Source organism: Monodelphis domestica, chromosome X (genome assembly GCF_027887165.1).
Source record: "Monodelphis domestica isolate mMonDom1 chromosome X, mMonDom1.pri, whole genome shotgun sequence".
NCBI lineage: Eukaryota > Metazoa > Chordata > Mammalia > Didelphimorphia > Didelphidae > Monodelphis > Monodelphis domestica.
This window is the reverse complement of record NC_077235.1, coordinates 59,503,486-59,575,574: the sequence shown is the minus strand read 5'-3', so window position 1 is coordinate 59,575,574 and position 72,089 is coordinate 59,503,486. Positions and strand designations below refer to the sequence as shown.

General features: G+C 36.2%; 1 pseudogene; it reads left to right on the top strand.

The window, feature by feature from the left end:
• The first annotated feature begins 36,378 nt into the window (after positions 1-36,378).
• On the top strand, positions 36,379-37,586 carry LOC100029944 (GTP-binding nuclear protein Ran-like; annotated as a pseudogene).
• The last annotated feature ends 34,503 nt before the right edge of the window (positions 37,587-72,089 follow it).

Sequence of the window (72,089 nt, the reverse complement as noted above, 5' to 3'; positions counted from 1 at the left end):
AGCTGTCTGACCCTCATTTAACGCTACAAAATGAGAGCTGGAGAAGGAAATGGCAAACCCACTCCAGTATCTTTGATGAGAAAATCCCAAATGGGGTCTGGAAGGGTCAGACACAACTGAACAACAAAAAAAATGAGGATGATGATGATGATGATGATAATAATAACAATAACGCCTACCTCTCAGAGTTGTTGTGAGGCTCAAATGAGGTAACAATTGTATAGTGCTTAGCACAGTACCTAGAACATACCAAGCATGAGCCAGTGTTAGCTATTATAATGCAGTCGAAATTGCTCATGTATGTAGCTGATATGACGAAAGCCTGGAAAGATTAGGTGAGTGGGCCATAATTACAGAGCCAGGAGTGACTCTCAGGTCTTAGGACTCAGAGTCCGGGGCTCTTCCCACTGTACTGGGCTGTGTCTCTCATCCACCCCCACCCCCATGCCCAGAAATCAACTGAAGCTGCTTCTGTGCTTCATGGAAGGAGAAATGTTCCCACTGAGCCTGGCAAAATCAAGTGTACCATGTAGAGGCACCACAGCAACACTGTCTCGGGGCCTCGTACAACCTGCTCAAAATGCCAAGCTTCTCCGATGAGGGCCCTGGACAAAACGACAGTGATGGGCCCTTGCAATGCTAACACCCGACCATCCCAGACGACACGGTGCTTTCTCCTTTGTGTTTATATTCTGTGGTTTGTCCAGCTCCTGACAGTACCCGCCTTGCTAAAGAAAGTGATATACTTGACTCCCAGTCAGCCCATCCTAATGTAAACACTCCCTTTACATCATGTTGTCAGTTCCTAAAGCAAATAAACTAGGACAGCAGATGGTGGACGATATCACCTTTGCAAACTAATCAGCCAAACGATGCTGTTGGGAAGCCCCCAGGAGAAGATCTTAGCAACTACTTCCACCAGCAGCTCCAAATGATGTCCTATAAATAGAGACTTGTTCAGCCAGGGATAGAATTTCTGTCTGACAGACTTTCTGCCTCCGAGTCACTGAATTGCAGCAGCTTAGACTTGGAAGGTACCTCTGAGAACCACTGACACAGCGAGGACCTAAACACGCAGCCCCTCTTCCCCGCACACTTGACATCTAGCCTTGGAATGGGCATCTCCAATGAGACGGAGTCATCTACCTAGTGAGGTAACCAATCTTGCTCTGGGGTAATTCAGCAAAATTTTCATCCAGCTTCCTCTGTCTCTATGTGGAAGCCCCATACTGCACATTCTGCCTTCTATGGCCAACAAGAAATCCAATCCTTCTACGTGACTTCAAATACTTGAAAGAGAGGCATTATGTTTCCTCCAAGGCGCCTCTTCTCTCCACTGAAACATCCTCAGTTCCTTCAGCTGATATTCTGATGGTATAAACTCAAGGCCTAGCACTACCCTGGCTGTCCTCTGGAAATTCTCTAGTTCAGTGCTGTCAAACTCAAATAGAAATAGACAACACTGGGGGCAGCTGGGTAGCTCAGTGGATTGAGTGTCAGGCCTAGAGACGGGAGGTCCTAGGTTCAAGTCTGGCCTCAGACACTTCCCAGCTGTGTGACCCTGGGCAAGTCACTTGACCCCCATTGCCTAGCCCTTACCACTCTTTCTGCCTTGGAGCCAATACACAGTATTGACTCCAAGACAGAAGGTAAGGGTTTAAAAAAAAAAGAAATAGACAACACTAAACCATACATACAGATCCCTTGGGGCCACGGATTGATGGCCTTCAAATGGAACATAACCTGTGATTTATTGTATTTTTATTTATTTTGTTAAATGTTTCCCAATTATATTTTAAATGAATTTGGGCTGAATGGCACCTCTGCTCTGTCTTTTCAATGGATATAGTTTGACTATGAAAGACTATTATTTGCCTAGTCTTAGATACACAGTCTCTCACCTAAGATTATATTAGTTATTGATTTATATGGAATTGGAAACATATCCATTACTATGTGTTCCTGCATCTTGTACAGGAAACGTTGATTTTTTGGAACCCAGGTCTAAAGCTTTACATTTATCCCTTTTAAATTTTATTGTGGGGACTTTCAACAAATGTAGGATATTTTAAAATGGCAGCTGGGTGGCTCAGTGGATTGAGAGTCAGGCCTAGAGACGGGAGATCCTAGGTTCAAATCTGGCCTCAGACACTTCCCAGCTGGGTGACCCTGGGCAAGTCACTTGACCCCCATGGCCTCGCCCTCACCACTCTTCTGCCTTGGAGCCAATACACAGTAAGGGTTTAAAAAAACTCTATCATAAAACAAGATACCTCAGATCAAAAAATATATAAGACCAAATGGACATTGGCCATTGAAATAGTACTGGAGAGAGTTCATAGAACTTGCCATAGTCTAGATAAGATGGGGAAAATGCATATCTATGAGCAATAATGATACATAAGTGATCCCCACTGTAACAGGGAAGGGTTATTTGGCAAGAAGGTCCATTATAAGAAGGGGATCATAGAAAAGTATTACCCTTATTGCTGAAACATGACTAATAATAACAATAATGATACCTAGCACTTATATTGCACTTTAAGGTTTGCAAAGCATTTGAAAATATTATCTCCATTTTACAAATGAGGAAACTGAGGCATATAGAAGTCAACTGACTTACCCATGGTCACACAGCCAATAAATGTCAAAGGCTGGATTTAAACTCAGTTCATTCTGTCTCCAGATCCTTTGTTCTATCTACCGTACCACCTAGCTGAGCAAACATACTAGAAGAGGAGCCATTATATTGACTTTAAATTATAGGGTGAAGTGATGGTGCATAAAAGTAATATAAATATTTTTAAAAAGTCATAAGGATAGAAATTAGGAAGACAGGATTCTCAAAAAATCAATCAATAAGATAAAAATAAAAAAAACATAGAACAAATGATAGTGAAATTCTCCCAAGCAGCAAATTCTCTGAAAATGGGAGCTATAGACTTGAAATACAAAAATGAAGAGGCAGAAGAAAAATCAATAGAAAAAAAGAAAATAACAACCAAAGAGATACTTAAAGTACATGAAATAGCCCTTCCAGATCTCAAACTCTATTAAAAAGCAGTAATCATTGAAATCAATTGGTACTAGTTATAAATAGAAAGGATTGTCATTTCCAAAAATGGAAAGTTGGTCAGAAAGGTAGAGAGTGAAAAAAAAAGCATAATATTAGGACGTGACAGACAGCTCTATTGGCCAGGTAATGGAGCTTGAATTTTCTCAAACTGTTAAGAAAAAAAGAACACTAATTTTTTTAAAATGCTTTAACAAAACTCTTCAGGAAATAATATAGAAAAATTTACCAAGAGAATTGAAAAAATAAAGCAATAGATCTTGACAGAAAGAACACCTAACTATAACTTAAAAAGAAATGCCACAGGCAAATAGCAGAATCTCAATACTAAAGAACAAATAGAGATATGTGTCATAAATCTCTTCATTTATTTTTTTCCATTTGAATAAGTTTATTTAGTCAAAATCTCTTCATTTATTAAAAAATCAATCAAGGGGCAGTTAGATGGCTCAGTGAATTGAGAGCCAGGCCTAGAGAGGGGAAATCCTGGGTTCAAATTTGACCTCAGATACTTCTTAACTATGTGACCCTGACCAAGTCACTTAACTCCCATTGTCTAGCCCTTACTGATCTTCTGCCTTGGAACCAATACACAGTATTGATTCTAGATGAGAGGTTAAGGATTTTTGAAAAAATGAGTCAGACTGAGGAATAATAATTAATTGTGAGAAATCAAAAGAAAAATTAGAATGCAATATTTTGGAATGAAATAAATATGGATTTTTTTATCTTAAAATAATAGATTATACAAAGCTGGCAAATGTTATCAAACTAGAACATTCAAAATATTCCTTCAAAAGAAAAGAAAGGTGGTTAGGACATTTGACATGCAAGTTTATCAAAGAAACTCAAGAATAGTAAAATGTTGAGTTAAGAAGAAAAGATTAAGGATGGAATGAAAGAGCATTTATTAAGTATTCTCTATATGCTGAAACTATAGATACAAATGCAAAAGCAAAAACAGTCTGCCCTCAAGGAATTTCACTCAAATTAGGAATAGACAAAGGGAAGTGGTAGGCAGGGGGTGGTACTATGTTTGATGCAATTTCAGGGATGGTGAGCAGGTGCACTGGGGAATCACTTGACACATCCCATGGAGGAACTATGGCAGAGTTGATCTGACTGTGACTCTAGAATTAAAGGTTAGACAGGAAAATGGACACACTAAATCAATATTTAATTCTTCTAATGATAAACAAGAATCTTTTTTACCTCTGAAAATCTATCACTGTCTAAGAGCTACTGACAGAATAGAAGACATGTGTAGACAAAACAATCTAAGGGAGAGAATGAATGAAAAGGGGCCAAAAATCAGGAAGAATTGAACAAATGTTTCCTAAACCATATTGCCTCTATCAATATTTGGGTAGGAGAGTAGAGAAGAAAGACTTTTTTCGGATTGATTGAGTAGATGAAAAACAGTAGAGACCAGGCCTGAAAGATGTAAATGTGTTTTTCTTTTTTTGTGTGCATTATGAGAAAGAGGGATAAAGCACGAGAAAGAAGTAATTCTAGAGGGTGGAATACTCTGGAGTCATAATGGCACATTCCTTTAGAGGGTAGAAATTTGTGATGGAGAGCTAGCAAAGGGCTCTGAATTTTTTTCTGACATAAAAGGTGCAGTGACCCTGAGGAGCGGTTATATTCCTTGGAACTATCTCCTCTACAAGGGTTAGAGTGCTCTTAAAATAGGTAGATGAGGCAGAGGACATTGGTCAGGAGAAAAGATACACTGATACCAACATGATCAGATGGTGAGGAGAATAAATATTTACAAGGAATAAAACATTTGGTAGTTGTGAAAGGACATAGATAGGAGTTATACAAATACAATTAGAAAACATTCTTCTAAAGAAATGAAGAATTGAAAAGAAATTAATTGCTCATTCATAGACTGCTGCACCACTATATTTTTAAAAATGATGATACTAGCTAAATTAATTCACAGATTTGGTGCTATATCAGTTAGGCTACCAGGAAGTTACTTAATAGAAAAAATATGAAAATTCATTTGTAGGAACAGACCAACCATTTCAAGAGAAATAATTTTAAAAATAGAAATGAAGGAGATTAAACTTTCAAACTATAGTATAAAGTAGCAATTAAAGCCATTTTGTGTTGGAAAAATAGAAAAGTAGTTCAATGGAATATATTAGATAAATAAGACTTGGAAGTAAAAGAAGACAATCAACCAGTGTTAAATAAAGCCAAGAACACAAACTACTGGTGGAATGACTCCCTATTCAACTAGAACTAATGGAAAAAACTTTGAGGCATCATGGCAGAAAATAAGTTTAGATTGTAATTTAAAACATATACCATAGTAAGCTCCAAATGGGTAAGAAATCTAAATCTAAAGGAGAATGGAAGAAAGCTTCTTTGCAGATCTGTGGGTACAGAAAGAATTGATAACTACATATGGGTTAGGGCTATTACAAAAAAAATAAATAGGTAATTTTGATCATTTAAAATTAAAGCACCTTTTCACAAACAAAATCAATGCAGCTACAGTAGATTGACTAAGGAAGTTATTAGTAAGGGAAAAAATCTTTACATCTAACACCACTGATAAAATTTTGATATCTTAGACAAAAATATACGACTAAGACTCATTCTTCCAACACATCACGCATGGTCAGTGAAGAACAAATCTTTTTTTCAAAGATGAAATGAAATCAATTAACAACCTTATAAAATACTTGATTATGAGGAATAAGTGAAACACACATACAAACAACTCCAAGGCATTATGTCACATAAAACCAACTGGCAAACATGACAAAAACTGAAACAGCAACTATAACAGGGTCTAGGAGGAGACCAGTCCTCTAATTCTAATACAACATCGGTGGAGATGGGAATTGAGCTGATTGTTTTGAAAGACAGTTCAGAATTCTATGAGAAAAGTCACTGTAAAACATGCATTAGCAGGGGTTTGGAGCAAGCCCAGATCTCCTAACACATAAAGAAGGTGTTTTTGGGAGGAGACATCCTGCTTTCTACCACTTAGATAGGAGCATTACATAATCAATTAGATTGGAAGCTGCTTGACAGCAGGGACTGCCCTTTGCCTTTTGACTGACTGAGTAACCTCCTTTGATTTGCTGAGAAGCTGGAACAGGCTGTCTTTAAGACTGCCAAATTGGGACAGTCTCCTTCTTTTACCTGCTATGTCTAAGGGGTAAAGGTCACAGTTCATCCACAGGGTAGGTAACATGAACTGGACCAGTGAGGGGCATATCTTTCTTCTCTCCTTTTAGGTCTTCTGGCTTGGTGTGTTTCTGTTATAGTTCAACTTATTTTTGTCCTCAATTTCAGGTGCAGGCAGTAATCCCCACTGAAATAGTAGTTTCAGCCATGGTGACCTTGGAGTCAGGATGACAGCTGGGATGTAGAAGCCAGTGAACCCAGTAGAGAATCTCTGATAAGCCAAGGATCCTGGGAGAAAGCCCAAAGGAGATCTGGGACTTGGAACTTGAGACTGCAGTCTAACTACTCTTAGCAGGGAAGCTAAACCCCTCCCCATACTGGAGACTGATGTGGGTGGGGAGATTATGCTTCCTATGGGTCGTAGAATGTGTTTCTATATTTGTCATTATACCTTTAAAGTAAATTTCCTCCTTTATAAAAACTCATCTGATTGTTAACAGTTAAATGGAATTGGGCTATAAGGCACCGACCTTTATACTTCAAGAAGCAGCTATGTGCTTCCGTGGATAGAGTGTTAGGCCTGGAATTGGAAAGTTGCTATCATTTTTCAATCATATCCAACACATGATTCATTTGGGATTTTTGTGACAAAGAAACTAGAATGGTTTGCCATTTCCTAATCAAGTTCATATGACAAATAAGGAAACTGAGACAAACAAGGTTTAAGTGACTTACTCAGGGTTGCAAAGTCAATAAGTATATGGGGTCAGATTCATACTTGAGAAGATCAGTCAGGAAGAACTGAGTTCAAAATTGGCCTCAGATACTCACTAGCTGTGTGACCCTGGGCAAGTCACTTAATCCCCCTGGAGAAGTAAATGACAAACCACTTCAGTATCTTTACCAAGAAAACCTCATAGACAACATAGGCCACAGAGTCACAAAGTATCAGCCAAACCTGAACAACAAACAACAATAACTTATATTTTAAGAGGGAGCTAGATTTATTAGCATAGAGCCTAGACACCCCTATCTTTCTTGAGGGTACCATAGAGCTCTGGGGGAAGGGTGAAAAGTGGCACACCTGGTCTTCAGAGTGTGGGAACCAGGGTAGCTACTGTTACACATACATACCGTTTGACTCAGCAATCCCTCACTACTTTGTGTATACCCTAAGGAAAGTCAAAGAGAAGGAATGGCCACATATATCCTAAAGTTTTTGATAGCAACCTTTTCTATGTCATCCCCCCAAAGAGAACAACATAGACACCTGTCAGTTACAAAATGATTGTGTAAATTGTGTCCTCTATTGGTAACGTAATGCTAGACACCTCCATGTTGACAGAGGAAAGTGTAAACAAAGACCAGTGCCACAAACGATTGTGGCAGCTTTCTGGGTCAGGTTCTATAGAGAGGAAGAAGAACTAGGCTGGCATCTGTCAGTGCAAAACTAGATTTTTAAATCCTCTTTGCATTGCTTTCAATGCTGGTATACCCTGGCCCATTGGAGCCAGTGGGGAGGGGAGCTTTACAGGTACTCTGCCTTTGAACTGCACCAGGGAGACAATATATTTGGGGACTCAGGGAACTTTGCTTTTATCAACTGTAAAGTAATTACTCTATTTACAAGCTTATCTTCTTTCTAGATGTGTTTTACAAGCTTTGTCCTGCCAGAACTTGGATTTGTAATTCTAGACTCTTTAACAGAAAACATTATGTACTGGAGAACAGGGATATTTGCACTTGGGAGTGATAATTGTTGTGGGACCATTTGGACTTGATGGAAATAGGAGAAGGCAAAATTGCCCGCTTCTGATTCAGAAAAGATAATACTGGGAATTCACAGGAATTATAGACACACTGTGTGGCCATTCTCATCATTAGCCATTCAGTCAATTCAACCAGCTCCCTAGAAATAGGAAAAACTGAGAGATCCAAAAAAAATGACTCTGGCAAGGACTGTCGTAAAACTGTCCTGATGGTCAGCATATGCCCCCCCCCCAAAAAAAAACAACAGTAATAACAATATCAGTATTTGTATAGGTTCTTAAGGTTAGCAAAGAACTTTGCAAATATATTATCTCATTTAATCCTAACAACCCTTGAAAGGTAGGTGCTGTTATTATGCCCATTTTACAGACAAGGAACCTGAAGCACAGTGAGATTAAGTCACACAACTAGTGATACAACATTCAAACTCAGGTCCAAATTCCAAATCCTCTACTCTATCTTCTGCACCAAGTAGACTATATGTAAGTTGACTTTAAGTTAAACAGTCCTCTATAAACTCACTTTATTCAAGCTTAAGATTACAGACCACAACAAAATTGGGATATTAATGCATTGCTGATAGAGTTGTGAATTGATCCAACCATTCTGGAAGGCAATTTGGAACTATGCCCAAATGGTGCTAAAGTATTGTCTACCTTTTGATCCAGCCATAGCACTGCTGGGTTTATACCCCAAAGAGATAATAAGGGAAAAGACCTGTACAAGAATATTCATAGCTGCGCTCTTTGTGGTAGCAAAAAAAAAATGGAAAAGAAGGGGATTCTCTCCAATTGGGGAATGACTGAACAAATAGTGGTATATGTTGGTGATGGAATACTATTGTGCTCAAAGGAATAATGAACTGGGGAAATTCCATTGCGAACCGGAACCACCTCCAGGAAGTGATGCAGAGTGAGAGGAGCAGAACCAGGACAACATTATAAACAGAGACTGATACACTGTGGTGCAATCAAATGTAAAAGACTTCTCTACCACCAGCAATGCTATGATCCAGGACAATTCTGAGGAACTTATGAGAAAGAATGCTATCCACATTCGGAGAAAAAACTGTGGGAGTAGAACTGCAGAAGAAAAACAACTGCTTGGTCACATGGGTCGATGGGGATATGATTGGGGATGTAGACTCTAAATGATCACACTAGTGAAAATATCAATAATATGGAAATAGGTCTTGATAAATGATACATGTAAAACCCAGTGGAATTGAGCGTTGGCTACAGGGGATGAGGGAAGAGGGAAAGAAACATGAATCATGCATCCATGGAAAAATATTCTAAATTAATTAATTAAATGAAAATTTTCAGTTAAAAAAAAGATTACAGACCACAAGCATTCTTTACTGTTCTGGGTCCCTTGACTGCCCCCCTGTACATCTTCTATTACTTTAAGAAACCAGAAAGCTTGAAATGTCTGTATCCTTAGGCCAAAAAATGTTGAGATTTTTCTGGTAGGATCTACTCTAGGACCCAGGGTTAGAACTCATTTCTTGAAGACCGGACCCAGAAGAGAGCCCAATAGCCCACACTCAAGGATGTCCTGACTGACTCTACCAAGACAAAGAAGACCTTCTGTAGAATAGCACCTCAAAGCTTTCCCTTTCTGCAGAACTTCATTCTAGTAACCAGATGCTGCACAAATGATGCAGTTTTCCTTCTTTGCACTTCTACTTTACTAACTAATTTCTCAGGCCACTCACTGACAATGATGGCCAACTCAGCCACCAATGGATGTCACAGCACTCTGGAGTACTTTTATTTTTCAAATTAATTGAATTTAATTTTTTTTTTGGTTACAATAATCACTTTATTTCCCTCCCTCCCTTCTACCCACCTTTCCTTTATGCAATTTCATTGGGTATTACTTGTTTCTTGTTTATCAGAACCTATTTTCATGTTGTTGGTGTTTGTATTACGATGTTCATTTAGAGTCTGCATCCCTAACCATATCCCATTGACCCATGTATTCCATCAGCTGTTTTTCTTCAGTCTTTTTACTCCCACAGTGTTTCCTCTGAATGTGGAGAGTGGTTTTTCTCATAGATTCCTCCAAGTTGTTCAGGATCACTGCATTGCCACTAAAAGAGAAGTCCATTACATTCAATAGCACCACAGTGCATCAGGCTCTGTGTACAATGTTTTCCTGATTCTGCTCCTCTCACTCTGCATCAATTCCTGAAGGTTGTTCCAGTTCCATGGAATTCCTCCACTTTATTATTCCTTTGAGCACAATAGTATTCCATCACCAACATATACCACAATTTGTTCAGCCATTCCCCAATTGAAGGGCATCCCCTCATTTTCCAATTTTTGGCCACCACAAAGAGTGCAGCTATGAATATTCTTGTACAAGTCTTTTACCTTATTATCTCTTTGGGGTACAAACCCAGCAGTGCTATGGCTGGATCAAAGGGCAGATAGTCTTTTAGTGCTCTTTGGGCATAGTTCCAAATTGCCTTCCAGAATGGTTGGATCAATTTACAACTCCACTAGCAATACATTAATGTCCCAACTTTTCCACACCTCCTCCAACATTCATTATTTTCCTTTGCTGTCATGTTAGCCAATCTGCTAGGTGGGAGGTTATACCTCAGAGTTGTTTTGATTTGCATTTCTCTGGTTATTAGAGATTTAGAACATTTTTTCATGAGCTTATTAATAGTTTTGAATTCTTTAACTGAAAATTGTCTATTTATGTCCCTTGCCCATTTATCAATTGGAGAATGGCTTGATTTTTTTGTACAATTGGTTTAGTTCTTTATAAATTTGAGTAATTAGACCTTTGTCAGAGGTTTTTGTGATGAAGATTGTTTCCCAATTTGTTGCTTCCCTTCTAATTTTGGATGCATTAGTTTTGTTTTTACAAAAACTTTTTAATTTGATGTAATCAAAATTATTCATTTTACATTTTGTGATTTTTTTTCTAGCTCTTGCTTGGTTTTAAAGTCTTTCCTTTCCTAAAGATATGACATATATACTATTCTGTGTTCACCTAATTTGTTTATAGTTTCCTTCTTTATATTCAGGTCATTCACCCATTATGAGTTTATCTTGATGTAATGTGTGAGATGTTGATCCAAACCTCATCTCTCCAATACTGTCTTCCAATTTTCCCAGCAGTTTTTATAAAATAGTGGGTTTTGGTCCCCAAAACCTCCAGAATCTTTGGGCTTATCATAGACTGTCTTGCTGAGGTCATTTACCCCTAGTATATTCCACTGATCCTTCTTTCTGTCTCTTAGCCATTACCAAATTGTTTTGATGACCACTGCTTTATAGTATAGTTTGAGATCTGGGACTGCAAGTCCTCCTTCCTTTCCATTTTTTTCATGATTTCCCAGGATATCCTTGATCTTTTGTTCTTCCAAATGAACTTTGTTATGTTTTTTTTCTAATTCAGTAAAAATGTTTTTTGGAAGTTCAATGGGATGGCACTAATTAAGTAAATTAATTTGGGTAGGATTGTCATTTTTATTATGTTAGCTCATCCTACCCATTAGCAATCAATGCTTTTCCAATTGTTTTGGAGTACTTTTCAATCCAAACAATTCATTATGGGGAGCAGGTAGTTTTGCCCAAAGCCTTCTATGCAACCATTTGTCTCTCCCAACCTCCTCCCTATCAACCTGGACATACTTCACTTTGACTTTATATCTGAGTATAGACACCTAGGATTATATAATTATTATACATAAAATAAATTATATGATTCAGTAAATACCTTGCCCTCAGGAGAGTTCTGTTCCATTGAGGGAGATAACATCTAAATAGCTAGGTACGTATAGATTCTATGCAGAGTGAATGGATGGTAATCTCAGAAGTGAAGGCACTAGCAACAGGGAGAACCAAAGAAGGCCTCTAAAAGAAAGTGGCATCTTCTAGGTAAGAAAGTGAGAAATTATCATCATTTCAGGGGTGATGGCCTTGGAAAGAACTGAAGGGTGGAGAGATGGAGATCATAATATGGACAAAGAACAAGGTTAGGAATCATAGGGTGTAGGAAAAGGTGAGAAAATTCCAATCATGCAAAGGAATTTTTGAGTTCAAGAACCTGTAAATCATCTACTTTGTGGGTGATAGCAAGAGTTAACATTGGGAATTTAATCAATTGAGTAATTAAGATAACAATATGTATGTTGAAGATCCTCTAATATGAGGGTAAGAAAAAACTTGAGAACCAGTCACTGAATCCATTGAAGAAGGAAGGAGAATGGCTGGGGCTGGGGGTGGGGTCAATAGATATTGGCCACCATGATGTGGAATTTGTGATAACAACATGAACTTCAAAGGAGAAGTTGCTTAGTGAAAGTGGTAAAGGAATAATCTGGAAGTAGCTTTGGGTGCATTGACAATGGGAGTATTCTGTCTCCCTTACTGTAATCAGTGAGTCGAAATATGGGAGACTGGACAATATTGGAAATCATGGCAAGGGGGCAGTGTCATTGGGAGGGAAGCAAGTCCCAGTAAGTACTAGAACAAGGAAAGAAGGGAAGCTATTTACAATGAAAGCAAAACAACCAACATTTACTAGTTCTGCCTATGTGCAAGTCACTGTAATAGGGATTGGGCTCACAAAAATCCAAATGACACATAAACTCACTGACCTTGAGGAGCTTACAGAGCTTAGGACTTTAGAGAGGAGAGACAGGAGGTACAATCTGGACACAGATAAGTATGAAATAAAGTAAGTAGTTAAAGAGGAAGAGGAGAGATCCAGAAAAAGAATACTAGGAATCATTGATGAGGTAGAGACTCTTGACAAATTCTGAGGATCTGGGAAGGCTGCATATTGGAAATGGCACTTGAACAAAGTTTTAAAGGAAGACAAACAATTTTTAAAGTATTAAATTATTTTCTGTTATGTAATTAAGAATCAACACAACACTAAACAACACAAACATTCCAATAAAGAAGAGGAAAAAGGATTATGTAGGAAACTACAAACTTCTGTTGTATACAGTTTTCAGTAGAGAGGTAACAATTTATTTTAATACTTGACTTATTTTTATTAATAAAATTTATTTACAAGTGTTCCAACCCCTTCCTCCTCTCCCCACATCACAGAATGCATCATCTGGGAGACAGATATTATGAATTATGCCTTTCGTGTTTCCATTTTTCAGTTCTTTCTCTGGATAGAGCATCTGCAATTTATCCTTCAGATATTAACTCTGTAGCTGTGGATAATGTTCTCTTGATTCTTTTCACTTCACTGTACATTATCCCATATAGTTCTTTCCAAGTTTTTTAAAAATTAGTCTGCTCATCATTTCTTATGGTACAATAGTATTCCCTCGCAATCATATTTTGTTTTAGCCATTCTGCCACTGATATGAATCCCCTCAGTTTTCAGTTCTTTGCCTCTACAAAGAGAGCTGTTAGAAATATTTAAGAACATGTAGGTTATTTTTCTTTTTCCCTAATCTTTTTGGGAAACAGGCCCAGAAATACCATTGTTTTTATTATTTATATAGGGTGTACACAGTTTTATAACTCTCTGGGCATAATTCCAAATTGCTCTCCAAAATGGTTAGATCATAGATCCACCAACAGTAAATTTGTATCCATTTTTCCACATCCCCTCCAACATGTCATTTTCCCCTTCGTCATTTAAGCCAATCTGATGGGTATGAGATGATAATCTCAGAATTGTTTTGGTTTATATTTCTCTAATAAATAGTGATTTAAAGCATATTTTCATATACCTATATATAGATTTGATTTCTTCACCCAATGTAGCAGTCCACCCCTAGCTATGGGCAAGGGAAACAGTATGTACAGAGTGGCTTAGAAGAAAACATGCTCAGTCTTGCGCATGGCTGGGAAAGCCTCTGACCCTTGACCCCAGCTTCCCCCAGGTTAGGCGGGAAAACAGGTTTCTTTGTGTTCACCTGGCTAAGAGAAACCCCACCTATACCTTGTCATTGACCAATGATAATCATCCCTATGTATTGTGTATATTTGCATATCAAAGAGATTAAATACAGGGCCACAGCAAGCTCCACCCTCTTTTTCTCTTGGATCTCAGCTCTCACTGATGCCTGTCCTTGCTGGAGCTTGGCCTCTCCAAGCTCCATCTTTAATTCCTTTCCTTATCTACCTCTCCCACCTGGGACCTGGCTTTTGGCCAGTCACTCTCTTTTCTCTATCATTTCTCTGACCTGTGTGGTATTAAATTTGGATCTTTGGACAGCCTTCTGAGTAGTCTACTGATCGGAGTTTTTGCTGTGGCTCCTTGATAATTAATAAGGCCTGGATTTCTGACTCATTCCTGCCACCTCATATCTCTAATTTGGCTCCGCCATCCCCCTTGCGGCATCCAGAACTTCTATCCTTCCTCTATCTTCCTACCTTGAGGCTTCTCGCTGGCTCGGGAAGCTTCACCTGGCGCCCAATGCCCAACATGCCCAGTGCCCACAAATCTGGCGCCCAACGTGGGGCCAAAATTCTAGACTCTTGGCTCACTGTTTATGTGGTATCTTTGAAACTGAGCCAATGTGTATTATCAGAACTTACATTCCAAATGATTTCTAATTCCTAATTTGAATTGACCAAAATTCACCTTGTATATGAACATAATTTTGCACCCAAAAATGTCTGTTCATATCACTTGCCCATTTATCAATTGAGGGGTGGCTCTTATTATTATAAATCTGACAAACTTTTCTATTTGTTTTAGATATGAGAATTCTATATGAGAGACTGTCTATAAAAATTTCCCCCAATTTTCTGCTTTCCGTCTAATCTTGGCAATATTTTTTGTTGCTACAAAAACTTTTCAATTTAATGTGCTCAAAATTATCCATTTTACATCTAACAATCCTCTCCAACACTTGTTGATTAATAAACTCCTCTCCTCTCCACAGATTTGATAAGTAATATGTTCCCTGTATTTCTAATTTACTTATGATATCTACTTTTATGCCTAGTCCATGTATACCCTATTTATTTCTACATATTTTTTTTTCTTGTGTATGTTTCTAATTTTCTGTGGATGCTCATTTCTTTCCTTTTCTTTTTATATCTTTAACAGTTCCCACCAACTCAGGCATCCTCCTCTAAATAGATGCCCTTTCATGATCAAGCAATCCCAAACCACACCCTGGCCAGATTGGAAATATTTTTTCCATGGTACACTTCCAGTCCATCATCACTATGCCATGTTTTGTAGTAAATCATCTGAAGGATTAGTTGATATTTAGGGCTGGGAGAGAGAAATGAATAGGGAGCACATTCTTGGCATGGAAGGCAGCCCAAGCCAAGGTATAGACAGAAGGAGGGGGCAAATGGCATGTTAAGTATAGAGATACAAACTGAGCTAGAATGAATAAGAGTAATAGGAAATAAAGGAAGAAAGAGGAGTCTAGAGCCAGATTGCGAAGGTCCTTAAATGCCAACTTTAAGACTTCATTTTGACCTATGGACAGGAGGGAAGGGAGTGACATGGTTAGTTTTGTGCCTTCAGATTAGTTTAGCAACTGTCTGAGAAGCAGATTAGATAGAGAATGGAGGAAGTAAATTGGAAAGCCATGATGAGCACTGAATGACCTCATAAACATGGAACAGAGTCTAGCTTAAGAGACGGGAAGGGACTAAAGCAGCTGCCTGTGTGAAGTCATAGATTTTATCTGCATCTGGATTAATAAACAAAGGATAATTAGAGCCCATTTTGTGTAGGAATAGGAAGTGGACAATGACTAGGGCTAGGATAATAAAATGTAGAATGAAGTAGAAGGCAAAGAATTGGGTTAGGGTGGCCTCCTCAGATTTACTTTACTAAGGTGATGCCAATATAGAGGATAGCTAAGAAAAGGTTAGTAATTACTGTGGCTCCTCAGAAGGATATTTGTTCTCATCTGAGGTATGCATCTTATGAATGCAGTAGCTATGGCAGTAAGGAGAATTACTCCAATGTTTGATATTTCTTTGTATAGGTAGGAGCCTTAGTAGATTCCTCATCCTATGTGGAGAAATATGAAGAATATGGAGGTGCAGTTGGCATATAGATTTCAGATGAGTCAGCTGAAGTTTACATCTCAGTAGGTGTGGGCCACTAATGAGAAGCCTGTAAGGGTATCTGATGTATAATGTATGGCTAGGAATAGTCCTGTTAAGATCTAAATAGTTAGATATCCCAAGGAGGGAGCTAAAACTTCATAAGGCTGAAATGTTAGATGGTGCTGGTAGGTCAATGAAGGAGTGGTTAATTATTTTTATAAGTGGGTGGTTTTTGTGTAGGTTAGTCATTGGTTTTTTGTAGTTGAAATGCAATAATGATTTTTCATGCCAAAGTTTATGGTTAGAGTATCTACTAAAATGATGAAAATGATGATTGTTTTCTTTGTTATTAATTTTTGGGTTCATAGCTTTTTCTTTTAAACCTTTTTACTTGTTTATGGGGCATTGAGCTTGATTGCTAGTGGTGAGTTAGGGTGTGCAATTGTTGTTAGAAGTCAGTCCGTTAATTAGTTAAAAGCAAAAGTTGAAATCAACATTAAATCAGGAGAAAGAAAAAAGTTCATGAGTCCAAGACTAGTAGATTAGCTGCTACATTACCTATTTGAATCTATTTATTCCTTCCCCTGAAAAGGAAAAGGATAAAAGAAAAGATGCTGAATATAATTATCACCATTTCATACAGAAATATGATGGGAAAGACATCAATTACCACAAGAAGGAAGCTGAAATAGATCTTAAAAGTGTCTCAAGAAACAAACACCTGATTGCCAAACAGAGAGATGTGGCAGCCAAAGGTAATACTTGTTTAGAATATAAACTGATTTGCAAAATGTTACATAGTAGTAAACATCCCAGTAAAAAGCAATGGTTGAAAATGAATCTGTAGAAAGATGCTAAAGTCTATTTCTGTCTTTCAACTATTGGCATATCTAGTTTCCTAAAACCTACACTTCTAATTCATTTCTTCATTTGATCCTTCTCTTTCTCTTCCTAGTTAGATATGAGACTTAAAATCCTACTCCCAACTTCTTGGTATAAGTAAAATCCTTTTCTGAGAAGACTTTCTTTAGTTTGTCCTTTGTTCTCGTTTATCTTCTAATTTGTTCTTTATCCTATTCTCACATATATGCGCTATGCCATTACTTGTTTCTTCTTTATTCTCTCTGAGTCCCTTAAGAAGATAGAGTTTCTTGAGTACTAATTTTGTATTCCCTCCTCTATCCCATTTCCATAATATTGAATTTATATATATGACCTATTCTTTACTTCTTTCCCCTCTATGCCTCACTCTTAGAAATAGCAGTGCATAGGGGGCAGCTGGGTAGCTCAGTGGATTGAGAACCAGGCCTAGAGACGGGAGGTCCTAGGTTCAAATCTGACCTCAGCCACTTCCTAGCTGTGTGACCCTGGGCAAGTCACTTGACCCCCATTGCCTAGCCCTTACCCCTCTTCTGCCTTGGAGCCAATACACAGTATTGACTCCAAGACAGAAGGTAAGGGTTAAAAAAAAAAGAAATAGCAGTTCATGAAGGAAGCACTGGTTAATAGGAGGAGTTTTATATGATGAGAAATACTATGTTCTAAGTCATGAAACTCAGTCATAAGGCTAGCCTTTACCATGACTCCTTACCAGTCTAAGGTCTGATATCCTATATCTGTTTCTATGTGCTCTCTGTCACTGTGTGTGTCAAATCTACCTTTGGGAATCATACATCTCCATTTATGGTGTGGGATACAGTATTAGGAGACAAAAACCTTTCTCATAGAAACTAGTCTTGTAATGCACAAAGTCCCACCACCCTGGACAAGCCCCTTTATAAGGCCTCCATCTCTTATACCATAGACCTGTGTTGGTGAACCTATGACACATATGCTGGAGGCTGCTGGAGGGAGCTGCTTCCCTCCCCCTCTCCCCACACACCTGAGGACATTTCTCACATGACCCTCTGCCAAGCAGCCCAGTGAGAGTGCTTCCTCCCTCCCCTGCCTTGGGTAAGGTGGGGAGCTCACATACAGTGTGAGGGTTACAGTTTTGGCACTTGGTCTCTAAGGTCTCTAAAAAGTTCACCATCACTGTCAGACACTCAGATCTGCACATTCCATAACAATATCCTTTAGTGTTGGTCTTTCCTTTCCTCCTCAAGGAGTGAGCCCCATCTTCTGCTATCCTTATACACTATTATTGCTATTATCCTCTTTTCTCATTATCCCTATTATACTTAAGAGAAGAACAACATGCTTATTCTTGTTCTATTCACCATTGGGTTGGAGAGGGGTACATTTTCACTTCCCTTCTTCTCATCTTTATGTGTATTCTTCCCTCAAAAAATATGATTTCATGATCATGAAGAGGCCATTATAGGATTGAATCCATGAAGTGTTATTGCAGCTTTTCCTCCTTTCTTCCAGAGTCTTTATATTCTCTTTTAAATTTTAGCCCCTGAAATGCCCACACCTTTTGACCTATATATTCCAAAACAAGACTCAACCCCCAAAGAGGCCACTGGAAAAAACAAAAGCGTCATATACACTAGATATTTATAGCAACACTTTTGGTGGTAGCAAAGAACTGCAAACAACATAGATATCCATAGATAAGAGAAATAGCTAAATAATAGTATATCAAGGTAATGAAATAAGAAATGATGAACATGATACATACAGAGTATCATAGAAATGCTTACTTGAACTGATGAACAGTTAAATAAGCAAAACCAGGAAAATCACATACATGATGACTATGCTAATTTAAATGGAAAGAGCAACCACAAAGCAATTGAAATGAATGTTATGAAATTACAGTGAATGAATTTGGCTCCAAAGAAAAAAAAAATTGATAAAAAAACCCTCTTCCCAACTTCTCTGCAAAGGTAGAAGGATCCATGTATGTGGACATTGCATATAATACCAATTTAAAAATTAATCCATTTTACTGATTTTTTTCTTCTTCCTTTTTCTTTTTTTAAAGACATTCTTCATCATAAAAGATGGCTCTCTGGGAAGGAGAAGAGGGAGACATATAGGGGGAAATCTAGGTGATATAAAATAAAGAATAAAAATCTTTTTAAAATCTTTAGATCCACTTTTAGGCAAAGCAATGGGAAACAAAAACAAAAAAGGAAAAATCAAATAAAAAATCTACTAAATGAACAAGGTAAAATCACAACAAAGTATGAAGAAATAAAATATATGATCATAATCTCAATGAAATTGAGAACATAAAAGAAACTGCATTACTTTACTATCAAAAACATAAAACACTCAACCCCACCCCCCAAAAAAAAGCCTACTAAAGATGTTGAATCCAAACTCAGAAAAAAAATATTTCAACTGGCTGTAATGAAACTACCCAAAGATGGGGGTAGGGGGAGAAGGGAAACTCTTTGTCCTAATAAATAAGAGGATTCTATCAATTAAAAAAATAACTTACTGATATGTTGCTCAAATTTCTCTCAGGATCTCTTCTTCTACTATATAACAAAGAATAATTTTAAAAGAAGAAATAGGTAGGAAAAGGGTGAAAATGGCAAAACTATTCAAAACACAGAAAAGTATGAAAATATATTTAAAGTTCAACATGTTCCAACATCCCATCTCAGCAAAGTGGAGGAGAGGGTTTTCTCCTATCTCATCTTTGGGTCATGTTTGTTTTCTGTGATTCTTCTTGTTTCCACTTATACTATTGTAGTTACTGTGCATTGTTGAGCTAATTTCACCTTGCATCAGTTCATGTAAGTTTTTCCAGGCTTCTCCATATTCATCATGTTCCTTGTTTCTTACAGAAGATTAAGATGCCCTCATATTCACATACTATAACTTTGTTTCCAATCCTTTGCTATCATAAAAGTACTGCTACAATATTTTGATGTATGCAGAACTTGTGAGAAAGAATTCTATCCATATCCAGAGAAAGAATTGTGGGAATAGAAAGACAAAAGAAAGACATATGATCAATCACGTGGTTCGATGGAAATATGATTGGGGTTTTGGCATTAAAAGATCACTCTATTGCAAATATGAATAATATGGAAATGGGTTTTGAACAATGATACACGTATAACCCAGTGGAATTGCTTGTCAGCTCAGGGAGGGGGGAAGGAAGAGAGGTGGGAAAAATCATGAATCATGTAACCATGGAAAACTATTCTAAATTAATTAATTAAAAATAAAAAATATATAATATTTTGGTGTATTTGTGGACTTTCAGATGGATGTCATTCCATTATGTTCTAGACTTCTTGCTCAGTCTCTTCCTACCAGCAGGAACAAAGACGATAAACCATTCCATCATACTCCCACTGCCTATCTTTTGTCTGGTCTCTCTTGATAGAAACACTCTTACATCCTGTTCTTCATATTAATTCTCTCATGGAGTTGCCTAACACCCTGAGAGGACTCCATCCTGAGATTCAATCCCTAGAGATGTTAAAAACCTACCTGAACTCATTCCTTGTTGATTAACTGAGTTACAACACTCCCATCTTGATGATTCTGAATTCTTAGATGTCATTTAAACTCTATTTCCTTTCCCCTACCACTCAACACCTTATTATGATCTTTCTTAATCCAACTCCTCCAGTGTCCCACTTTGAAGTTATCCACTATCCCCCCACCTCGATCTCTGAAATGCCTGCTCCATAGATAAAAGCTTGCTTTCATCTTTATTCTTTTCCTTTCCCACTCATTTCATCTTCTGGCTTTCCCTGAGACCAGGTGATGACACAATCTCTCTGGTCACCCTTTCCAGTCTTGATTGTATTTTCACTCATTCCCTTTGACACACTGGTCAGAGAGTTGGAACCTTCCTTGTTCCCCATTGCCATTTCCAACTTCCTTCTCTACCACTACTCAGTAGACACCACTTAGCATGTCATTTCCTTTGAAATTCACTCAATTCATTTTCTACCATCCAATTCCAATTCTGGTAGCTGTTTTCTTATTGACTTGTGGGACAGTTCCCTTCTTTCCTCACTGAATTCAGGTACTAGATTTCTCTAGTCTTTCTCTACTCTTCAATTCATGACCTCATTTTGAAGGACTTCAATAATCATAGCAATATATCCTCAAATATCCTAACCTTATAATTGCTATAATAATAAGAAGACATATATACTACTTATTATATATAGACACTATGCTAAGCACTTCACAATTATCCCATCTGATCCTTACAGCAACTGTTGGAGGTAGGTGCTATTTTTTGCTCTACTTCTATAGATGGGGAAACTGAGGCAGAGGTTAGGTGATTTGTCCAGGATCTCACAGCTAATAAGTGTCTGAGACTGGATTTGAACTTCCTGACTCCAGGCTTTGTGCTCTATCCATTGTATCACCTATATCTCCAACCTATCACAGTTACATACACACAAAGAGAACCTTGACTTTGATCTTATAATCACATAAAAAATTAGCCACCTTTTTATTTATGAATTTTGCAATCCTCTTATCTGATTATCACCATCTCTTGTCATTCTACAGTCCCCTCTACCTTGCAAACACAAACCACAATTTTTGTCCTCACTGTGACCTCCAATTTTTATTCACTTAGTGTTTTTCCAGATCACCTCCCCTTCACTTTCTCTTCCCTTTCCTATCTTGACCCCTTAGTGAACCAGTTCAACTCTATACTGTTATACTATCCTCTTGGGTTCCTTACCCCCATATCCTATCACTTATATTGCCCTGCCAAGCCTCACCCTTCGTTCATCCTTACCATCTACTGCCAACTCATGCTCTACTGTGTGAAGTCAGAGAAATCACAAAACCTTGCTGGCTTGATCTACAACAAATTAGTTACATAATCTCAAGGGGCTATCACTGTAGCAAGTAAATTTTTGACTAATTAATTCCTTGGATATATATATGTGCGTGTGTGTGTGTATGTGTGTGTTGTGTAAATTGAATATACATATATATATATACACACATATATATTAAAAGCATATATATATATATATTAAAAGAAAATTATTCTGAAAATTTGCAAATGAAAGCACTTGACCAAATTCCTTTTATGGAACAAATATCGTTGTAATACCTAAACCAGAGAATGATAAAGCACAGGAGGCAAGATGAAGGCACTCCTTTTATACAGTCTTAATTATATCACCACAATGACTATTCCAAACCTTTTCATCCTTCCTCAAATCTCCTATGTCTCCTAATCACTCCAACCTCTCAACTGACCAGTATAGACCAATAGAATTAAGGAATATTGATTCAAAAACTTTAAAAAATAAAATTCTATCAAGCAATCTGCAAAAATTCATCCAAGAAATTATTATACATGCCCAAGTTGAACTCATATAGGGCTCAATATTATGAAAACAAACATAATGAATTCAAAACCAAAATCATCCGAAATCACGTGACTATCAAATAGAACAGTCATGGGGGCTACAACCCTGAAGTAAGGCAAAGAAATGTATATTTATATATCTAGGCAGGCTGCTGGGTTGCACAGTGGACAGTGTCAGGAAGACTCATCTTTTTTAGTTCAAATCTCCCCAGACACTTTACATACTTTATAAGCTATGTGACTTGGAGGAAGTCACTTAACCCTGTTTGCCTCAGTTTTCTCATTTGCAAAATGAGCTGGAGAAAGAAATGGCAAACCACTCCTATATCTCTAACAAGAAAACTCCAAATGGTGGTCACAAAGGATCAGAAATTACTTTCAGAACTGAACAAAAACATCTATCCAGGCAGGTAAGTGGTACTAGATGAGCCTGGAATTTGGAAGATTCAAATTTAAACCTGACTGCAGACACTTGTTAACTTTGTAACCCTGGGCAAGTCACTTAATCTCTGCTTACCTCTGTTTCCTCAACTGTAAAAATGGCGTAACACCACTCACCTCATGGGGTACTTGTGAGGGTCAAATGAGATAATATTTGTAAAGTGCTCAGGAGAGTATCAGGCCCATAGTAGACACTATATAAATATTCCCTTTCCACCCAAAACTATCAAACATTTTATCTAATTTGGATGTATTAGAGGTTTTTCCTAATTAAATACAAGAGGAAGAAAGGATGACTCCTTTCCTCACTATGGTTGACTATAATTCTGGAAATATTAGAAACACTAATAAAGGACAAAGAAATTAAAGGCATAAAAATAGTCTTAGACGAAACAACATTATTTCTACTTACTGATGATAAGATGTTTACTTAGAAAATCCTAGGGAATCAGCAAAGAAATCAGTCAAGGCAATTAATGGCTTCAGCAAGTTACAGGCTACAAAATAATCCTGCAAAATTAAAACATATTTTTATATAAACAAAATACAAATGACAATGGTAAAAAGGAAATCCTGTTCAAAATAATTACAGCATGTATAAAATATTTGGAATTCAGACTATTGAAACCATTTTTAATGTAGCTGTTATCTATGAACTTCCAGGACACTCACCTTCTCTCCTCAATGAGTTCAGTAACTGGCCCATAATCTCACTCCTTTTCAACTTTTGTTGGATTGTTTCAACTCTTGGTATAGAGCCTTAAACACACTAACTTTGTAGTTCCTTAAATTTTTCATTTCACATGACCACTACTCTTCCTTAGTCTCCTACAAAAATGGCCACAATCTTGATCTCAACATCACCCACAAATGTTCCACTTCCAAATTTGTGAACTCTGAACATCTATTGTCATTCCACTTTACATTGCAACCTCACACCCTGTTCTTCATTCTCAACATGAACTCTAATCCCTTGAGCCCTCTTCCCACTTGACTCCTTGGAAATTTTATACCATCCTGTTCTTTGGCTTTATGTGCCTCCATTATTTTGCTGATCTTGTACTGTCAAATCTCAAACTTGGATCATTATTACCATCTGCTGCTGAATTAAATTGGAAAAAATGTGAAAACCACATACAATGGACTCACTACAAATTTGTTTCCTAACCTCAACTGTTGCAAGGTAATCCTTTTCTTTCTCATTTCCTTTCTAAATTATCTAATTCTAATTTAATATCTAATCTAATAATCTAATTTCCTTTTTTAATTGAAGCACTGTCTCACTCACCTCAGTGGCTCTTCCAAACTTTTCCATCCCTCCTCAAACTTCCTGTCTCCTCATCATCCCATGCTTCAGCTAGAGAACCTCACCTCATATTTTACAAAAAAAAAAAAAGATCATTAGCTCTATTGTTTCTGCTCATCCCATATGAGCAGATGCCTTCTGTCACTCACTCCTTCTTCACTGCTATCTCATATGGCCTTTCTCCTTGCCAAGGTGAACCTTTCAACATATCTAAGTGATCCCATTCCATCAAGTCTCCAATAAATTATTCCTCTATCATCCGCAGTCTCTCTTTTACCTTCAATCTCATTCCCCTCACTTCTTCACTATATCCTCTGACCACCTTCAAAAAACCCACACCTCCCAAAGGGCTTTAAAAGACTGCCTGACCTTTGATCCAGCCATACCACTGCTGGGTTTATACCCCAAAGATATCATAAGGAAAACGACTTGTACAAAAATATTTATACTTGTGTTCTTTGTGATGGCAAAAAATTGGAAAATGAGGGGATGCCCTTCAATTGGGGAATGGCTGAAAAAATTATGGTATCTGTTGGTGATGGAATACTATTGTGCTGTAAGAAATAATGAGTCACAGGAATTCCATGTGAACTGGAAAGACCTCCAGGAATGGATGCAGAGTGAAAGGAGCAGAACCAGGAGAACATTGTACATAAAGGGCACAATCAAATGTAATGGACTTCTCTTCTATCAGCAATACAATGATCCAGGACAATTCTGAGGGACTTATGAGAAAGAATGCTATCCATATTCAGTGAAAGAACTGTGGGAGTAGAAACTGTGGGAGTAGAAATTTGCTTGATCACATGATTTGATGGAGATATGATTGAGGATATAGAATCTAAATTATCACTCTATTGCAAATATTAATAATATGGAAATAAGTCTTGATCAATGGCATATATAAAACCCAGTGGAATTTCTCATTGGCTACAGGAGGAGGGTGAGAGGAGGGGAGGGAAAGAACATGAATCATGTAACCATGTAAAAATATTCTAAATTAACTAATTAAATAAATAAAACTTAATTAAAAAACTCAAAGTTCATCCATCTCATCCCTCTCTTCCTTTATCTCTCTCTCATCATCTTCAATTAGTATCTCTCTGCAAATGATTTTCAGTTCTCCGTATCAAACGCATCCTCTCCACTGATTTCATATCTCAAACTGCCCATTAGACATATCAAAATGGATGTTCCATAAATATCTTCATCTCAACATATCTAATATTGAACTCTTTATCTTATACCCCAAACCCTCCTCTTTTCCTGACTTCTCGGTCTTGAGCTCCACCATGGTCCTAGAAACCCAGGCTTATGACCTAGGTGTCACCCTCAACTCCTACCTTTCAAGTGCCCTTACACACAAGTGTCTAATCTGTTTCCAGATCCTTTTTCTTTTTTCTTTTTTTTTTATTGTTTCTACATCTCTTCATACTTTCCCTTCTCTCCTCAAATACTGTCACCAACCCAGTGCAGGATCCTTAACACTTCATACCTAGTCTATTGCAATATACTGCTGATTGGTCTATATTGCCCCAGATATTGGTATATTGCCACAAATTGGTCTATTGCCTCTTTACACTTTTGTTTATCTTCCACTTAGATGTCAAAATGATTTTTATAAAGTACAGGCCTGATCAATTCACTCCTTTGGCTCCCAATCACTTCTAGACTCAAATTTAAAATCCTCTGTTTGGCATTCAAAGCCCTTTATTACCTACTTCCCACCTTTTTAGTCTTATTATACATTACCTCTTGCCCCCCCCACTTAATACACACACACACACACACACACACACACACACACACACACACACACACACACACACACACACAGGATTTGATCTTCTCTGGGAAGCCTTCCTTGATTTTCCTTAATTCTAGTGCCTTTCCCCTCTTGATTACTTCCAATTTATTCTATTTGTGACTTGTTTGTACATAACTTTATATTTCTTCTCTCCCATTAGATTGTGAGCTCCTTTAGAATAAAGACTGTCTTTTGCCTTTCTTTGTATCTTAAATCCTTAAGACAATGCCTGTCATGTAGTAGATTGACTAAACATTTATTGACAAATGCCTCTTGAAGAAACAATTTACATAGCCAAAATAATATCCCATGCTCCTGGATAGACTAAGGCAATATAATAAAACTGACAATACTACCAAACATTAATTTAGAGATTTGATAGTATACCAAACTCTAAAAGAGATAATTTATAGACTTAGATGAAATAAAAGTGAAATTCATTTGGATGAGGAAATCTAGAATATTAATGGACATAATAAAGAGGGGTAGGAAAGGAGAAGGAATAATACTTCTAACTGTATTTTAATAAAAATCCAAGATTTTGAAATTTTGTTTGAGAAAAGATCTTCAAGGAAGAAGCTTGCTAACTCCTAAATCCAGAGAATGAACTATTGCAGAAAGATGCCAGAAAACCTACGCTACATCAAGAAGATCAAGAATGAACTTTGGGTATGGTTGATTGAACTGAAGTTTCATTGAACATTTATTTGAATGTATACTCTTATGCCAAAAGGGGACTGCCCCCTAATTGGTTTTTGTCAATGCACCCAGCAAACATTGGTTTTGCTGTCTGTCTTTCTTCTATTTCCCTCTTCTATCTAATTATTGTCATTTCCTCTTAGAAACTGAATATTGTATACATCTGTAGTTAGAAGTGCTTTAGGACTACAAGACGATTATGTTAAATGATCAATAAATACAATCTTCACATAACTCTCAAACAAGATCATAAAACAGCAATCATCAAAACAATTTGTTAATGATTTTACAAAAATAGAAGAAATAGATCACTGGAACAGACTAAACAAGGAAAATCAGAAATAATGGACCTCTTTAACAGTGTTCAATGAACCCCAAAAGACAAAACTCTCTGTTTGATATGGAATTTTATGGGGTAGAGGTGAGGAGGGAACAAATTCCAAGCATCCTTGAGCATTTTTTTCTTTATTGTCAAAAGACAGTAAGCACCATGTGCTAGCAAATCAAATCACCTCCACCTTTACCACCAACTCCTCTCAGACCCTGAGAGGGATCACCAAGAACTCAGATCCCAAGAACTTTGGAAAAAGCACTGCTTCTAGCCCATTGTCCTTCCATCATCATCCGAGAAAGCAACCCTTCAGAAAATGTAGCCTGCCACTACTCTTGCAGGTGCTATAACTACAACTACTAAAGACTATGAAAACAATGTCCCCACCATCAACTTCCTTGGCAACTTCCAATGGTTCAATATCAGAAACTGATATTTTATCTATATCCAGGAAGAGGAATAACAATCTGCTTTGACAATGCACCCTAAGGACCAAGGAAAATTTCCCCTATGACTAGCACATGAAACTCTCCCTCCCTACTTTCCTCTCTCTCTCTCTCTCTCTCTCTCTCTCTCTCTCTCTCTCTCTCTCTCTCTCTCTCTCTCTCTCTCTCTCTCTCTCCATATATATATATATATATATATATATATATAAATTTATATATATATATATATATATATATAGTCTTCTCCATTAGAATATAAACTACTTGAGAGAAAGAACTGTCTTATCTCTCTATCTGAATCCCTAGTGTTTAGCAGGGAGCTTTGTACATAGTATTTCATAAATGCTCTATTCATTCTCTCATTCATGTCCTGGGAAAACTGGAAAGCAGTCTGGCCAAAATTTTCTAGGCTAATATCTTAAAATCTCAACTAAAAAGAGATGTGATTTGAATAATAAGATCATACAAAATTTTAAAAAATAGTATTTCATGTACATTTTGGACATGAGTATGAAATTAATTTTAACCAAATCAATGAGAGATAATTACAAAAGACAAAATAGGTAATTTTGACTTCTGGTTCTGTTCATTTCACTCTGCATACGTTCATGGAGGTCTTCCCTGTTTTTATAGCAATCAAGCACAATAGCATTCCATCAGCATCATATACCACAATTTTTTCAGCCATTCCCCAATCAAGTGACACCCACTCATTTTCCAGTTCTTTGCCAACACAAAGAACATGGCTCTAAATATTTTTGTCCAAATATGTTTTCTCTCTTTGGGGTACAAACCCAGTAGTGGTATTGTTGGATTAAAGGACATGCATTCTTTTAAAGCCCTTTGGGCGTAATTCCAAATTTCCTTCCAGAATGGTTAGATCAATTCACAATTCCACCAGCAATGCATTAGTGTCCCAATTTTGCAACATCCCCTCCAAAATTTATTATTTTCTTTTACTATAATATTGATCAATTTTCTCAGTGTGAAGTGGTACCTCAGAGTTGTTTTGATTTTCATTTCTTATAATAGGAAGTTTTGTCATAACAAGGAACTGGAAATAACAAAGATATCCATAAACCAGGGAATGACTAAGTAAATTGTGGCACATGAATAGAATATAAAAGAATCTTAATATTTTTAGTCATGTGGGAGCCCTCCCTCTTCATACTCTTGATTCTTTCAGTTATCCTTCTGTCTCTTCTCTAGTTTCAATATCTCTCTTGAGGTGTACCTTAACTGTACCCAGTATGCACTGTGGTTTTGGACAAGAGTAGGATAATGTTTTCTTATTTGTTTTCAATACCTTCCCTGACAACTCTTAGCTTTTTGTAGGACTTTTTTGGCCAAAGCAAGATGCCAGCACAGTGTTTTCCAATTGGCAACAAATATTTATTGGGAATTTATTCCCAGGTCACCTTCATGGATTGTAGAACCATAAAAGACTGTGCTACAAGAAATGATGAACATAATATTTGCAGTGAAGTGTGGAAAGACATACACAAACTGATCAACAGTGAAGTAAACAGAAGCAAGTAAACAATACATACAAAGATTAAAACAATATAAATTTAAAAGGACAACCATAAATCAATCAAAATGAACATTGAAGAATTATACATAGCCTCAAAGAAGATGACAACTTCCTCATATCCTTTCAGGTGGAGGGTGGGGAGGAAAATTGGCTCTTGTGTGTGGAAGATTGCCTATTACTATGGAAAATAAAACTTAACAATAATAAATATGAAGATGATGAATAGAGGAAAAGGGCACTTGCCAAACATTTTATTCAAGGAAAATAAGATTCCAGTACTGAAAGTAGAGATATCTAAAGTAGAAAGAGAAAATTATAAAGCAATATTATGAAAAATACTGCTTCAATATATTTAAATGTTACTTAATAGTCTATATTCAAAAATTATTTAATATTACCATGTATTATTTATATGAGGATTGCAAAGTTTAGAAAAAGGAAACATAATAAACCACATTAATAACAAAAGTAGTTTGTTTGATTCAAGAGATAGAGCATGGTGTCACAGAATGATTGATTTGGATATGGAACCAGGAAAGGACTGGGTTTAAATCTGACCACCAAAACCAACTAGTCATGTGACTAGTGACAATTTATTTCCTCATTTTTGAGCCTCATGCAGCTAATGTGGTAAAATAAGAATAATAATTCCTCCTGTGCCTCCCTCATAGGAAGCTTCTTGAGGGAACATCATACAGAGAAGTTCTTACAAAGCCACCTGCTTTACATCAAAATGACCCTGAATTAACTGACCATTTGGTTAGAATATTAAGATCTCTGTGAACAAAATTAAATGACATCTTGACTGTTTGGAGATCTTGTGGTCAACCAATAAATGCTTATTAAGTTCCTATTAAGTGCTGTAGATAAAAAGAAAGGCCAGTGATAGATCCCTTTTTAAAGGATCTCACATTATAACAGGGGAGAGAACATTCAAACAAGAATGTATGAACTATATATTATACATAGAATAAAATGAAGATAGTCACCAAGGACATGGTGCTAGCATGAAGGGATATTGGGGAAGACTTCCTGGAGAAGGTAGGATTTCAGCTGGGACTTGAAGGAAGCCAGGGAAGGCAGGAGTCAGAGATAAGGAATAAACAGTCAAATACCCCAAGCCTACCGATAAAGTAACTTGTAAGAAGAAAAGCAAAGAGGCTAGTATCACTCAATTGTGGAATCCATGGTGGGTCTAAAAAGACTGGACATGAGGTGGAGGGGGCAGGTTATGAGAAGATTGTATTGTTAATCCTGGAAGTGACAGTTGGCCTCTGGGGGGACAGGGAAGTGGTGGTATCAAAACAAAGCCAAGAATGGAGAAGATGAGAAATCACTTAGAACAGATATTAATCAGAGAAGGAAAGGGTCTTGGAAGAGATGAGATAGGGTGTCAGAGCTCGGAGGGACACTAAAACAAACCTGATGATGTCTGAGCTTGGAAGGACCTCAGATTAGAACATGGAGGAGAACATGTTGTTTACAACTAAGAATGCTGTACTGAGAAGAGAATCTAAGGATTATATACTAACTTGATCCCCTTATTTTTTAAAAAAAAATATTTATTTAAAATATTTTTCCATGGTTGCAGGATTCATAATTTTTCCCACCCCTCTTTCCTCTACCCACTCAGACCTGACAAGCAATTCCACTTGGTTATACATCATTGTTCAAAACCTATTTCCATATTATTCATATTTTCAATAGAGTGATCTTTTAACACCAATACCTCAATCATATCCCCATTGAACTACATGATCGAGCATATGTTTTTCTTGGATGTGGATAGCAATCTTTCTCATAAGTTCCTTGGTGTTATCATTGATCTTTGCATTGTTACTAATAGAAAATTCTGTTACATTTGATTATGCCACAATGTTTCAGTTTCTGTATACAATATTCTCCTGGTTCTGCTCATTTTGCTCTGTATCAATTCCTAGAGGTCTTTCCAGTTCACATAGAAATCCTCCAGTTCATCATTCCTTTCAGCACAATAGTATTCCATAACCATTAGATATTACAATTTGTTCAACCATTCCCCAATCAATGGACACCCTCTCATTTTCCACTTTTTTGCCACCACAAATAGTGTGGCTATAAATATTTTTATACAGGTACTTTTCCTTATTATCTCTTTGGGGTACAAACCTAGCAGTGGTATATCTGGATCAAAGGGCAGGCATTCTTTTAAAGCCCTTTGGAGATAATTCCAAATTGCCCTCCAGAATGGTTATATTAATTCACAACTCCACCAGTGGGTATAAATGTCCCAAATTTGCCATATTTCCCCCAATATTCATTTATTTGCTGCCATATTGGCCAATCTGCTAGGTGTAAAGTGGTACCTCCAAGTTGTTTTTATTTGCATTTCTCTGATCAAGAGGGATTTAGAACACTTTTTAATGTGATTATTGATAGTCTTGATTTTTTTTCATCTGAGAACTCCCTATTCATATCTCTTGACCATTTGTTGATTGGGGAATGGCTTGTTGTTTGTTTTTTGTTTTTTTTTGTAAATTTGGCTTAATTTCATATATATTTGGGAAATAAAACATTTGTCAGAGAGTTTTGTTATATTTTTTCCAATTTGTTCCTTTCCTTCTAATATTGGTTCCATTGGTTTTGTTTGTACAAAACCTTTTTAATTTGATGTAATAAGAATCATTGATTTTACATTTTGTAATGTTCTCTATCCCTTGATTGGTCTTAAATTCCCTCCTTTCCTACAGATATGATAGGTATACTATTCTATGTTCACCTAATTTAATTATGATTTCATTCTTTATATTTAAGTCATTTACCCATTTTGAATTTATCTTGGTATATAGGGTATAAGAAGTTGATCTAGACCTGATTTTTTCCATATTGTTTTCCAATTTTCCTAGCAGCTTTTGTCAAATTGTGAGTTCTTGTACCAAGAGTCGGGGTATTTGGGTTTATTAAACACTAGCTTACTGAGGTCATTTACTCCTAATCTATTCCATTTATCCACCCTTCTGTGTCTTAGCCAGTACCATATTATTTTGATGACCACTGCTTTATAGTATAGTTTAAGATCTGGTACTACTAGACCTCCATCCTTCACATTTTTTCCCTTAGATCCCTTGATATTCTTGATCTTTTGTTCTTCCAGATGAACTTTGTTATAGTTTTCCTAATTATATAAAAAATGTTTTTGGTAGTTTGATAGGTATGGCACTGAATAAATTAATTAATTTGGGTAGGATTGTCATTTTAATTATATTATCTTGCCCTGCTTATGATCAATTAAAGTTTTTCCAATTATTTAGATCCAGTTTTAATTGTGTGAAAAGTGTTTTGTAACTGTGATGACATAATTCCTGCATTTGTCTTGGCACATAGATTCTTAAATAATTTCTATTGTCTACAGTGATTTTAAATGGGGTTTCTCTTTCTAACTCCTGCTGCTGATTTTTGTTGGAAATATATAGAAATGTTGATGATTTATTGGGTTTATCTTATACCCTGCAACTTTGTGAAAGTTGTTAATTATTTCCTTTTAGTTGATTTTCTAGGATTTCATAAGTATACCATTATATCATCTGCAAATACTGAGAGTTTAGTTTCCTCATTACCTACTTTAATCCCTTAAATTTCTTCTTTTTCTCTAATTTCTCTAATTTTCTCTAATTTCTCTAATCACTAGCATTTCTAGTACAATATTAAATAACCACTCCTGATATTATTGAGAAGGCTTCTAACTTGTTCCTACTGCAGATGATACTTGCTGATGGATTTAAATATATTCTGTTTATTATTTTGAGGAAGGGTCCTTCTATTGCTATATTTTCTCGTATTTTCAATAGGAATAGGCACTGTATTTTGTCAAAGGTTATATCTGATTCTATTGAGACAATCATGGGATTTCTGTTGCTTTGATTATTAATATGCTCAATTATGTGGATGGTTTTCCTAATATTAAACCATCCTTGCATTCCTAGTATGATTCGCTCCTGGTCATAGTGGATAATCTTTGTGATAACTTGCTGTAGTCTTTTTTTTTATTTTAAACATTATTTTATTTGGTCATTTCCAAACATTATTCACTGGAAACAAAGATCATTTTCTTTTCCTCCCCGCACCCCCTCTCACCACCTTTCCCTCTTCCATAGCTGACACACGATTCCACTGGTTATCACATGTGTTCTTGATTCGAACCCATTTCCCTGTTGTTGGTATTTGCATTAGAGTGTTCATTTAGAGTCTCTCCTCAGTCATATCCCCTCAACCCCTGTAGTCAAGCAGTTGCTTTTCATCAGTGTTTTTACTCCCACAATATATCCTCTGCTTGTGGATAGTATTTTTTTAGATCCCTGCAGATTGTTCAGGGACATTGCATTGCCACTAATGGAGAAGTCCATCACCTTCGATTGTACCACAATGTATCAGTCTCTGTGTACAATGTTTTCCTGGTTCTGCTCCTTTCGCAATGCATCGCTTCCTGGAGGTTGTTCCAGTCTCCATGGAATTCCTCTACTTTATTATTCCTTTGAGCACAATAGTATTCCATCACCAACATATACCACAATTTGTTCAGCCATTCCCCAATTGATGGGCATCCCCTCGTTTTCCAATTTTTGGCCACCACAAAGAGTGCAGCTATGAATATTCTTGTACAAGTCTTTTTCCTTATTATCTCTTTGGGGTACAAACCCAGCAGTGCTATAGCTGGATCAAAGGGCAGACAGTCATTCATCACCCTTTGGACATAGTTCCAAATTGCCCTCCAGAATGGCTGGATCAATTCACAACTCCACTAGCAATACATTAATGTCCCAACTTTTCCACACCTCCTCCAACATTCATTACTTTCCATAGCTGTCATGTTAGCTAATCTGATAGGTGTGAGGTGATCCCTCAGAGTTGTTTTGATTTGCATCTCTCTGATTATAAGAGATGTAGAGCACTTTTTCATGTGCTTATTAATAGTTTTGATTTCTTTGGCTGAGAACTGCCTGTTCATGTACCTTGCCCATTTATCAATTGGAGAATGGCTTGATTTTTTGTACAGTTGATTTAGTTCTTTGTAAATTTGAGTAATTAAACCTTTATCAGAGGTTTTTATGAAGATTGTTTCCCAATTTGTTGCTACCCTTCTGATTTTGGTTACATTGGTTTTGTTTGTACAAAAACTTTTTAATTTGATGTATTCCAGATTATTTATTTTGCATTTTGTAACTCATTCTAAGTCTTGCTTGGTTTTGAAGTCTTTCCCTTCCCAAAGGTCTGACATGTATGCTATTCTGTGTTCGCCTAACTTTCTTATAGTTTCCTTCTTTATGTTCAAGTCATTCACCCATACTGAGTTTATCTTGGTGTAGGGTGTGAGGTGTTGATCCAAACCTAATCTCTCCCACACTGTCCTCCAATTTTCCCAGCAGTTTTTATGAAATAGTGGATTTTTGTCCCAAAAGCTGGAATCTTTGGGTTTGTCATATACTGTCTTGCTGAGGTTGCATGCCCCCAGTCTATTCCACTGATCCTCCTTACTGTCTCTTAGCCATTACCAAATTGTTTTGATGACCCCTGCTTTATAATATAGTCTGAGATCTGGGACTGCAAGGCCCCTTCCTTTGTATTTTTTTTTCATTATTTCCCTGGATATCCTTGATCTTTTGTTCTTCCAAATGAACTTTGTTATGGTTTTTTCTAAATCAGTAAAAAAAAATTTTTGGAAGTTCCATGGGTATGGCACTAAATAGATGAGTTTGGGTAGGATGGTCATTTTTATTATATTGGCTCGTCCTCCCCATGAGCAGTTAATGTTCTTCCAATTATTCAAGTCTAGTTTTAGTTGTGTGGAAAGTGTTTTGTAGTTGTGTTCATATAGTTCCTGTGTTTGTCTCAGGAGATAGATTCCTAAGTATTTTATTTTGTCCAAGGTAATTTTGAAAGGGATTTCTCTTTCTAGTTCTTGCTGCTGAGCTGTGTTGGAATTATATAGAAATGCTGATGACTTATGTAGGTTTATTTTGTATCCTACAACTTTGCTAGTTGTTGATTATTTTGATTAGCTTTTTGGTTGAATCTCTAGGATTCTTTTAGTAGACCATCATGTCATCTGCAAAGAGTGATAATTTGGTCTCCTCATTGCCTATTTTAATGCCTTCAATTTCTTTTTCTTCTCTAATTGCTACTGCTAATATTTCTAATACAATGTCAAATAATAGAGGTGATAATGGGCATCCTTGTTTCACTCCTGATCTTAATGGGAATGGATTTAGTTTATCCCCATTGCAGATGATATTCGTTGATGGTTTTAGATATATACTGTTTATTATTTTTTTAGGAACGACCCTTCTATTCCTATGCTTTCCAGTGTTTTTAGTAGAAATTGGTGTTGTATTTTATCAAAGGCTTTTTCTGCATCTATTGAGATAATCATGTGGTTCTTGTTGGTTTGCTTGTTGATATGGTCAATTATGTGGATAGTTTTCCTAATATTGAACCAGCCCTGCATCCCTGGTATAAATCCTACTTGATCATGGTGGATGACCCTTCTGATCACTTGTTGGAGTCTTTTTTCTAGTATCCTATTTAAGATTTTTGCATCTATATTCATTAGGGAGATTGGTCTATAATTTTCTTTCTCTGTTTTTGGCCTGCCTGGCTTTGGAATTAGTACCATGTTTGTGTTATAAAAGGAGTTTGGTAGAACTCCCTCTTTGCTTATTATGTCAAATAGTTTGTATAGTATTGGAGTTAGCTGTTCTTTGAATGTTTGATAGAATTCAGTGGTGAATCCGTCAGGCCCTGGGAATTTTTTCTTAGGAAGTTCTTTGATGGCCTGTTGGATTTCTTTTTCTGATATGGGATTATTTAAGAAATCTATTTCTTCTTCTGTTAGTCTAGGCAATTTATATTTTTGTAAATATTAATCCATGTCACCTAGGTTGGTATATTTATTGCCATATACTTGGGCAAAGTAGTTTTTAATGATTGCCTTAATTTCCTCTTCATTGGAGGTGAGATCCCCCTTTTCATCCTTGATGCTGTTAATTTGCCTTTCTTCTTTCCTTTTTTAATTAGATTGGCCAGTACTTTGTCCATTTTGTCTGTTTCTTCAAAGTACCAGCTTCTAGTATTATTTATTAGCTCAATAGTTCTGTCACTTTTGATTTTATTAATTTCTCCCTTAATTTTTAGGATCTCTAGTTTGGTTTTCTTCTGGGGGGTTTTAATTTGTTCATTCTCAAGTTTTTTGATTTGCATTTCCAATTCCTTGATCTCTGTCCTCCCTAATTTATTAATATATGCACTCAGGGATATGAATTTTCCTCTAAGTACTGCCTTAGCTGCATCCCATAAGGTTTGAAAGGATATCTTGCCATTGTTATTTTCCTCAATGAAATTATTAATTGTTTCTGTGATTTCTTCTCTAACTATCTGATTTTAGAGTATCATATTATTTAATTTCCAATTAAATTTTGATTTGGCTCTCCATGTATCCTTACTGATCAATATTTTTATTGCCTTGTGATCTGAAAAGGCTGCATTTATTATTTCTGCTTTCCTGCATTTGAGTGCCATGTTTCTGTGACCTAGTGTAGGATCTATTTTTGTGAATGTGCCATGTGGTGCTGAAAAGAAGGTGTATTCCTTTTTGTCCTTATTTATTTTTCTCCATATGTCTATTAATTCTAATTTTTCTAAGATTTCATTCACCTCTTTTACCTCTTTCTTGTTTATTTTTTGGTTTGATTTATCTAAATTTGATAGTGGTTGGTTCAAATCTCCCACTAATATGGTTTTACTGTCTATTTCCTCCTTCAATTCTCCTAGTTTCTCTATTAAAAATTGTATTTGTTGGTGATGGAGGTACTAGAAAAACTACATTTGTAAAATGTCACTTGACTGGTGAATTTGAGAAGAAGTATGTAGCCACCTTGAGGGTTGAGGTTCATCCCCTTGTGTTCCATACTAACAGAGGTCCTATTAAATTCAACGTATGGGATACAGCTGGACAAGAGAAATTTGATGGTCTGAGAGATGGTTATTACATCCAAGCTCAGAGTGCCATTATAATGTTTGATGTAACATCAAGAGTTACTTACAAGAATGTACCTAACTGGCATAAAGATCTGGAACGGGTGTGTGAAAATATCCCTATAGTGTTTTGTGGCAACAAAATGGATATTAAGTTAGAAAAGTCAAGGTGAAATCAATTGTCTTCCATAGAAAGAAGAATCTCCAGTACTATGACATTTCAGCCAAAAGTAACTACAACTTTGAGAAGCCCTTCCTTTGACTTGCTAGAAAACTTATTGGAGACCCTACTTTGGAGTTTGTTGTCATGCTTGCTCTTGTACCTCCAGAGGTTGTCATGGACCCAGCACTGGCAGCACAGGATGAGCAGGACTTAGAGATTGCTCAGACAACTGCACTCCCTGATGAAGATGATGACCTCTAAGGGAATGAAGCTAGAGCCCAGTGTCAGAGGTCTAGTTTTGTAGGCAACTGTCCTGTGATGTCAGTGGTGTAGCATGTTTGCCACTTTATTATATAGCTGAGCAGAACATGTGATTAATCTTTGGGATGCTGAAGGAAATGAATGGGCTTTGGAGTGAATATGGCAATTTAAAAAATATAATTCATATTTTGGACCTGCGTATTTAGCTGTTTTGGACCACAATTATGTCCCCTTGAGTTTCAGATACAAGACTACTGCAGTCCCATCACATAATTCAGTGGTGAATCTTGTTTGTTACTGTCATTCCTATTACTTTTTCATTTAGATCATAATAAAGTTGTATTTCAAATATCTAAAAAAAAAGAACATGGACTTTCATTTTGTACTCCATTTCAGATATCAGAAAACTTGATGATAGTTTCCATGCCAGTGTATACCTTTTAATGTTGACCACCAACTGAAATATTAAAAGCATATACCATCTAATTTTCCATATCTCTGACCCAGACTCTAGCTACCACTTTTCTCTGTCATACTTGGCATGGCCTTTACTTCTCAACATCTTTGCTTTGCTTTGTCTATTTTCTTAGCCTAATCCTTCAACTTTGTCCCACTCTCAGAGCTTCAGAAACTCAGTTTGACTTATCCATGATGCTTCTTATTCATATCAACAGACAACATGGTTTCTCCTTGGATTTGGCCACTACAGTTGAATGACTGATCCTCAGTTCCCTCCCCCAATTTGAAGAGTGAATAGCCAGATCCTAAATGGACCTTGTCTGGGGCTGCTATGGATTTCAGATCCTCTGAAGCCTGCTCCTATCTGTACACAGAAGGAAATAATTTGCCCTTGAATATTTGCTCCACAAAACAGAGAAACTCATTCTTAGCTTATGGGTATATGTTATTTGAAAAGATGGAGGCCAGTTTTTTTAACCTTTTGCCTCTCCAAATTGCACCCACTCTGGTATTTTCCATAGAATAAGATCTACACCTTTTCCTCCCCTCTACCAAAGTCTCTGGATATATTTTTGGAGTAGAGGCATCTATTACTCACCACATAACTGCTATTATTATTATGTTCTCCCAATGATGTGCTGCTACCCAAGTACCCTGAATGTTTTGGCATTATATTCACATACAGTCATGAATTATTACAGTGAAGGAAACGGAGGCCTGGACAGATGGGACCTTGCTCAGGTTCTCTGATTCCCAGTGGCTACATGCCAAGTCAATTCAAGGGTCAACTCCTTTTCTCTTGGTGCCTTTGGCTTTGAATAAACTAAAGAATTCAAACAGCAGAACCGTGAGAATAAATAGACCTGATTCTCCATGGAGATGATCCTTTTCAGTTTTGTATCACCAGTGCTTGGCACATGGTGTGCAATTAAGAATTGCTTGCTGAATGATTGAAGCAGCAGCTTAAGTATAACTTCCTGCTGCTTCCAACTCCTTCTGCCCTCCTTCCCAGATTATTTTATATTTAACTAGTTTGTATTTACTTCTTGTTCTCATAGGGCAGCATTGGTGAATCTTTTAGAGATCATGTGCCCAAACTGCATTTTCAAGCTGTTTGTGAGCCCCCACCCCCCACCAGATTACCCCAGACAGTGGATGGAAAAAGTGCTTACATTGGACTGCTGGACAGAGAGGAGGGCATGTGAAAATTGTCCTCAGGCATGATGGAGAAGGGGAACAGAGCAGCATGCCACAGCTTTGCCAACACAGTCATAGTAATCAATATAAGCTAGAATATACCTTCGTATATTTAGTGTAGCCCCTTAGATTGTAGATGGGACAACTGAGATCTGAGGAGATAAAATTACTTGCTCATGGTCACACAGGTATAAAAGACAAAGTCAGATTGGATTGGAAGTATTTTGAATACAAAGTCAGCATTCTTTGTTCCTCCATGGTGTGTCTCATATGCTTACTTGGCTATCTGCTATCTCTGACATTAGACTATAAGCTCTTTGGAGGGAAGAATTACTTCATTTTTGTTGTCCGCAATGCCTCAGACTGCTTGGCACAGAAAAAGTATTTAATAATGTATTGCTTGCTTGCTTTATCAATAAGAAACATGGGACTTTAAATTCACACACAAAAAATGAAGTCACATCTGTTAGAGTCAGTTAGTTCTAGTGACTGGTGGTAATTATGGAACAGCAAAAACTTTTGCTAAACCAAACCCAACATTGCTGATCCAAATGAAAGAGCAGGATTTAGTGAGACTAGAAAATTGAATTATTCAGCATAGAAACATTCCAAAATGTCCCCCTCATAAAAAATGTCACCTTCCATAAATTTCAGTGATTCCCTAATTTGTGTAGGCAGGCCTGTATTCAGGAAATGGCAGCTGCAGTCATATCTGTCCTTCCCCATGGGATTTTAGATGGCAAAATTAAATACTTCCTCAGCTTACTCTATTACTCATTTAGAAACTGTTCAGCATCCCAGGATCACTTTGTTTATGGCCAGAATCACATAACGCCTTCTATAATAGCCCAAGGTTGAGATCTTATATTTGAAGGCATACACAACATCCTTGAGCTGTTATAGCAGAATGACATACCTCATTTTGAGGGGGGTGAAGAAGTCTGTTTTCTCATTCAAATTGAGTAAACCTTTTGGAATGAGTGGAGATGAGGAGGCTTGCATACTCAAATAAATTATCATGGTTCCATCCTAAGCCCATTATCCTGAAACATTTTCAAGCTTTATTTTAAGAATGAAGTTGGCTCTGCAATAAATATTATTCATCACTTGGAATTGAATTGTTGATTTACATTTTAAAAAATTGTTAAGCTACAGGCATCAGGGCCCAATTCATATTGAATTAGTGAAGAAAGGAAATGAAAAAGGAATTTAAACCATGTTACCTTCTTGGAGAAAAAAAAACAACAGAAACATTAATTATGAATGCCTGATCAAAGCTTCCATTGACCATGTGGAAGGAAAAAGCACCACCCCAATTCTCTACTGTGTAATAATCTTTGTGATAGAGAATAGTATTTATCTTATTAGTGGCTACTTATGAGCTAGAATAGGTGAGCCAAGGAGAATTGAGCCAACTGCCATTGGGAAGTTGCTGTCCAATGTTCTGAAAGCTGCCCACTGTGAATATTTTTGTTAGACAATTACAGAATTTCCAAGTTGGAAAGGGCCTCAGAGACCATCTAGTTCAAGCTATGCACAAAGGAATCCTACAATAACATACCCAAAAAGTGTCCATTCAACCTCCTGTAGCACTTCATTCCACATTGGACTGCTCAGATGGTTAGCAAGTTTTTTTTTCCATGACATCAAGCCTAAATGTGGCTCTTTGCAGCCTCCACCTATTGTTCTTGCTTCTGTTCTCCAGGGCCAAAGAGAACAAATATAATTTTCAAGACAACTTCCACATTCCCTTTGAGTCTTTTCTTCGGGCTGATTTTCACATGTCATGACTCAATGCCTTTCACCATCCTTTATGCTCTCTTCTGAACACTCACTAGTTTATCAATGTTCCTCTTAAACTAATATGCTCAACAATCCTCCATATGAGGTCTGACTAGGGCACAGTAAATGGGACTCTATCCTAATGTAGCCCAAAATTCCATTTTTTGCCTGCCATATTACACTACTAATTAACATAGAGCTTATGGTCCACTGAAACCCCAAGATCCTTTTTAGAACAACTACTATCTATCCACATCTTACCCTTCTTTTATTTGTGGAGTTGAGAGGGGAGTTTGGTACCCAAATTCAATATTTTACATTTACCTCTCTTAAATTTCTGCTTATTAAATTTAGCCCAAAGCTCTAGGCTTTCAATATTATATCAAAGCCTAACATTCAGTACGTTGGATCTCTAGCCCAGCACATTTTATGAACATGCCATCCAAATCATTGATAAAAAAAAATTACATAGCAGAGGTCTAAGCACAGATCCCTGGAGCATGCCACTGCAGATCTCTTGCCATGTTGCCATTGAGCCATTTATTGATAGCTACTTCCTGAATTCAGCCATCCAAACAATTCTGAATCTACATGACTAGATTATTATGTAAACAACATTGTTCTATCTTCAACACAAGAATAGTATGAGGTATTATATCAAAAGCTTTGCTAAAATCTCAGTAAACTATATCTATATTTCCCTTATATACTAATTTGGTAATTGTGTCAAAAAAAGAAATAAGGTTAGTCTAACATGATTTGTTCTTGATGAAGCCATGCTGACTCTACATAATTACCTATTCCCTTTCTGGATGTTTGACAACCATCTCTTTAATAATCCTTTATATAATTTTTCTAAGAAATTGATGTCATTTACTGGCCTATAGCTTGCAGACTCCATCCTCTTCCTTTTTATGAAAATTGAAATGACATTTCCCCTTTTCCAAACTTGTGACATTTTTACTATTTTTCATAATTCCTGAAATATTCCTTGCATCTCTGCTAGATCTTTCAGGATCTGATCTATGCAATTTCAAGAGTGGCCAGATGTTCTCTTACTTTCTCCTAACTTATCTTGAGTATCAGTTTCCCTGATCACTTTTATTCTGGTTATTTCAAATGTGAAAATCATTTTACTTGGTATAGAAAACAGAAAGAAAATGAAAATCAAGCAGTTCTACCATCTTCTAGATGATGTCAGTTGCCATTGTTCCATTTATCTCAGGGAAAGAAATTACCCCTTCTTTCACCCCTTTTCTCCCAATACAACTTACATAATACTTTTTTTTGTCATTAGCTTCCCTTACCAACCTTAGCCCATTCAAAGATTTAGCATTTCTATAATTTTTTTTTACTTTTTTTACAGGGCTGTGCTGTGCTCTTATATTCATCTTCTGTTACCTAACCTTGCTTCTATCTTATGTTCATTTCTTTTAAAAATATAATATGCTTGTTGAGTTCTTTGTACCTATACATCATCCTCTAGAGGTAAATCCCATTTTCCCCTCCTTGTTGGAACTGATACCCTTGTGTTTCCAGAATTTAATTCCTGGGCATCTCCTATCCCTCCTGAAGCATTTTAGTCCATGTCATCCTATCCATTCTTCTTCTGAACCTAGCAAAACTTCCCTTCCCAAAATCTAGACTGCATGTCAAACTATATCTGGTTTTCTTTCCTTCTCTTACATAAATTCTAGGATAGAGTGGTCACTTTCTCCATAGGGTTCTCATCATTTCACTACCAGGAACCAGTTCGTAACTCTTAGGGAAAGTCAAATCCATAATAGAATTTCCCCTTGTTGATTCATCTGAAGTTAACAATAAGGCAAGTCAAGAAGTTATTAGGTAAAATTGTAGGAAGAAGATGGAATATCAAGACCTAGAGGAGCCTAAATTCCATAGAGGCACCTCAATAAAATCTAAAAACAAAAACCAAGCATTCAGTGGTGAAATAAGGAAAATTACCTGGAGACTTTTCCATTCAGCCTGGGGAAGAACAGAGAACATGCATTAATGTCCCAACTTTGCCACATGCCCTCCAGCATTCATGCTTTCCATAGCTGTCATATTATGTTAGCCAATCTGCTAGGTGTGAGGTGATACCTCAGAGTTGTTTTGATTTGCATCTCTCTGATTATAAGAGATCTAGAACACTTTTTCATGTACTTATTAATAGTTTTGATTTCATTAACTGAAAATTGCCTATTCATGTCCCTTGCCCATTTATCAATTGAAGAATGGCTTGATTTTTTGTACAATTGATTTAGCTCTTTGTAAATTTGAGTAATTAAACCTTTGTCAGAGGTTTTTATGAAGATTGTTTCCCAATTTGTTGCTTCCCTTCTGATTTCAGTTACATTGGTTTTGTTTGTACAAAAACTTTTTTAATTTGATGTAGTCAAAATTATTTATTGTACATTTTGTGACTCTTTCTAAGTCTTGCTTGGTTTTAAAATCTTTCCCTTCCCAAAGGTCTGATATGTATACTATTCTGTGCTCACCTAATTTACTTATAGTTTCCTTCTTTATATTCAAGTCATTCACCCATACTGAGTTCATCTTGGTGTAGGGTGTAAGGTGTTGATCTAAACCTAATCTCTCCCACACTGTCTTCCAATTTTCCCAGCAGTTTTTATCAAATAGTGGATTTCTGTCCCAAAAGCTGGGGTCTTTGAGTTTGTCATAGACTGTCTTGCTGAGGTCATTTACCCCAAGTCTATTCCACTGATCCTCCTTTCTGTCTCTTAGCCAGTACCAAATTGTTTTGATGACCACTGCTTTGTAATATAGTTTGAGATCTGTGACTGAAAAGCCACCTTCCTTTGTATTTTTTTTTTCATGATATCCCTGGATATCCTTGATCCTTCATTCTTCCAAATGAACTTTGTTATGGTTTTCTCTAATTCAGTAAAATAGTTTTTTGGTAGTTCAATGAGTATGGCACTAAATAGATAGATAATTTTGGGTAGGATGGTCATTTTTATTATGTTAGCTCGTCCCACCCATGAGCAATCAATGTTTTTCCAATTGTTTAGATCTAGTTTTAATTGTGTGGAGAGTGTTTTGTAGTTGTGTTCATATAGTTCCTGTGTTTGTCTCGGCAGATAGATTCCTAAGTATTTTATATTGTCTCGAGTGACTTTAAATGGAATTTCTCTTTCTAATTCTTGCTGCTGAACTGGGTTGGAGATATATAGAAATGCCGATGACTTATGTGGGTTTATTTTGTATCCTGCAACTTTGCTAAAGTTGTTGATTATTTCGATTTGCTATTTGGTTGATTCCCTGGGATTCTTTAAGTAAATCATCATATCATCCACAAAGAGTGACAGCTTGGTCTCCTCATTGCCAATTTTTTTAAAATAATATTTTATTTGATGATTTCCAAGCATTATTCATTAAAGACAAAGATCATTTTCTTTTCCTCCCCCCACCCCCATATCCGATGCGTGATTCCACTGGGTATCACATGTGTTCTTGATTCAAACCCATTGCCATGTTGTTAGTATTTGCATTAGAGTGTTCATTTAGAGTCTCTCCTCTGTCATGTCCCCTCAACCGCTGTAGTCAGGCAGTTGCTTTTCCTCGGTGTTTCTACTCCCACAGTATGTCCTCTGCTTATGAATAGTATTTTTCTCCTAGATCCCTGCAGATTGTTCAGGGACATTACACTGCCACTAATGGAGAAGTCCATTACGTTCGATTATAGCACAGTGTATTAGTCTCTGTGTACAATGTTCTCCTGGTTCTGCTCCTTTCGCTCTGCATCACTTCCTGGAGGTCGTTCCAGTCTCCATGGAATTCCTCCACTTTATTATTCCTTTTAGCACAATAGTACTCCATCACCAACAAATACCACAGTTTGTTCAGCCATTCCCCAATTGATGGGCATCCCATCATTATCCAATTTTTGCCACCACAAAGAGCGCAGCTATGAATATTCTTGTACAAGTCTTTTTCCTTATTATCTCTTTGGGGTACAAACCCAGCAGTGCTATGGCCGGATCAAAGGGTAGACTTTCTTTTATCGCCCTTTGGGCATAGTTCCAAATTGCCCTCCAGAATGGTTGGATCAGTTCACAACTCCACCACCAATGAATTAATATCGCTACTTTGCCACATCCCCTCCAGCATTCACTGCTTTCCTCTGCTGTCATGTTAGCCAATCTGCTAGGTGTGAGGTGATACCTGAGAGTTGTTTTGATTTGCATCTCTCTGATTATAAGAGATATAGAGCACTTCTTCATGTGCTTATTAATAATTTTGATTTCTTTATCTGAAAATTGCCTATTCATGTCCCTTGCCCATTTATCAATTGAAGAATGGCTTGATTTTTTGTATGATTGATTTAGTTCTTTGTAAATTTGAGTAATTAAACCTTTGTCAGAGGTTTCTATGAAGATTTTTTCCCAATTTGTTGTTTCCCTTCTGATTTTCGTTACATTGCTTTTGTTTATACAAAAACTTTTTAATTTGATGTAGTCGAAATTATTTATTTTAAAACATTTTGTGATTCTTTCTATGTCTTGCTTGGTTTTAAAGTCTTTCCCCTTCCAAAGGTCTCACATGTATACTATTCTGTGTTTACCCAATTTACTTATGGTTTCCTTCTTTATGTTTAAGTCATTCACCCATTTTGAATTTATCTTGGTGTAGGGTGTGAGGTATTGATCATTTCCTAATCTGTCCCACACTGTCTTCCAATTTTCCCAGCAGTTTTTATCAAATAGTGGATTTTTGTCCCAAAAGCTGGGATCTTTGTGTTTATCGTATACTGTCTTGCTGACGTCACTTGCCCCCAGTCTATTCCACTGATCCTCCTTTCTGTCTCTTAGCCAGTACCAAATTGTTTTGATGACTGCTGCTTTGTAATATAGTTTAAGGTCAGGGACTGCAAGGCCCCCATCATTTGTTTTTTTTTTTCATTATTTCCCTGGATATCCTTGATCCTTTGTTATTCCAAATGAACTTTGTTATGGTTTTTTCTAAATCAGTAAAGAAATTTTTTGGGAGTTCAATGGGTATGGCACTGAATAGATAAATAAGTTTGGGTAGGATGTTCATTTTTATTATATTGGCTCATCCTATCCATGAGCAGTTAATGTTTTTCCAATTGCTCAAGTCTAGTTTTAGTTGTGTGGAGAGTGTTTTGTAGTTGTGTTCATATAGTTCCTGTGTTTGTCTCGGGAGATAGATTCCTAGGTATTTTATTTTGTCAAAGGTGATTTTGAATGGGATTTCTTTTTCTAGTTTTTTCTGCTGAGCTGTGTTGGAGATATATAGAAAAGCTGATGACTTATGCAGATTTATTTTGTATCCTGCAACTTTGCTAAAGTTGTTGATTATTTCAATTAGCTTTTTGGTTGAATCTCTAGGATTCTTTAAGTAGACCATGATGTCATCTGCAAAGAGCGATAACTTGGTCTCCTCCTTGCCTATTTTGATGCCTTCAATTTCTTTTTCTTCTCTAATTGCCACTGCTAGTGTTTCTAGTACAATGTCAAATAGTAGAGGTGATAATGGGCATCCTTGTTTGACTCCTGATCTTATTGGGAAGGCTTCGAGTTTTTCCCCATTGCAGATGATATTTGCTAATGATTTTAGGTATATGCTGTTTATTATTTTTAGGAAAGGCCCTTCTATTCCTATATTTCCTCGTGTTTTCAATAGGAATGGGTGTTGTATTTTGTCAAAGACTTTTTCTGCATCTATTGAGATAATCATGTGATTTTTGTCGGTTTGCTTGTTTATATGGTCAATTATGTGGATGGTTTTCCTAATACTGAACCATCCTTGAATTCCTGGTATGAATCCTACCTAATCATAGTGGATAACTCTTGTGATGACCTCCTGGATTCTTTTTCCTAGTATCCTATTTAAGATTTTTGCATCTATATTCATTAGGGAGATTGGCCTATAGTTTTCTTTCTCTGTTTTTAACCTGCCTAGCTTTGGGATCAGTACCATGTTTGTGTTGTAAAAAGAATTTGGTAGAACCCCTTCTTCGCTTATTCTGTCAAATAGTTTGTATAGTATTGGGATTAGCTGTTCTTTGAATGTTTGATAGAATTCATTTGTGAATCCATCTGGGCCTGGGGATTTTTTCTTAGGGAGTTCTTTGATGGCTTGTTCAATTTCTTTTTCTGAAAAGGGGTTGTTCAGGTAATTTATTTATTCTTCTTTTAGTCTAGGCAATTTATATTTTTGTAAGTATTCATCCATATCACTTAGATTGCCATATTTTTGCCATATAATTGGGCAAAATAGTTTTTACTGATTGCCTTGATTTCTTCTTCATTAGAGGTGAGGTCTCCCTTTTCATCTTGGTTACTGTCAACTTGGTTTATTTCTTTTCTTTTTTTAACTAGACTGACAAGTACTTTGTCTATTTTATTTTTTTCAAAGTACCAGCTTCTAGTCTTATTTATTAAATCAATAGTTCTTTGACTTTCAATTTTATTAATTTCTCCTTTCATTTTTAGTATTTCTAATTTAGTCTTCATCTGAGAATTTTTAATTTGTTTACTTTCTAGTTTTTTAATTTGCATGCCCAATTCATTGACCTCTGACCTTCTTAATTTGTTTATATATGAACTCAAGGATATAAATTTCCCCTGAGTACTGCTTTGGCTGCATCCCATAGGTTTTGAAAGGATGTCTCCCCATCATCATTTTCTTCAATCAAGTTATTAATTGTTTCTACTATTTGTTCTTTAACTAACCGGTTTTGGAGAGGAATAATAAATGCCTGTAAAAAAAGAGAGAGAGAGAGAGACAGAGAGAGAGAGACAGAGACCGAGAAAGAGACAGAGACAGATAGACAGACAGAGAAAGAGAGAGCGCCCTCCAGCTATGAAAGCTTTATGAAGTTTCTTCATCTATTCCTTCTTTCTCTTCATGTGGTTTGAATTATATTTTAATGACAAAATAATTTCTATTCAACCCTCCTTTGACTTTCACCCAAATTTCTTCATCATGCCTCCTCCATTTGGTTTCTGAATTTCCTCTCAAGTGTATACCTTTTCCATTTACACTACCACCCTTCCCATTTTTAGGCATGGGCCAATCCTAGATTTCATCCCACCAAGTGTTAGAGATACCTATGAGGTTGGTTTTCCCCCTTGTGTTAGGATTTAGTTCCTTTTATGTGTTGTTTAAACTCTGGGCATTTGAGTAATCATTGAGTCCATGTATTTTACTACTAGCTTCTTTCCTGGACTTTGTCACCTATAAATTTCTTGATGCTTTAGCCAGGTATGGTAATGGTAGAGCTAACTCTTTCATTCTAACACAATTTCCCTGCATTCGCTTCTATTCTTCTGGGACTCATTTAATCTGTAATAATCACATAGCTAATTTAAATTAAATGCTCAGTTAAAACATTCACAAAACAAAATTGAATTTATTAGAATAATTATGGGGGCAACATTTATTTGCACCATAATATTATAAATAAGATAATCAGACCTTTAGAGATAATCCTGCAATATTTTTGATATCCATGACCTGGACTTCTGAAAATACCTACATTTTCCCACAATTATTTTTTCTAAAAGAACAGTATTGATCTAAACAAAGAACAAATGAAAAGTCACTACCTCTTTTTAACATATTTCATTATTTTTTCAATTTATTACTAAATGGCTGAAGTACATTAAATAATCACTCTTGGGTCTTATTTGGACCTTATTTCCCTGTATTCAATATGAAACAATGAGCTACATAAGAACCCTTCCACATCCAATATTATTTAATTCTGTGATTTGTGGGCTTCAACTTCATGAACATTTATTAAGCATCTATGTGAAGGTGTCATACTACATGCTAGAAGCTTATATTTTAAGCTTCCATAAGCTTATACACATATGTTATATATACACTCATATATACATATAAGCTTATGTGACATATACACATAATTAAATGCAAAGTAGTATCAGAAGGGAAAAACTATCAGGAAAAAAATCAGGAAAAAAAACTAATGACTGGGAATTTTTAAGTTGAGGCTGTGGATGGTGATGAAATGCCAAGTTCAGGGAATGGCCAGTAGTCATATTTGGTTGGAACTCATACAAAGGGGAAAATGTGAAGTAATTTTGAAAGATGAGTAGGAATTAGATTTTGAAGGGCTTTATATGCCAAGTTGAGCAAGGGAGTTACAAAAGATTTTTGACAAAGGGAGTTATATAGGCAAGTATTTTTGCTGCTATGCAAAGGGTGGTTAAGACAGGAGAAAGAATGGAAATGGGGCCAGGACAAAGATAAAACCCTTATAAGTCAAATGATGACAGATCCTCTATTGCTCCCAGAGATATAACTATTCATGGGATATACCAATACCAGAGGAGTATCTTCCCTGTTTTCACTAAAAGTTTCTCTTCCAGCAGGCTCCATTGTTAAAGATAATCCACATTTCTCCAGCTTAGAGTGTGAGATCACTATGAAAAGGAATGGACACTTAGCAACTTTCTTAGACTTCTTTCCAGAATGGTTGGACCACTTCTCTATTTCACTGACACCTTATTAGTATACCTATCCACAATCCCTCCAATTATCAACTATTTCTATTTTTATCATATTTGCCAATTTTCTGGATGTGAGTAGAAATAAGAGTGGTGTTTTGATTTATATTTCTCTTATTGATGATTTGGAACAGTCTTTCCTCTATTAGTTGTTGGCAATTTTTTTGAGATATTTGCTTATCACCTTTGACCATATCCATTGGGGAATAGTTCTCCAACTAAAAAAAAAAACCTTGTGTTTATTTTTCTATATATTTAAAAAATCAGGTCCTTAGGTATCCATTGATTGGGGAATGGCTGAACAAATTGTGGTATATGTTGGTGATGGAATATTATTATGCTGAAAAGAATACTGAATTGGAGGAATTCCATGTGAACTGGAAAGACCTGCAGGAATGAATGCAGAGTGAAAGAAGCAGAACCAGAAGAACATTGTACTTAGAGACTGATACATTATGGCGCAATGGAATGTAATAGGCTTTTCTACGAGCACCAATGATCCAGGACAATCCAGAGGAACTTGTGAGAAAAAAAAATGCTATCCACATCCAGAGAAAGAACTGTGGGAGAAGCAACTCAGAAGAAAACATATGGTCAATCATGTAACTCAGTATGGTATGATTGAGGTTTTGATGTTAAAAGATCACTCTACTACAAATATGAATAACATGTGTGAAGATTGGATTTGGCTCTCCTCTGATTATAACAATGAAGATACTTAGCTCTTCCCTGATTATGAAGATTTAAATTGTAACTCATGCTTATTTTTAGATTTTAATCTCCATAAGTATAAATACCCTACTTAAAAGTTAAGTATGGAGACCTGCCTATTTTTAGATTCAATCACAAAAAGTACAAACCCGGTACTTAAAAGTCAAGTATGAAGATCTGCCCATTTAGATCTAATCACCAAAAGTACAAATATACTACTTAACCATGAAGTGGGAGATCAGTGACCCATGTGTGCGATAGTGGGTAATGAATCAGAATCAACTAACTGCCTTGTGGGTAGTCCTAGAACAGAGCGTCAGCTGTGATTGGTAAATGTGGAATTAGGGGAAGTGACACAAGAGAAAATGCTTTTAAGAGAGAAAGAGAGGATGCTACAAAGAGTTTGGGGATTCTTGGAGCAGAGTTCAACTTGGACTTCCACTTCTTCTGGAATTCAATTCTTCATGTTTTTGTGTTGAGGCTGGTGATAAGTGTCAAAAGGATATGCTGACTGGACTGACACATGTTGAGCAAAAAACTGACTCTGAACTGTTGGCTTTTCTCTGAAGAGACTGGCCTCAGGAAAGACCTATCCTCTTGAGAAACTGCCCAGTTCCTAGGCTTTGCCAAGGCTGGCTGAAATTAATTCTCCCGGCCCAGAGGTTTGGGAGTAAATTACTTAGTGCTCAGGCTAGATATCTTACCTTATCCTCTCTCTGATTTCTTGCTTCACTCTTTTTATATTTTGTAAATAAATTGTAAATAAAATCTCTTTGGAATTAATTAAATTCCTGATGACCAAACTCTTAAATAATCAAGTCCAAGCCTTTAAAAATTAATCCCCCTTTCCCCTTTACACATGGAAATAGGCTTTGAATTATATTGAATTATATATATAATTGTTCAAATTGTTCAAAAATATATATATATATATATATATAATAACTTGTGGAAATGCTTATCAGCTCCAGTATCATGAATCATATAACCATAGAAAAATATTCTAAAGAAAAAAAGAAAAAAATCAGGCCCTTATCAAAGATATTTGATATAAAGATCCACCCCCCAAAAAAAATCAATTGCTTCTGAACTAGATTGCTTTAAATGCCTTTCCCAGGCTAGACACTGAGTGATTTTATTAGCCAGGACCAAAGTTTAACCTGTGTGCTAAGAACTTAGAGAAGATCATTCATTTCTTACATTGTGCTCCCAGACATTATGGATTATTCTCCTATTACACTGGATCTGGGATCTTCTAGATTTGTGTTTCCTCTATAGCAATGCAGAATACAGTCTTTCTAAATTTTCTTATCTTGTGTGAATCTTGAATGTGCCTTAACATTAACACTCTAGAGGATTTACAAATATGACATGTTCCTCTATATTTTTAATATGATATGGGCTCTAGTATAGTACTCAGACAACCCATCGGTTATTTCTCCATACTCATGATAACACTTCATTGCTAGTCATATTTTTCCTGTATGATATCCTTCACATCATGTCTTTCATACTAATTATTTCTGATAATATGTTATTGTTACTTAATTCCAAGTAACTATTTCTTCATTACCCTTTGGAGTTTGTGGTGTTTGATCAATCAATCCAGAAACACTTATAGAGTATTTACTATATGCCAGGCAAAATCAATCTTTACCCACAAGGAGCTTATATTCTAATGGTATAAACATGAAAAAAATAGGTACATATACATATACAAGATACATACAGAAGAGACAGAAAATAATAAAAGAAGGATATATCAGATAGGGGGACCAGAAAAGACCTGCAGAAAGTGGAATTTGAGATGACTATTCATGGAAGTCAAAGATTCTAGAAGGAAGTGAAAAGGGAGTTCATTCTAGACATGGGCAACAGCCATTGAAAAGGCAGGGTGGTGGGAGATGGAATATTGTTGAAGAGAAGAGGATCATAGTTGCCATCAACAGGCAGAGAGGAAGCACAAATGCTCTGGAAATAGTAGTAATCTGCCTTACAGATAAATATTTCTGCTTCTAGTCCAGCCTGAACATCCATTCCTATGTACTACCAATCAAGTGTCACACAAAGGGAAGTCAAATCAACAGCTTAGTTGAAACAACAAGATACCCTGAAGGAGACAGAGGGAAAAGCATGTGCCAGGCAAGTCAAAACATGACCACCACTTTAAATGCTGTCTCCCTCAGAGGGACAACGAAGGATTCTGAAACTGATACATAGGAACAGGAATACTTCCATCCAACCCAGTGCCCTCAGATATCATCCAGGCAATCAACCTCTGTGGGGATTTAGCCTTGCAACTATTCCTTCAGATTCTTCAGCCACACCTACTGAAGACCCCCAAAAAAGAAAGTTGTTGCCATGAAAGTCTTTGGCACTGTCAAATGGTTCAACATCAGAAACCACTGTGACTTTATTGGAAGAAATGACAAAAATAAACAGTATCAATATCTTCTTTGCCACAGCAACCTAAGGACTTTTTCCATTTGACTTGCAGCAGAAACCTGGAATATGTGATGCCTCCCCCATTAGAACTCCTTGACGTCAGGGACTATCTCATGTGTATCCCTAGTGCCAGCACTGTGCTTTACACACAGTAAGTGCTTAATAAATACTTTACTCAATCATTTATATGTTGAGAAGGGATATTGGCTATGTGAGAGAAGTGAAGACACAAAGGTGATACCAACAACCATAAACCTGAGTGACTAGGAGTATGGATGTGCTCTAGCTAATAACAGGGGAGTTAGGGGGAAGGAAGAGTTTGGGGTTAAAAGATAAAAAGGTCTTTTTTTCATACATGGTAAATTGGAGCTACTTACAGCCAGTGTGAAATGTCTAGTATCATTTATTAAGGTGGGACTAGATCTCAGGAGACTAGGGATGGATATATACATCTCGAATCTCATCTGCATAGAGATACTAGTTGAACTCATAGATAGTTCAGGAGGAAAAGGAGAGAACCAAAGACAGAGCTTTGGGAAATAATGGTGATTAATTACTACATTTAATATAGATGAAAGTCCAACAGAAGTCCATAGTATGACATCCAATTCCTTGACTCCTCAGTTCTCTGAGAAAAAATAGTGAGACAGATAGGAGGAGAAGCAGGAGAGAGCAGGTTCTTGAAATACTAGAGAGGAGAGAGTATCCAAAAGGAATGAGTCACAATGTCCACAGCTGAATAGGGGTAAAAAAGAATGAAGACTGAGAAAGGGACCCTGAATTTCATAGTTAAGACATATTTGGCTACTTTAAAGAGAGCTAAATCCTCTAGATTTAGCTCAGAGGATTTTCTAAATCCTCTGTTTAGTGAATGAGATGCTTCATATTCTCCTCATTTTTTCATTCTTTTGGTTTTGATTTATAGTGTCCTGCTGCCTTGTGAGATCACTTAATTTTAGTTTTTGTATTCTGGTACTTAAAGACTTGATTTCATCCCTGGCTTTTTGGTCATCCTTCTCCTTCTGGTCTGATTTTCTTTGGAGGCCATCTTTCATTCTCTTTACCTCATCTCTCATCTCCTTTGCCTCATTTTCAAGCTGGTTGATTTTGGCTTTCAAAACACTATTTTCTGTTTCCAGATGACTTATCTTAGTTTATAAATTCCTTTCCCAATTGTCTTCAGCCTCTCTTAATGGTGTTTTGAGTTGCATTTTGAGTTCTTCCAAAGCCTGTATCCAATTCCCTGGGATTTCTGTTTTATTACTTGCCTCTTCCTCTGTTCCATTTGCTCTTTGTTCTGTGCCTGTACAGAAGCTGTCAATTGTAATTTCTTTCTTCTTATTCTGTTCTTTGCTCATATTTACCCCTTCTTTGCTCCCCATATTTGTCTGTGCTCTTGCTCCTCTCATTTTTTTGGTTTTGGGGCTTTCTGTCAGTCTCCCCTCTTGGAGCATTGACAGAAGATCTCTCCCTGAAGTCTGTGGGGGAGGGGTGTTGGACCTTGGGATTCTCTGATCTTTGAAGACTTTTGATGGGATTAAGTCCAGCTGGGTTGGGCTGGATGTTCTCTGAGGCCAAAACCTCCTGGAAGACTGGAGCAATATGGAGGGTCTCAGCTGCTCTGACCAGGCTGCCTGCTCTTTGCTCCCTCTCTAGCTCCTTCCCTGCTGCCTGTGTTCAATGCTCTGAGCCTTTGCCCGCCTAGATGTTCCCACTGCCACTAGAGGCTTAGCACTCTAGGTGAGGGGGAGGGGTCCTGGGACCCTTAAACCTGAGTATTCTCGGATTCCAGCTTTTTTTGGGGGGGAGTACCTTTTGAATTGAGTTAAGCAGGAGGGTTCCTTGGCTCTGTCTTGTTGTTAGGTTTGATTTTCAGTCCCATAGGAGCATTCAGTTTGTGATCAGTAAGAAAGGGTTTTCAGATGTCTGAATTTTTGTTGCTTCTATGCTGCCATTTTCTCTACCCCTGCACTCCCTTGATATTCTTGATCTTTTGTTCTTTGGGATGAACTCTGAAATAACTTTTTCTAAGTTTCTCATGTCTAAAATTCTAAATTTTAATTCTATAAAAAGTTTTTTTGATAGGAATAGCACTGAATAAGTAAATTAAATTAGGTAGGACTGTAATTATTATTGTATTAGCTCATCCTAACCATGTAATTGATCGGTTTTCCCCCAATTATTTAGATCTAGTTTTATTTGTGTGAAGAGTGTTTATAGTTATGTTCATATAATTCCTGATTTTTTCTTGGCAAGTAGATTCCCAGGTATTTTATCTTGTCTAGAGTGATTTTAAATGGAGTTTCCCTTTCTAACTCTTGCTGCTAGTTTTGTTGGAAACATAAAGGAATGCTGATGATTTATGTGTCCTAATTTCATTTTTTAAAGAAAGAGAGAAACCAATTTTTTATAATAGCAAAAAAAAGGAAAAAAAGAATTTGCAACAAATGAAAGAATAAAAAAAGAAATTCATTTTCACTTTAAATATATTCCTTCCATCTTTTGGCTCTCACTAATATTAGAGTCCCTTCTGATGATACAGTCACCCTGGCAGCTTTTTAAAACACTGGCTGCACCTCATTCTTTTCCCCAACCCAGTGGTCAAGGTTGAAAAGATGGAAAATCCTTGTTACCATCAATATATGAAGGTTCTTCTAACCCATTCAGCCTATATCTATCATCTAATAAAAATTCTGGTAGCTCTTGTCTACTGACCTTCAGAACATTCCTCTTCTTTTCTCAGTGCCTGACTCACAATCTCTCTCTCAACTTCTTTCCTCAATGTAGGGAACATTAACATGCATACTGAAATCACTTGAACACTGAATCTCACAGTTACTCAACTTATTACTCATGGCCTACTCCTCTACTCCACCTCTGCTATGCACTAAGATGGTCACAGTCTTGATCTTGCCATCATTCACAAATGCTACAGTTTATGTTTCTGAACCTTGGTCTTAACTCTTATCTGATCATGAACTGTTGTCATTCCATCTCTCTCTTGAAAGTCCAAACTCTATTTGTTCTCCACAGCATCCATGAACTAGCTAGAGTCTCCTTTTTCTCATGTTGAACTCTAGGTGAACCAGTTCAAGTCTACATGGGCATCTTTCTCTTTTCTTGTCTCCTATATCTGATCTTTCTTTGCCAAGCCTTAGCCTAGGATCACTCTATTATTTGTTGCTTTCATTCCTATATACATGCTGATGAATGAAGATGGAAAAAGAAAGACATAAAACTTTCTGAGTGAGCATACCACAAATTTGTTACATAACCTCAACTGGAAATTATATCAAACATTCAAATAACAACTAATCCCAATATTATACAAACTATTTGACATAATGAGCAAAGAGGGAGTTCTACCAAATTCCTTTTATGACACAAATATGATACTGATTCCAAAGCCAGATAGATCAAAAAGAGAGAAACAAAACTATAGACCAATCCCCTTAATGAACATAGATGCAAAAATCTTAAAGAGGATACTATCAAAAAGACTCCAGTAAGTCATCACCAGGGTTATTCATTATAATCAGGTGGGATTTATACCAGGAATGCAAGGATGATTCAATATTAGGAAAATCATCCACATAATTGACAATATCAACAACAAACCAACAAAAATCACATAATTATCTGAATAAACTCAGAAAAAGCCTTTGACAAAATACAACATTCATTCCTATTGAAAACACTAGAAAGTATAGTAATAGAAGGGCCTTTCCTAAAAATAATAAACAGTATTTATCTAAAAGCATCAGCAAACATCATCTGCAATGGGGATAAACTAGATGCATTCCCAATAAGATCAGGAGTGAAACAAGGATGCCCATTATCACCTCTATTATTTAACATTGTACTAGAAACATTAGCTGTAGCAATTAGAGAAGAAAAAAATTTAAGGTATTAAAATAGGCAATGAGGAGACCAAGCTATCACTCTTTGTAGATGATATGATGGTCTACTTAAAGAACCCCAGAGAATCAACCAAAAAGCTAATGGAAATAATCAACAACTTTAGCAAAGTTGCAGGATACAAAATAAACCCACATAAGTCATTAGCATTTCTATATATCTCAACTCTCAGCAGCAAGAATTTGAAAGAGAACTTCCATTTAGAATCACCCTAGAAAATATAAAATAATTAAGAATCTATCTGCCAAGACAAACACAGGAACAACTGTGTTTTGAAGACAACTCCAAAAACTCTGCACAAAATTAAAACTAGATCTAAGCAATTATAAAAACATGTTAATTGTTAGAACAAGCTAACATAATAAAAATGACCATCCTACCCAAAGGTATTTACTTATTTAGTGCCATACCCACTGAACTAGCAAAAAGATTTTTTTGCCGAATTAGAAAAAAATGACAAAATTCATTTGGAAGAACAAAAGATCAAGGATATTCAGGGAAATCATGAAAAAACTGTGAAGGAAGGTGGCCTTGCAGTACCAGATCTCAAACTATAATATAAAGCAGTGGTCATCAAAACAATATAGTTCTGGCTAAGAGATAGAAAGAAGCATCAGTAGAAAAGAATTGTGACCTCAGCAAGATAGTCTACGATAAGCCAAAAGATCCCAGCTTTTGGAACCAAAATCCACTATTTGATAAAAAACTCCTGGGAAAATTGGAAGACCATATGGGAGAGATTAGGTTTGGATCAATATCTTGCACCCTACACTGAGATAAATTCAGAATGGGTGAATGATGTGAACCTAAAGAAGGACACTATAAGTAAATTAGGCAAACACAGAATAGTATACATGTCAGATCTTTGGGAAAGGAAAGATTTTTTAAACCAAGCAAGAGTTAGAAAAAAATCACAAAATGTAAACTAAATAATTTTGATTACATCAAATTAAAAAGATTTTTGTGAAAGAGAGGCGGGGTCAATATGCCAACATAGAGGCAGCAAAAAGGTAAATACATCCTAATAAAAGGGAGTATAGACAATGAGGAAATGTCAATGCTGAACATGTATGCATCAAATGGCATACCATCCAAATCTCTAAAGGAGAAACTAGTGGAGCTCAAAGATGAAATAGATAAAAAATTATACTAGTGGGAGACCTGAACCTTCCTCTATCATAATTAGATAAATCAAACCTAAAAATTAATGAGAAAGAGGTAATAGAAGTGAATGAAATCTTAGAAAAATTAGAGTTAGTAGATATGTATAGAAAAATAAATAGGGACAAAAAGGAATACACCTTCTTCTGAGCAGCACATGGTACATTCACAAAGATTGACCATGTATTAGGGCATAAAAACATTGAAAACAAGTGCAAAAGAGCAGAAATCATGAATGAAACCTTCTCAGATCATAATGCAATGAAAATAATAATTAGTAAGGGTACATGGAGAGGTAAATCAAAAATTAATTGGAAATTAAACAATGTGATTCTCCAAAATCGGTTAAAGAAGAAATCATAGAAACAATTAGTAACTTTATTAAAGAAAATGAAAATGATAAGACATCCTTTCAAAATCTATGGGAAATAGCCAAAGCAGTACTCAGGGGGAAATTCATATCCTTGAGTTCATATATTAACAAATTGTAGAGGGCAAAGGTCAATGAATTGGGCATTCAAATTAAAAAACTAGGAAGTGAACAAATTAAAAATCCTCAGATGAAGACTAAATTAGAGATCCTAAAAATCAAAAGAGAAATTAATAAAATTGAAAGTCAAAGGACTATTGATTTAATGAACAAGAGTAGAAGTTGGTACAATGGAAAAAAAATAGAATAGACAAAGTAATGCTCAATCTATTTTTAAATAGGAAAGAATAAAACCAAATTGATAGTATCCATGATGAAAAGGGAAACCTTACCTCTAATGAAGATGAAATTAAGGCAATCATTTAAATTTATTATACCCAATTATATGGCAATAGATATGGCAAACTACATGATATGGATAAATATTTATAAAAATATCAATTGCCTAGACTAACAAAGGAAGAAATAGACTACCTAAACAATCCCATATCAGAAAAAGAAATTGAACAAGCCATTAAAGAATTCCCTAAGAAAAAATCTCAGGTCCAGATGGATTCACAAATTAATTCTATCAAGCATTCAAGGAACAACTAATCTCAATATTATACAAAGTATTTGACAGAATAAGCAAAGGAGGAATTCTACTAAATTCCTTTTATGACACAAATTTGGTACTTATTCCAAAGCCAGGCATTTCAAAAACAGAAGAAAACTATAGACCAATCTCCTTAATGAATGTAGATGCAAAAATCTTAAATAGGATACTAGCAAGAAGAATCCAGTAAGTGATCACAAGAGTTATTCACTATGACCAAGTAGGATTCATACCAGGAATGCAAGGATGGTTCAATATTAGGAAAACCATCCACATAATTGACCATATTAATGAGAAAACTGGCAAAAATCACATGATTATCTCAATAGATGCAGAAAAAGCCTTTGAAAAATACAAGACTCATTCCTTTTGAAAACACTATAAAGCATAGGAATAGAAGGGTCTTTCCTAAAAATAATAAACAGTATTTATCTAAAAGCATCAGCAAACATCATCTGCAATGGGGATATACTAGAAGCCTTCCCAATAAGATCAGGAGTAAAACAAGGATGTCCATTATCATCTCTATTACTTAACATTGTACTAGAAACACTAGCTGTAGCAATTAGAGAAGAAAAAGAAATCAAAGGTATTAAAATTGGCAATGAGGAGACCAAGCTATCAATTTGTGGATGATATGATAGTCTACTTAAAGAACCCCAGAGAATCAACCAAAAAGCTAGTTGAAATAATCAACAACTTTAACAAAGTTGAAGGATACAAAATATACCCACATAAGTCATCAGCATTTCTATATATCTCAAACACATCTCAGCAGCGAGAGTTAGAGTAATTCCATTTAAAATAACCCTAGGCAATATAAAATACTTGGGAATATATCTGCCGAGACAAACACAGGAACTATATGAACACAACTACAAAACACTCTGCACACAATTAAAACTAGGTCTAAACAATTGGAAAAAACATCAACTGCTCATGGGTAGGATTAGCTAACATAATAAAAATGATCATCATACCCAACTTAATTTACTGATTTAGTGCCATACCCATTGAACTACCAAAAAACTTTTTTTATTGAATTAGAAAAAAACATAACAAAGTTCATTTGGAAGAACAAAAGATCAAGAATATTCAGGCAAATCATGAAAAAATGCAAAGGAAGGAGGATTTTCAGGCCCAGATCTCAAACTATACTATAAAGCAGCGGCCATCAGAACAATTTGGTACTGACTAAGAAACAGAAAGGGGAACCAGTGGAACAGACCTGGGGTAAGTGATCTCAGCAAGACAGTCTATGACAAGCCTAAATTTCCCAGGTTTTGGGACCAAAACCCACTATTTCATAAAAACTGCTAGGAAAATTGGAAGACAGTATGGGAGAGATTAGGTTTGGATCAACATCTCACACCCTACACCAAGATAAACTCAGAATGGGTGAATGACTTGAACATAAAGAAGGAAACTAAAAGCATATTAGTTGAACACAGAATAGTATACATGTCAGACCTTTGGGAATGGAAAGACTTTAAAACCAAACAAGAGCTAGAAAAACATCACAAAATGTAAAACCAATAATTTTGATTACATCAAATTAATTTTTTTTTATAAACAAAACTTATGAAACCAAAATTAGAAGGGAAGCAACAAATTTGGAAACAATCTCCATAACAAAATACTCTGACAAAAGTCTAACTACCCAAATTTATAAAGAACAAAACCAATTATACAAAAAAAGCAAACTATTCTCCAATTGATGAATGGGCAAGGGACATGAATAGGTAATTTTCAATTAAAGAAATCAAAACTATTAATAAGCACATGAAAAAGTGTTCTAAATCTCTTATAATCAGAGAGATGCAAATCAAAACAACTTTGAGGTATCACCTCACATGTAGCAGATTGGCTAACATGACAGAAATGGAAAGTAATGAATGCTGGAGGGGATATGGCAAAATTGGGCATTAATGTATTGCTGTTGGCATTGTGAATTGATCTAACCATTCTAGAGGATAATTTGGAACTATGTCCAAAGGGTACTAAAAGACTGTCTGCCCTTTGATCCATCCATAGCACTGCTGGGTTTGTACCCCAAAGAGATAATAAGGAGATAATAAAATACAAAAATATTTATAGACACACTCTTTGTTTTGGCATAAAAATTGGAAAATGATTGGATGTCCTCTGATTGGGGAATGCCTGAACAAATTGTGGTATGTGTTGTTGATGGAATAGTATTGTGCTCAAAGTAATAATCAACTGGAGGAATTTCATGTGAACTGGAATGACCTTCAGGAATTGATGCAAAGTGAAAGGAGCAAAACCAGGAGAACATTATATACAGCAACTGATCCACTGTGGCACAATCGAATATAATGGACTTATCTACTAATGATCCAGGACAACTCTGAGTGACTATTATGAGAAGGTTTGTTATCCACATTCAGAGAAAGAACTGTGGGAGTAGAAATAGAGTAGAAAAATAACTACTTATTCACTTGAGTCAATAGGGTTCTGATTGGGGATGTAGATTCTAAATGATCACCCTAGTGCAAATATCAATAATATGGAAATAGGTCTTGATTACTGACACATGTAAAACCTAGTGGAATTGAGTGTTGCCTATCGGAGAGGGAAATGAGGAGGGGAGGGAAAGAACATGAATCATGTAACCATGGAAAATTTTTCTTAATTAAATACCATTAAAAAGAGGGGTTGGAGATGAAAGGGGGAGGCAGAAAGTTATTTAGTTTAGCTAGGTCATATACTCCATGAAGGGGAATGATATGAGCTAAGGTTGGAAAGGTCCATTGGTTCCAGGTGATAGAATCTTGGAATGTCAGGCAATGGGGAGTCATTTTTAAGCAGCAAGAAATATGGAATTTTTAGTTCAGGATCACGGTGATGGCCCTGAATTTGACCTTATCTCCTGATGTTGATTCATGGGCTCTTAGAAGGACATTTGCTGGGTCACTCATTACTTGTGCTCTGTGAAAAGTTAGTGCTAGTTCCATGAAACAGCTGAGTGTCTTAGAGTATACTGGGGACCATACTACCCCTCCCTTGGGTCTTAGTGCTCTTCTTTGTGAGAGTTCACCATTTCTCCCTTGACTCAGAGCTTCTGGGCTGCACACTATTCATCTTCTTGCCCTACTGCTAGCTTTGTACCCTCCTTCCCCACCACTTGTTTTTTAGATTCTAGATCATATCTAGCTTTGAGATCACTCCTAGAAGGGACATCACAATCAACTGTTCTATAGCTCCACTCCCTGACTAAAGTAGCTCTTGCCCATCAGCATCATCTTCCCCTGCTTGATGACACTGTAATAAAAATTTGGGGGCAATAATTACTTTTTTCTGGCTTTTTTGCATTTGTCTAAACAGTGTTTAGCACATAGCAAGGAATTATTAAATGTCCTTCATTTCTTTGCCCAGGCGATGATTTGCTTCCTCCTTGCCCCTTGATGAATTGAGGCAGTTTGGAACACTGGGTAGAGTGCTGGGCCTAGAGTCAGGAATACCTGAGTTCAAATGTGGTCTCAGATATTTTAATAGCTGGATAAGTCACTTAACCTTTGAACCAGTTTCCTCAACAGTAAAATGCAAATAATAACACCTGCCTCTTAGGGTTGTTGTAAGGATCAAATGACCTAATATTTGTAAAGCCCTTAGCACAGCACCTGGAACATATTAGGAACCTCATAAATGCTTATTTTCTTCCTTCCTCTCACCACCACAAAACTAGTCAGATTCCAAGACTTTATGGAATTCCTTCATACTTGGTTCCAATATTTAAATGCTGAATTCTGGTCTGTTAGTTAATTTTAATTTGTTTTAAACCTGGATCTTGTCTCTTCTCTTTAATCTCCTGTCCCTGCATCCTGTCCTTTATTGCTTGTATGCCTCTTCAAAATTCAAAAAGAATATTTTGGCATTTGTTGGCTTTTATGATGCCCTAAGCTTCTGCTAGATATTGAAAAACCATGGCCCAGTGTTTCATTTGGGATTCTGTCATATATCAAATCACGATTCCCCAAAACTAACAGTCTGAGGGAAAAATGCTTGAACATAATTAGTATAAAACATGAGCATAGGGCCTTGTCTTTAACTTTAGTTTATAAAGAGTTGCCTGCTCTAGTGGAGGGTACTAGAAACTAGTCAAAGACCGAGAGAAAAGAGTGGCCTTAGATCAAAGTAGGAGAAATTTAGACAAAAGAAATAACTTTTGTACTTTCAAGAGCATCAACCATATTAGAATAGGAAGTTAAGGGAAGTTGTAGGCTTCTATAGGCCAGTGATGGGGAACCTTTTAGAGACTGAGTGCCCAAACTGTAACCCTCACATGCATACATGCTCCCCTCCCCTGTATGACCCCAGACAGGGGATGGAGGAAGTGGTTCCATTGGGCTGCTCTGCAGAGGGACCCGTGATGTAAAAATGTTCTCAGGTATGGTGGAGAGGTGGAGGAGAGCAGCTCCCTCCAGCCAGTGTGCCATAGGTTTACTAACATGACTGTAAGGTCTTGGTCTTGACCTTTGGAGATCCTTGGAATGTCCTGATTGATTTAGGTATTTAACTACCTGATGATGATGGAATGCATCTCTCAAGACCCCTCTCAGGTCAAAAGTTCTGAGATTCTCCCTTGTTCCTTTCCCTACTGACTTCTTTCCTAACTGCATGTTGCCAGAGAGAACCATTTGCACAGAAATGAGAAGGAGCATCTGTTCTCATATCCAGCATTCCTAACTACTGAAGCAACATGAAAAATAATTTCATGTACTACTTGGTCACCTTGCAGTAGAATGTGTGGCAGATAATGACAAATAACTGGCTAAAATCCTCTGCACTAAGTCAGCATGCATTAGCATACTCAGTGACATAAAAAAAAGTGGACCTAAGGGAAGATGGAGATAATGTGGTACAGGAATTAAAAAAAAAAACATGCCCAACATTTGTAGAAAATTGAGAAATTCCACATCTAGTAGTCAGAAGGCACTGGAAATGACAAAGGGCAGACAAAATTACAACCATTAAAATGGACTATATCTTAACAGATAATGGGAACAAAAACAATTACCAATATGGTAGTCATTTCTGAATCATTCATCTCTATGCTAGCATTCCATTGACTTGTTAGTGTAAAATTAAAAAAAAATAGAAGATATAGCATGAAATTAAAGAGTTGCAAAGTGAACTTTTTCATATGACATTGATTCCAAAAATAAAGTTAAATAGATAACAAAAATGATGTCAGCATAGACTAATATCATTTCCCAGAAAAGTTTAGTTGATAACAAGTAGTCACCACAATGAAGAGGTAGAAAAAACCTAGAAATCATTTCAGCCAGCAAACATTTCATCTCTGTTCCAAGCAATATGAAGTGACAGTAAAGATCCACACTAGTTAGAATCTAAACTATTTTGCAAAATCATGCAGTGCAGGATGGTCAGAATTATGAGGCACATCAATTCATCAAACAATGAAGAATGGTGATGTAAAATCAAGTCATTTGAAAAGTCATTGTTAAGCTAATCAAGCTAGAAGGAGCAAAACAGATGAAAATTAGCATTAATATAACAGAATTTTACCATCTTTATTTTTTCAATTAATAAGCATTTATTTTCTATTCTTTTCCCTCCATCGAAAAATAATGGAAGAAAAACTCATAACAAATATGCATGATCAAAAACTCAAATTCTCACTTTAGTCATATCTTAAATTGTGTGCCTCCTTCTACATATTTAGTTCATCATCTCTTTGTTAGAAGAGAGGTAGCATTTTTCATCATCTGCCCTCAAGAATTATGGTTCGTCATTGCCTCAATTGGAGTGATGTCCTTTAAAGTTGCTTGTTTTTACAATGATGTTATTGTATACATTCTGCTTTTGCTCACTTATACAAGTCTTCCTAGGTTTCTATGAAACTGTCTTCTTAGTATTCCATTATATTCACATTCCATACTTGGTTCAGTCATTCCCCAGTTGATGGGAATTCTCTTAGTTCTCACTTCTTTGTCACAATGAAAAAGCTGTCATAAATGTTTTTATAGATATAGGACCTTTTATTTGTACTTGATCTATTTGAGATATGGATCTAGTATTGCCAGGTCAAAGGGTAGGCATAGATTAGTAAGTTGTGACATAGTTACAAATTGCTTTATAGAATGGCTGTAACAATTCACAGGTCTACCAACAGTGTATTAACAGACCCATTTTCCCACAGCCCATTCAATATTTGCCATTTTCCCATTTTTACCAAATTGATCAATTTAATGGGTGTGAAGGGCAATATATCAGAATTACTTTAATTACACTTCTGAAATTATTACTGATTTGAGCACATTTTCTCATGGTGACTGATGGTTTGGATTTCTTCCCTTGTAATTTGCTAAAAATATTGTTCTTTCCCAGTAAACTGTTTCTCTTCTAATACTAGCTATATTGATTTTGTTTGCAAAAAAATTAATTTTAGGATATCAGAATTGTCCCTTATATTTTTTTTGTCTCTTCCCTTCCTTTTTAGGTCCTGAATTCCCTCTCAATCCATAAATCTGAAAAGTAATTTCTTTTTTGCTTCTCACATTTGTTATGGTGCTACTTACCATATTAAGGTAAGGTCAATTTCTTGCTTTCTTTTCTAGTGTTGCTTAAGTAACTTGTGGTGCGTTTTGTCCAAAGCTTTCCTGCATTTATTGATATTAGCTTGAAACATTCCATTCTAATTTTAATATGGTCTATTGTATTATTAGTATTCCTGATATCAAAGCAAATCTGTTCCTATAAAAAATCCAACTTGATCATAGTTTATAGTCATTTGATATGTTGCTGTAGCTACTTATCTCGTGTTTTATTTAACATTTTAGTAAAAATATTCATTAGGAATATTGATCTATAATCTTTTTGTTTTGAATCTTCTTGGTTTACATATCAATAACTAGGTATCAAGACAATATTTATATCATAGAAAGAATTTGGCAGGATTCTTTCTTTGAAAAATAGTTCAGAATTAATTGTTTTTTAATGTTTTATAGAATGAGATTTCAAAGACTTATACAAATTATTTATAGTCATGCTCTTTGTGCTGGCAAAAACTGGAAAATGAGGGGATGCCCTTTGATTGGGGAATGGCTGAACAAGTTGTGGTATCTGTTAGTGATGGAATATTATTTTGCTGAAAGGAATAAAGAACTGGAGGAATTCCATGCAAACTGGAATGACCTCCAGGAACTGGTGCAGAGTAAAAGGAGCAGAACCAAGAGAACATTATACACAGAGATTGATATATTATGGCACATTCGAATGTAATGGACTTCTCTACTAGCAGCAATGCAGTAATCCAGAATAGTTTTGAGAGACTTATGAGAAAGAATGCTATCCAAATGCAGAGAAAGAACTGTGGGAGTAGAATTGCAGAAGAAAAACAACTGCTTCATCACATGGTTTGATGGGGATATGATTGGGGATGTAGACTTTAAACGATCACCGTAATGCAAATATTAATAATATGGAAATAGGTCTCAATCAATGACACATGAAAAAAAACCCAGTGGAATTGCTTGTTGGCTGGGGGGGGGGGAGAGAAAAGGGGAGGGAAAGAACATGAATCATGTAACCATGGAAAAATATTCTAAATTAATTAAATAAAAAGTTTCAATTAAAAAATAAAATAAAATAAAGGGCAAAAAAGGAATGTGCTTTCAAATCCATCTGATTTTATTTTCCCTTTTAGAGTTCATTTATGACTTATTTTCTTTTTCTGAGCTTGGGATATTTAAAATTTCTATTTCATCTTGTTCTGTTAGTTTGGACATTTTATGTTTTTGTAAATGTTCATTACATTTAAAGAGTCAGTTTTAACGAAATAGAATTGGATAAAATAGTTTATCAGTCAGTGAATCAACATTTATTAAGCACTGACTTTGTAGCAAGTGATGTGCCCAGCACAGACAACACAAAGAAAAGTACGAGGCAGCTGTCCTTGCTCACAGTCTAATGGGAAAGACAATATACAAACACATATATTCAGTCAAGCTATATAGAAAACAAGATGGAAAACAACAAAGAGTAAGTACTATAATTAAGAGAAATGAGGGAAAGCTTCATGTGGAAAGTGATATTTTAGCTGGGACCTAAAAGACATCAGGCAAACTAGACAGAGATAGAAATAGAGATAGAGAGATGGAGAGAAATTCAGGCATGGTACAAATGGGGAAAATGCACAGTCAAGACATGGATGTTTTGTGGGAGCAACAGTGAAAAGAGAAATATCATTCATTTGAAGAGTGCAAAGGGGAAGAGGGGAAGCAGGTTATAAGAAAACTGAAAAGACTAAAGGGAAGAGAGCGAGTTATGAAGGGCTCTGAATGTCAATGAGAGGATTTTATATTTGATCCCTAATTTGATTGGGAGGTGGGTGAGATGGCTAGGACATGAGATTTAGGAAAGTATCGATGATCTGAGCAAAAGACAATGGACTGGAGTAGGGGAGAAATTTGTGACAGGGAGACCAATTAGCAGGTGATGGTAGTAGAGTCTGAAGTGGGAAGGGGGTGTATGTGAGAGGTCACAATTGTGAGGCTGGCTGGGGCCCTGGCAACAGTTTAGATATGGAGTAGGGCAATGCAAAGTAGTGATTAATCATTGATGACATCCAGGGTTCTAGCATGACTGGGAAGAATAGTGGTATCCTTGAAAGTAATAGATTTGCATTGAGGGGAGAAAATAAGTTCAGATTTGACCATGCTGAATTTCAGCTATCTATAGAATATCCATCTTTTAACATCTAAGAGGCAGTTTGAGATGGGAGATTTGACATGGGAGAAACATGAGGCCTCAATAAGTGAATCTAAGAATCATCAGCAAAAGGATTTTAATGAAATCCATAGGAGCTGATGAGAACACCAGGTACAATAATTTATTTTTTCTTTTTTCTTTCTTTCTTTCTTTTTTAAATTAATTTATTTAGTCAATTTAGAACATTTTTCCTTGGTTACAATAATCATTTATTTCCCTCCCTCCCCTCCACCCATCCTCCTTGCACCTGATGAGCAATTTCACTGGGTACTACTTGTGTCCTAGATCAGAACCTATTTCCATGTTGTTGGTGTTTGCATTAGGATGTTCATTTAGAGTCTACATCCCCAGCCATAACCCTTTGACCCATGTATTCAAGCAGCTGTTTTTCTTCTGTGTTTCTACCCCCACAATATTTCCTCTGAATGTGGATAGTGGTTTCTTCTCATAGATTTCTCCAAGTTGTTCAGGATCATTGCATTGCCACTAATGGAGAAGTCCATTACAATCGACTGTACCATAGTGTATCTGTCTCTGTGTACAATGTTCTCCTGGTTCTGCTCCTCTAACTCTGCATCAACTCCTGGTGGTTGTTCCAGGTCTCATGGAATTCCTCCACTTTATTATTCCTTTGAGAACAATAGTATTTCATCACCAACATATACCACAATTTGGTCAGCCATTTCCAAATCGAAGGGCATCTCCTCATTTTCAAATTTTTTGTCACCGCAAAGAGGACAGCTATGAATATTTTTGTACAGGTCTTTTTCCTTATTATCTCTTTGGGGTACAAAACCAGTACTGCTATGGCTGGATCAAAGGGCAGGCAATCTTTTAGCGCCCTTTGGGCATAGTTCCAAATTGCCCTCCAGAATGGTTGGATCAATTCACAACTCCACCAGCAATGCATTAATGTCCCGACTTTTCCACATCTCCTCCAGCATTCATTACTTTCTGTTACTGTCATGTTAGACAATCTACTAAGTATGAGGTGATACCTCAGAGTTGGTTTGATTTGCATTTCTCTGATTATAAGATACGTAGAACAAGTTTTCATGTGCTTATTAATAGTTTTGATTTCCTAAAATGAAAATTGCCTATTCATATCCCTTTCCCATTTATCAATTGGAGAATGGCTTGATTTTTTGTACAGTTGGTTTAGTTCTTTATAAATTTGGGTAAATAGACCTTTGTCAGAGGTTTTTGTTATAAAGATTGTTTCCAAATTTGTTGCTTCCCTTCTAATTTTGGTTGCATTAGTTTTGTTTATACAAAATCTTTTTCATTTGATGTAATCAAAATTATTGATTTTCCATTTTGTGATTTTTTCTAGCTCTTGCTTGGTTTTAAAGTCTTTCCATTCCCAAAGGTCTGACATGTATACTATTCTGTGTTCACCTAATTTGCTTATAGTTTCCATCTTTAGGTTCAAATCATTCACCCTTTCTGAGTTTATCTTGGTGTAGGGAGTGAGATGTTGATCCAAACCTAACCCACACTGTCTTCCAATTTTCCCAACAGTTTTTACGAAATAGTGGGTTTTGGTCCCCAAAACTGGGAACTTTGTGTTTGTCATAGACTGTCTTGCTGAGGTCATTTACCCCAAGTCTATTCCATTGATCCTCCTTTCTATCTCTTAGACAGTACCAAATTGTGTTGATGACCACTACTTTATAGTATAGTTTGAGATCTGGGACTACAAGTCCTCCTTCCTTCGCATTTTTTCATGATTTCCCTGAATATTCTTGATCTCTTGTTCTTCCAAATGAACTTTGTTATGTTTTCTCTAATTCAGTAAAAAAGGTTTTTGATACTTCAATGGATATGGCACTAAATCAGTAAATTAAGTTGGGTATCATCATTTTTATTATGTTAGCTCATCCTGCCCATGAGCAATCAATGTTTTTCCAATTGTTTAGATCTAGTTTTAATTGTGTGCAGAGTGTTTTGGAGTTGTGTTCATATAGTTCCTGTGTTTTTCTCAGGAGATAGATTCCCAAGTATTTTATATTGTCTAGGGTGATTTTAAATGAAATTTCTCATTCTAATTCTTACTGCTGAAATGGGTTGGAGATATATAGAAATTCTGATGAATTATGCAGATTTATTTTGTATCTATCCTATAACTTTACTAAAGTTGTTGATTATTTCGATTTGCTATTTGGTTGATTCCCTGGGATTCTTTAAGTAAATCATCATATCATCCTCAAAGAGTGATAGCTTGATCTCCTCATTGCCTATTTTAATACCTTCAATTTCTTTTTCTTCTCTAATCTCTATAGCTAGTGATTCTAGTAAAATGTTAAATAATAAAGGTGATAATGAGCATCCTTGTTTCACTCATGATCTTATTGGGAAGGCTTACAGTTTATCCCAATTGCAGATGGTGTTTGCTGATGGTTTTAGATATATACTGTTTATTATTTTTAGGAAAGGCCCTTCTATTCCTATACTTGCTAATGTTTTCAATAGGAATGGATGTTTCATTTTGTTAAAGGCTTTTTCTGCATCTATTGAGATAATCATGTGATTTTTGTCAGTTTGCTTGTTAATATGATCAATTATGTGGATGATTTTCCTAATATTGAACTATCCTTGCATTGAAGGTATGAATCCTACCTGGCCATAGTGAATAACCCTCATGATGATTTGCTGGAGTCTTTTTGTTAGTATCCTATTTAAGATTTTTGCATCTGTATTCATTTAGGAGATTCGTGTATAGTTTTCTTTCTCTGTTTTTGATCTGCCTAGCTTTGGCATCAGAAACATATTTGTGTCATAAAAGGAATTTGGTAGAACTCCTTCTTTGCTTATTCTGTCAAATAGTTTGTAAAATATTGGGATTAATTGTTCTCTGAATGTTTGTGAATCCATCTGGACCTGGGGATTTTTTTCTTAGGGAGTTCTTTGATGGCTTATTCAATTTCTTTTTTTAATATAGGGTTGTTTAGATAATCTATTTCTTCCTCTGTTAATCTAGGCAATTTATTTTTTGTAAATATTCATCAATATCACCTAGATTGCCATATTTGTTGCCATACAGTTGGGCATAATAGTTTTTAATGATTGCCTTAATTACCTCCTAATTAGAAGTGAGGTCTCCCTTTTCATCTTGGATACTGTCAATTTGGTGTTCTTCTTTCCTTACTTTGTTAGGTAGACCAGTATGGTATCTATTTTGTTTGTTATTTCAAAGTACCGGGTTCTAGTCTTATTTACAAAATCAATAGTTCTTTGACTTTCAATTTTATTAATTTCTCCTTTGATATTTAGGATCTCTAAATTAGTCTTCATCTGAGGATTTTTAATTCGTTCAGTTTCTACTTTTTTATTTGCATGCCCAATTCCTTGACCACTGTCCTCTCTAGTTTTTTAATATATCAACTCAAGGATATCAATTTCCCCCTGAGTACTGCTTTGGCTGAATCCCATAGCTTTTGAAAGGATGTCTCATCATTGTCATCTTCTTCAATGAAATTATTAATTTTTTTCTCTGATTCATTATTTGACTAACCAGTTTTGGAGAATCATATTGCTTAATTTCCCATTAATTTGTTATTTACCTATCCATGTACCCCTACTGATTATTTTCATTGCATTGTGATCTGAGAAGGTTACATTTATTATTTCTGCTCTTTTGCACTTGTTTGCAATGTTTTTATGCCCTAATACATGGTCAATTTTTGTAAATGTACCATGTGCTGCTGAAAAGAAGGTAGATTCCTACTTGTCCCTATTTATTTTTTCCACATATCCAACAACTCTAATTTTCTAAGATCTCATTCACTTCTTTTACCTCATTCTTATTTATTTTTTAGTTTAATTTATATCTAGTTCAGAAAGAGGAAGGTTCAGGTCTCCCACTAGTATAGTTTTTCCATCTATTTCATCCTTTAGCTCCACTAGTTTCTCCTTTAGAAATTTGGAAGCTATGCCATTTGGTGCATATGTGTTGAATGCTGATATTTCCTCATTGTCTAGACTGCCTTTTTTCAGGATGTAATTACCTTCCCTATCTCTTTTAACTAGAATATTTTTAATTTGGCTTTGTCAGATATCATGATTGTGATGCCTGCCTTCTTTTTATCAGTTGCTGCCCCATAGATTTGGCTCTATCCTCTTACTTTCACCCTATGCATATCTACGTTCCTCATGTGTGCTTCTTATAGACAGCATATGGTAGGGTTTTGGATTCTAATCCACTCTGCTATTCGCTTGCTTTTTATGGGTGAGTTCATTCCATTCACATTCAGAGTTATGATTACCAGCTGTGTATTTCCCAGCATTTTGATTTCTACTCCTAATCCTGACTTTTCTTCTTTCACTATTTTTCTACAACAATGTTTGTTTTTAATCAGTTCCCCAAGTTCCCTCCCTTATTTTACTTCCCTTTCTGTTCCCTTCCCTTCTTATTCACCCCCTTATTTTCTTTGCAGTCTTTTAAAAACTACACCCCCAACCTCTCCCTTCCTTATACTGCTTCCCTCCCCACCAGTCCATTTATTACCCTTCTACTCCCATATACAACACGAATCTATTCTCTGCCCAAATGGATTGGATTGTTCTTCCCTCTTTGGGATCAATTTCCATGCACATAAGAGTTGATTATTTGCTGTCCCTAATCTCTTTACCCTTCCGGTGTATTGATGTTGTCCCCCCTTCCACCATGAGCTTCTTTGTGACATATAAATTCACCCCCTTTTGTTTCTTTTACCATTTCTTTTAGTATTAACATCTATTTTTAGCTCTATTTGGGTATATATATATATATATATATATACATGTATATGTATATATGCATAAATATATCTATATACTTATCTATGTCTTGTTATTTCATCCTATACAGTTTG